At 43.3% G+C, this 50824-nt stretch overlaps 1 protein-coding gene across 1 annotated transcript; it reads left to right on the forward strand.

The window, feature by feature from the left end:
- Positions 1–16455: 16455 nt before the first annotated feature.
- On the forward strand, positions 16456–40486 carry LOC308663055 (uncharacterized protein; the record flags this gene model as incomplete). The annotated part of the gene is made up of 5 exons (XM_081319197.1): positions 16456–16764; positions 17644–17758; positions 17866–17933; positions 20815–20944; positions 36328–40486. The coding sequence occupies 5 exons, from the start codon at positions 16456–16458 to the stop codon at positions 38529–38531; spliced, it is 2826 nt and encodes a 941-aa protein (XP_081175323.1). The 3' UTR covers positions 38532–40486.
- Between the last annotated feature and the right edge of the window lie 10338 nt (positions 40487–50824).

The raw sequence follows: 50824 nt of genomic DNA on the forward strand, positions 1-50824 counted from the left end.
TTAATGACCGTCCAGAGACCTACAGATCCTGGAAAGCAACCTTCAAAGCTGCTATTGCTGATCTCAACTTCAACATCAGAGTGGAACTTGATCTACTCATAAAGTGACAAACACACTACAGCTATGCATCCTGCTCCACTTCTAGGCAATCCACAGCAACCACCTGTATCCAACCCTGCTTCAAATTATGGTGGGGAGCAACATGGCGGGGAGCAACAAAATCACGCTCCATTCACAAAGGTCTCATCTTCACCCCTATCTTCAAGTTAGAGACCTTGTTCTGTTTAAGGACCATCAAGCTCAATAATCGAAAGGCATCAAAACTTTCATCAGACCATCGCAGAACTTCTCTTGCCTTTGCCCTTGAAGATTGAACTCGTTGTCTTTCCTGGTTGAATCCTGACTCCAAGAAGTTATTTGAACTTTAATCTACACTATTTTAAGCCTGTAATGACAGTTTTTATTACTGTAATATGTATGCATGTTTATTTCTTATATCTCTCAGGTTTATCTCTTATATTTCTCAGCTGTTTCATGACAACAAGCAAACCACAAACATGTACTTGCATTGTATAACTACTGTTATATGTTTTTGTATGGTGGTATTATGAAATACCAGATGGGGAGTGTGCTGCCACCACGTGGCTGTTTTGGGAAATTATAATATGCTAATTGGGTCAGCCAGTACCTTCCCCTTTTGTGATGTATTTCCTGTCCTGCTCATGATGCTGTACTAGGATCCGCCCCTTCTGGGTTGGACTTCCTCCTTCTCCTTGTTCCTTTGTGTTCCATCTTCCATTGTAACATCTGAACACAAGCCATGTGGACAGTAAATCCCGTTATTGACTTTTGACCTTAAAGTACAGTCCAGACATCACCTGATACACCTTGATACTATGCCTCTTTTTATACAACCCAGAATTTTATCAGCTTTTTTGGTGGCTGCTGCACACTGCTGGCTCATAGTCAAGTGATTGTCCGCTAGGACTTCAAGGTCCCTCTCACACTTTCTGTTTTTCAGCCAGGTCTCGCCTAATCTGTACTTATATCTTTGATATTGCCTGCTTAAATGAAAAAATTTGCTTTTCTCCACATTAAAACTTATTTTGTTCAGCAGGGCCCATTGTTCAAGTTTGTCAAGGTCTTTTTGGATCCTGAGCTGGGGTGTTGGCTATTTCTGCAAGTTTGATGAGTTCCCCTTCTATTCCTCATATAAGTCATTAATGAAGATATTGAAAAGTACTCAACCTAGGATGGAGCCTTCTGGTACCTCACTGCTTACTTCTCTCCGTACTCTCGCTGAGTACGGTTTGTCAGCCAGCTACAGTTCCATCTGATGGTGTTGTTGTCTATCCCATGTTTTTATAGCTTACTAAGCAGCAGCTTGTGGTATACTTTGTCAAATGCCGTACTGAAGTCTAAGTATACTATGTCCACAGCATTTTGCTGGTCTACTAATTTAGTCACTTTAACAAAGAATGAAATAAATTTGGTTTGCAATGATTTATTTTTGACAATCCCATGCTGGCTACTGTTTATAGTTTTGTTTCCTTTTACTTTTTCTCAGACCTGTTTTTGGATTTCTTTTCCAGGATCTTCCCAGGTGTTGATGTTAGACTGACTGGTCTATAGTTTCCTGGGTCTGTTTCTTTCCCTTTCTTGAAGATGGGAACCTAATCATCCCTTTTCCAATCCTCAGGTACTTTCCCGGTGCTCCAGGATTTCTGAAAGATATAGTTCAATGGTTGTGAGATCACATCTGCCAGCTCCTTCAGAACTCTGGGATGTAATCTGTCAGGTCCCGGTGATTTATATTTGTCAAGATCAGATAGATGTTGTCTTACCATTTTTGTGCTTATTTTAATTTTTGTTTCTAGTTTGTCTTTTACAGTAGGTTTTTGGGTATGTTGCACTATAATTTCTTTTTGTGTGAAGACTGATGCAAAGAATGTTAAGCAGCTCTGCTTTCTCCCTACTGCCTGTTTCTTCCTTGCCATCTTTCATTCTTTTTTCTGCAGTCTCGCCAGCTTGACAAAAGCTGGTGTCTCCTTTTTTGCAGAAAAAGCGAAACCCCATTCTACCATGCTGCACCCCCACTGGGCAATCTTCCTAGGCTTACCAAATCCCAGTTCTGAAAATGAAAGATGAACAGGTAAAAGAAACAATGATAGTATGAACAAAGAATTTTGGATATAACGTAGATTTAGAGAAGTGGCAAAGTTTGTGGGAAATAAACTAAAAATGGACAATGTCAGCTTCTTATAAAGAAAACCTATATAAAAATTTTTATAGATGCACTTGCCAGCAACAAGATTAGCAGAAATGTTTAAAAATATGTCAGAGAAAAGTTGGAAATGTAAGCATAAACCAGGTACTTATTATCATATGTGGTGGACATGTGATAAAGCAAAGAGATATTGGACAGAAATTCATACTTGGCTAGAAAAAATGTTAAAGAAACATATAGATTATAAACTTGATGTTTTAAATAAGGTATAATGCCAGAAAAACCTGTTAAACAAAGTACTTACTTGATTTTACATGTGATAACAGTAGCGAGAATTATATTTGCACAATATTGGAAGAACGAAGAAATACCACCAGAAGAAGAAATAATTAAAAAGACTGTGCGGAAATGGACAGACTCAGTTTGAGGTTGAAAGAAAAAGAAGAAACAGAACATTTCCAAACTTGGGACCTATTTTATCAATGATTAAACAATTAGGGATTAGAAATTTAACTTGTATTAGTGACTAAGAAACTCAAACAACATGTTCTGTTGAATGATTACTATTAAATTGTATTTTAAAAATTAATTTATTTTATTTATTTTATTTTAATTCCATTTATATCCCGCCCTTCTCCAAAGACTCAGGGCGGCTTACAAACTTAGCAGTAGCCTTCATTCTATGTATATGCCTGCTTATTAGGGCTTTCACACACACACACCCAAGCAGCATTATTACAAAGTCAGCTTAATTGCCCCCAACAATCTGGGTTCTCATTTTACCTACCTCGGAAGGATGGAAGGCTGAGTCAACCTTGAGCCTGGTGGGATGCGAACCTGCACTAATTGCAGGCAGCTGGTGTTACTTAAGGAGACATTAGCCCACTGCTCCACCAATAAAATAAATAATAAAATAAAATAAATAAAATAATAAAATAAAATAATAAAACTTTATTAAAAAAAAGTTCCCTGAAGATGGGCACAAGTCAGTGATGAGACTCAAATATGTGAACAACCGGTTCTCTGTGTGGATGCCGCTTCCAGATGTCCATTCTGGGCCTGGGGAACAAAAAATTAGCTACCAGGTCCGCCAAACTGGTGTGAACTGACTGAATCCCACCACTGGCACAAGTCCTAAAGCTCAGAAGACAAAACCTCTGTTTCCGGTGACTAACTCAGTTTGGATCCTGCAACATCATCCTTGCTAATATTGATCTAGCACTGATGTTACCCAGTTTGGATAAAGAAACATCTGCAAGAAAACAATCCTGAGCTATAAATATTCTCCTTTATTGAACCTGATACTTTTCAATCACTTATTCTGTTTAGAAGATCTAAATTTGATTTTCAAGCAATATGAAGAGCAACACGGTAAGAAGAAAATAGGGAAAAGCACTAGTCCACTCAGATATGAACTAAATCATATCCCTGATGAATACACAGTACAGGTGACAAATAGATTTAAGGAATTAGATCTGATAATATTTTTTTTCTGACAGACATCAATCTTTTTCGAGGATTGATTTTATATTGATTACTAATGATTTTTTTTCTAGGATTAAGAAGATCAAGATATGTCCAAGAACCTTATTGGATCATAGTCCAGTTTGGATGGAATTGGATAAGGGTAACGGTGATAGAAGATCATGGAGATTAAATGAAAATTTATTTAGATATGTAGAAAATGTGGAAGAATGTAAAAAGCAGATGAAAGAATTTTTTATTATGAATATGCACAAAGGCACCTCTATTGAAATGGTATGGGATGCAAGTAAAGCTTACATGAGAGGTGTCTTGATATATTTGAATAATAAATATAGACAAAGAATGGAACTTAAGCGTAAAGAAATAGAGGAGGAAATAAAGAGGAAAGAGAAAGCCTTTACTATGGATCCATCTGATAAGAGGCTAAAAGAATCAATTAATTTGTTAAGAAGTCACTTTGATATGTTAATTTATTTAGTTATATTTATATACCGCCCTATTCCCTGAGGACTCAGGGCGGTTTACAGGGAATTAAAAATCCAAAATACAAAAATTAAGAACCAAATTAAAAATATTAAATTAACCCTGTAGTCAGTTAAAAAGAACCCCAAATTAAAAATTCCTCCTCAGTCTGGGCCCGAGAGCTCAAAGAGCCAGGTCTTCAGGCCCCGGCGGAATGATCGAAGGTCGGGGGCAGTTCTCAGCTCTACTGGCAGCTGGTTCCAGAGGGCAGGCGCTCCCACTGAGAAGGCCCTATCCCTGGGTGTCACCCGCCGGCAATCTCTCACCGGCGGAACCCTGAGCAGACCCTCCCTGTGGGAGCGCACTGGGCGAAGGGCGTTTGATGCCGGCAGCAGGTGTTCCCTCAAATAACCCGGACCCAGGCCATGTAGGGCTTTATAGGTGATAACCAGCACCTTGAATTTCACCCGGAGGGCAACCGGAAGCCAATGCAGCTCGCGGAGTAGAGGTGTTACATGGGAGTATCGGGAAACCCCCATTACAACTCGCGCGGCCGCATTCTGCACCAGTTGAAGCCTCCGAGTGGTCTTCAAGGGCAGCCCCATGTAGAGAGCGTTACAGTAGTCCAAACGGGAGGTCACAAGCGCATGAGTGACTGTGCGTAGGGCGTCTCGGTCCAGATAGGGACGCAACTGGCGCACCAGGCGAACCTGTGCAAAAGCCCCCCTGGTCACGGCTCCTATGTGATCTTCAAAATTGAGCCGTGAATCCAGGAGGACGCCCAAGTTGCGAGCCCTATCAACGGGGGGTAACACCTCACCCCCCATCATTAGAGGTGGAATAACTTGGTTAACCCGAGACGCCGATATGCACAGCCACTCAGTCTTGGCGGGATTGAGACGAAGCCTGTTTCTCCCCATCCAGACCTGGACCGCCTCCAGGCACCGGGACATCACGGAGAGGGCATCACTGGGTTGGTTCGGGGTGGAAAGAAAAAGTTGGGTATCATCAGCGTACTGGTGATACCCCACCCCAAAACCACGAATGATCTCGCCCAGCGGCTTCATGTAGATGTTGAACAGGAGGGGCGAGAGAACCGACCCCTGAGGGACTCCACAAATGAGAGACCTCGGGGCGGATCTCTGCCCTCCTGTCAACACCGACTGCGAGCGGCCCTGGAGGTAGGAGGAGAACCACCGTAGGACGGTGCCTCCCACTCCCAACCCCCTGAGACGCCGCAGCAGGATACCATGGTCGATGGTATCGAAAGCCGCTGAGAGATCTAATAGGACCAGGACAGAGGAGCAACCCCTGTCCCTAGCCCTCCAGAGATCATTCACCAGCGCGACCAATGCCGTCTCCGTGCTGTGTCCGGGCCTGAAGCCCGATTGGTACAGGTCCAGATAATCAGTTTCCTCCAGGAACAGAGGGAGCTGATGCGCCACCACACTCTCAACAACCTTCGCCAGGAAGCGAAGGTTGGAGACTGGACGATAGTTGTTTAAAACAGCCGGGTCCAAAGCAGGCTTCTTGAGGAGGGGTCTCACCACCGCCTCCTTCAAGGCGGCAGGGAAGACACCCTCCTTCAAAGAAGCAGTTATCACTGCATGGAACCAGCCTCGTGTTCCCTCCCGAGCCGCATAAGCAAGCCAGGAGGGGCACGGATCCAACAAACAGGTGGTGGAGCTCAGTCTCCCCATGATCCTGTCCACATCATCAGGGGAAACAGGGTCGAACTCAGTCCAGATAACGTGCTCAAGACCGCCTGATTCCTCCACATCAGACTCTGCCCAGTCAGAGTCCAAGCCGGTCCGGATCCGAGCGATTTTGTCCGTCAGATGATGACTAAACTCCTCGGCTCGTCCCTGCAAGGGATCCTCCCTCACCTCCTGGTTAAGGAGGGAGCGAGTCACCCTAAACAGGGCGGCCGGGCGATTATCTGCGGACGCGACAAGGGCGGCAAAGTAGTTAGACTTCGCCGTCCTTATCGCCGCAAGATAAGACCTTATGAAGGTTCTTAACTGCAATCGGTCGGATTCGGATCGGCTGGATCTCCAACCGCTCTCTAGACCTCGTCTCCGACGCTTCATCTCCCGGAGCTCCACAGAGAACCATGGAGCCCAACGGGATCTGCGCCGAGTCAGAGGTCGCATGGGTACAACACAGTCGAGTGCCCTGGTGGCAGCCGTTTCCCAGGCCTCCACCAGAGCATCGACTGGGCTGTGGGTAAGGGTGATAGGTATCGGCCCAAGCGCCCTCTGGAACCGATCCGGGTCCATTAGGCGCCTGGGGCGGAACCACCTGGTCGGTTCCGCCGCCCAGCGGCGGGGGATGGCATGACGGAAAACCAGCCTCAGGAGGTGATGATCTGACCATGACAGAGGGGTGATGGACGGAGAACCCCCTCCCAGATCATCCAACCACTGTCCAGACAGGAACACCAGGTCGAGAGTATGATCCCCCTCGTGAGTAGGGCCCTCAATAACCTGGGTCAGGCCCATGGCTGTCATGGAAGCCATGAACTCCCGAGCTAACTCCGACGACCCCCCCAGTGATGGCAGGTTGAAGTCACCCAGGACAATAAGCCTGGGGAACTCCACCGCCAACCCTGAGAGGGTGTCGAGCAGCTCAGGCAGGGCTGTTGCCACACAGCTGGGCGCCAGGTATGTGAGCAACAAGCCCAACTGAACCCGAGGACCACATCTCAAGAGGAGGGATTCACTCCCGGCCATCTGGACAATGGTGGCCTCCCGGGGACACAAAGTCTCCCGAATAACCACTGCCACCCCACCACCCCTGCCCTGAGCCCGTGGCTGGTGCAGCACCCGGAAACCTGGCGGGCATAACTCGGTGAGAGGCACCCCTCCCTCCGAACCCAACCAAGTTTCCGTGATGCACGCTAGATCCGCACATTCCTCCTCGATCAGATCACGGATGAGGGGAGCTTTGTTAACTACGGATCTAGCGTTAAAATAGACCAACCTGAGCTCAGGGGCCTGATCACCCTCATCCCCGGGTAGGAGGGTGCTAACCGGAGGGTCGGAGCGCGCCACCGCTCGGAGATAGCGGGGGCGCGATCCCAGATGTTGATATGGCCCTCCGCGCAAACACCTGCTGCCATACCCTATCGCCGTGGGGATTCGACGCCCCACCCCCACATTCCCAGCGCCAGCAGCCACCTCCCCCGACCCCATCCCGTCGGGACCTCTAACAGGTCCAGACTGAGTGCCGGTTACAGATTCCTTCCCCACCCTCCCCTTCCTCCCCCTCCCTAACCTCTTAAAATAACCGGCTAAGAATCTTATCAGGGGCCTCTTAGCGCGTCTTAACTCGAGGCCCCTGTCCAAGCCCAACCACCTCTCGGAGTCCCAAAGCTTGGACCCGTCATTAAGGGGAGTATGGAAACAGGCGACAGGTCGCGCCCATGAGGCAGGAACCGCCCTAAGGGCATACAAATCCGCTTCGGAATAACGATAGATCATATTGCGCTCGAATAGTCTCTCAGGGCCGATGTTACAAATATATCCAGAGGATCGCTCGTTGATGGTACATAGATGGAGAAAGAAAAAGTCCAGTGGGCGTATCTCTCAATCTGCAAAGCCATCTCAGCTCTCACCTGAGATGGAAATCCAAAAGACAACCTCAGCCGTCCTCTCACTCCGGCTGAGGCATCTGACTGGAGCAGAGAGAGAAAAAGGGGATCCTGAGCCAGGCCCACCCCAACTGGTCTCTCACACCAGTGAGGCGGACGCTGACCAGTCCAAAACCGTCCTCCCACCACGGTTCGGTCCCGTCCACATTGGACTATCAATAGGGAGATCTTAATTCCCATCAGGTACGGAGCCAGTCATAACGCCTGCCTGGCAGCAAAAAAAGTAAAGGACAGGGAGGCCAAGCCTCTGTTGATCCTCACACCGCCAATCAGCGCCGTCAGTCAATGCCCGTCCGCCAGTCCAAACCATCTCCAACGGAGGAAAGAGGTAGTCCCAGCAGCTATATTGAATAAAAAAGTTCGCTAGCATGTCCGCCGAGGCCGATGACCAGGCCCACAGTCTGCAACCACCATCCGGGAGGAGAGGAGGCTCCGCACCGCAGAAAACGGTGCCAGCCAGCCAATGGTAGTAGAAGAATCTCCGTCCGGTGGGATCATCGCCGCTGCCCCTCCAACAACAGAGGGTATCCACGACGAGCAAGCAGAGGAAGGAAGACAGGCAAGGCATCCCGGGCTTCCCGGTGCTGTAATAGTGCTCGGCGCCATAACGGAGCTCAGCAGGTCGGCAGGAAATTCTCAGCGCTGCTCGTTCAAATCAGCAGACCGCTGGTTGGGGGGGGCTCGGCGTCACGAAAAGCAGCGCCCAGCAGCTGTTCCAACAATCCCCAATCCCCAAAGCTGCCTCAGCCCGCGAGCAGATGGAAACAAAGCAGACGCCCGAGCTTCACGACGTGGCAGCGCTCAGCGCCATGATGAGGCTCAGCAAGTCGACAGACAGTTCTCGGCACCGCTCGCTAGAATCCACAAGACGCTGTTTCGGAGGGGGGGGGGCTCAGCGCTACAGAGAGCAGCGCTTAGCAGCTGTTTTAAAAACCCCCGAGTCCCGGAGTAGCCACAGCCAACAGCAGCACGAAGTCGCCTCGGCCAGCAGCAGATGAAAAAGCAGGGCTGACATCTCGGGTTTCACAGCGTAGCAGCGTTCGGCGCCATCATGGGCCGGCAGGTTGACAGGCGGCAGATGTCAAAAGCCGCTAGCTCGAAGGGGGGGGGATCAGCGCCGCAGAAAAACAGCGCCCAGCAGCTGTTTTTCGACCCCCCACCCCCAGAGTCGCCTCGACATACCGTGGGCTTCCCCGAGCTAAATCCTTTGAAGCCCTCAAAGAGCGCCCGAAGCCTAAGTTGCGGCCGTCGCCATCTTGGGCAGGAAAAAAAAAAAAAAAAAAAAAAAATGGAGGACCAGGTGGCAACTAATTTAAGATATGCTAAACATCATATTTTTAATAGTGCAAATAAACCTGGCAGGTGGTTAGCTTATTTATTAAGGAAAAAACAAAGATCTTGTCATATAGATAAGATAGAATATAGGGGTAAAGAAGTATTTCAGCAAAATCTTATTAAAAAGGCCTTTGTTGAATTTTATTCGAAGTTGTATGCAAGGGATAGTCAAGGTGTAGATATAGATAGTTATCTGCAAGGAGTGAAGATCCCGGCGCTCACACAAGAGCAACGGGAAGAGATGAATCAATTGATAACCACTGAAGAAATTATTTTAGCAATTAAACAATTAAAAGTAGGAAAGGCACCTGGGACAGATGGATTGACTGCTACTTATTATAAAAATTTACAATTAGAGATGGTGGAACCTTTAAAAGAACTGTTTAGAATGATTCAATCTGGAGGGGAGGTACCCCCATCATGGAAAACATCATTTATAACATTGATTCCAAAGGAAGATCAAGACCCTAGAGTCGGAAACGACTAGCACACATGTGCGGGGGAACCTTTACCTTTACTTTTATCGTTGTTAAATACTGATTATAAGATATTTGCAAAAACTTTAGCAAATAGATTGATGAAGGTTATGCAACAAATGATTTATACTGATCAAACAGGATTTATAAGTGGTAGGCAAATGAAAAATAATGTGAGACACATTGTAAATGTATTAGAATATTTAGAAAGAAATAACCAAGTCCCTGCAGCGCTGATTTTTTTGGATGCTGAAAAAGCTTTTGATCAATTGAATTGGCAATTTTTATTTAAGGTGTTGGAGAAGATGCAGTTTGGGGATAAGTTTCTACAACCTATTAGGGCTATATATCACAAACAAACAGCTAAAATAATAATTAACGGTAGCTTATCAGAAGCTTGTAAAATTGAAAAGGGTACAAGACAGGGATGTCCATTATCACCATTGTTGTTTGTTTTAAAATTGGAAATATTATTGATTAAAATACGTGATTCAAAGAAAATACAGGGAATTAAAATTAGAGATCAAGATTATAGACTGAGGGTGTTTGCAGATGACTTGGTTATTACGTTAAGTCAACCAATTCAATCAGTTTTGGATTTAATGGAAATAATTTTACAATATGGACAAGTTTCTGGATTTAAGGTAAATAGACAAAAAACTAAGATATTGTCTAAAAATATGACTATAGAACAAAAGGTTGCTTTAGAAAAATTAACAGGATTTGAAATAGTTAAAAAGGTTAAATATTTGGGGGGGGTATATCTTTCAGCTTCAAATACTAAATTATACAAGAATAATTATGAATTTTTATGGTCAAAAATACAAAAAGAGCTTGATAGTTGGAAAAATTACAACTGTCTTTATTGGGAAGAATTGCAGCTGTGAAAATGAATGTTTTACCAAAATTTTTATTTTTATTTCAAATGATACCTATACTTAAAAAAGATTCAAATTTGGAGGAATGGCAGAGAGGTATTAATAAATTTATCTGGGCAGGGAAGAGACCGAGAGTTAACTTGAAGATAATGCAAGATGTACGAGAAAGAGGTGGTCTCAAAGTGCCCAATCTTAAATTATATTATGAGGCGGCAGCATTATCGTCAATTAGTGATTGGTTTAATTTAACACAAAGGAGTCTATTGAATATTGAAGGGTGTGATTTGTTATATGGGTGGCATGCTTATTTATTGTATGATAAAAAAGTGGATAAAGTTTTTAAAACACATATATTAAGGTCTGCCTTGTTGAGAGTTTGGAAAAAATATCAATACAAGTTGAATTATAAAATTCCTATTTGGGCAATACGTAAACATGCAATAGAAAATATAAATGTGGGATTTAAACATGATGTGATAACATATAAAGAAATTCTTAGATTGGAAAAGAATGAATGGCAACTGAAGTCTTAATATTTTAAAAGAAGAAAAAATAGTACAAACTTCATTTCAGTATGGGCAGTTACAGGCTAGATGGAAAGAAGATCTGAAAATTGGTATTTCAATATCAGATGGGAATTTGGTAAAGCAAATTAGAGATCAAAGTCGAGCGCATATAAGAAGGATATATAATGCATTGATAGAAATTGATTCAGAAGTGGAATTGGTTAAGGATTGTATGATAAAATGGGCCCAGAACTTTCAAGAACCAATAATAATGGACACTTGGGAGAAAATATGGGTTAGGAATGTCAAATTCACACAGGCACAAAATTTAAGGGAGAATTTTTACAAAATTCTGGCATTTAGATCCCAAAAAATTAGCATGTATGTATCCAAATTGTCAGCCAAAATGTTGGAGATGTGGTTGTGATGATGCAACGTATTATCATGTATGGTGGACTTGTAAAAAAGTTAAAGCTTTTTGGATTAAAATTTGGTGGAATATGCAGAAGATTTTTAAGAAAAATATAAGATTTTTACCACAATTGTTTTTGTTGGGTATTATCACTGATTGTACTGCTATAAAAACCAAATTGATGTTGAATTTAAAAACAGCTGCAAGACTTTTGGTAGCACAATACTGGAAGAAGGAGGACCTACCTACTATTGAAGAATGGACTTTGTAAGTTTCGAACTTGGCAGAAATGGCTAAAATCTCAGCATATGTAAAAGATCATTCGCAACAGAGATATATAGTGGAATGGAAAAGATGGATTGATTTTATTCAGAACAAATGTGGGACTACAAAGTATCATTTAGCATTTGAATAGTTATTAGTTATCGTAATTAGAGGCTATATTATTTTTCTTTTCTATGGTTAAGGAGAGTTAAAGTGTGATAGGGTTCAAAGGGTAATTATAGGTATTTTAGAGTAAGATTGTATGATGTAATACCCTGTATTCGGCTCTGGGAAGTCGGGGGGTGTTGGGATGGGAGGAATGAGGAGAGGGGTGGGGTGGATGGGGTATATGTTTTAAAAATGTATTTTAAAACTTTTCAATAAAAAAAGGAATTAGATCTGATAGAGTGGCTGAAGAATTATGGAGAGAGGTTCACAACATTGCACAAGAGGTAGCAACAAAAACCATCCCAAAGAAAAAGTAATACAAGAAAGCACAATGGCTGTCTGAGGAAGCTTTGCAAATAGCTGAGAAAAGAAGGGAAGCGAAAGGCAAGGGAGAAAAAGAAAGATATGCCCAATTGAATGCAGAATTCCAGAGAATAGCTAGAAGAGATAAGAATGACTTCTTAAATGAACAGTGCAAAGAAATAGAAGAAAACAATAGAATAGGGAGGACCAGAGATCTCTTCAAGAAAATTGGAGAGATGAAGGGAACGTTTCATGCAAAGATGGGCATGATAAAGGACCAAAATGGCAGGGACCTAACAGAGGCAGAAGAGATTAAGAAGAGGTGGCAAAACTACACAGAAGAACTATACAAGAATGAGCTTAACATCCCAGTTAACCACGATGGGGTGGTCACTGAACCAGAGCCAGACATCCTAGAATGTGAAGTGAAATGGGCCTTAGGAAATCTCAGCAATAACAAATTAGTGGAGGTGACAATTTTCCAGCAGAGCTATTCAAAATCTTAAAAGACGATGCAGTAAAAGTGCTACACTCAATTTGCCAGCAAATTTGGAAAACTCACCTCTGGCCACAGAATTGGAAAAGGTCAGTTTACATTCCAATTCCAAAGAAAGGCAATGCCAAAGAATGTTCAAACTATCGCACCATTACACTCATTTCACATGCTAGTAAAGTTATGCTTAAAATACTATAAGGTAGACTCCAGCAGTATATGGATCAAGAGCTAGCAGAAGTACAGGCAGGATTTCGAAGACGCAAATTGCCAATATACACTGGGTCAGGGAGTTCCAGAAAAAAACTACTTCTGCTTCATTGACTATGCTAAAACCTTTGATTGTGTAGATCACAACAAATTGTGGCAAGTTCTTAAAGAGATGGGAGTACCAGACCATCTTATTTGTCTCTTGAGAAACCTATAAGCGGGTCAAGAAGCAACAGTGAGAACTGGACACGGAACCAGTGATTGGTTGAAAATTGGGAAAGGAGTCCAGCAAGGCTATATACTGTTGCCCTGCCTACTTAACGAATATGCAGAGCACATCATGAGAAAGGCAGGGCCAAATGAATCAAATGTTGGACCAGGAGAAATATCAACAACCTAAGATATGCAGATGATATCATTTTAATGGCAGAAAGTGAAGAGGAACTAAAGAGCCTCTTGATGTGGGTGAAGAAGGAAAGTACAAAAGTGGGCTTGAAACTCAACATTAAGAAAACCAAGATCATGGCATCTGGCCCAATCAATTCCTGGCAAATAAATGGGGAAGAAATGGGGGTAGTGACCGATTTTATTTTCCTGGGCTCCAAGATCACTGCAGATGGGGACTGTAGCCAAGAACTTAAAAGACGCTTGTGCCTGGGGAGGAAAGCTATGGCAAATCTAAACAGCACACTAAAAAGCAGAGACATCACCCTGCTAACAAAAGTGCTTATAGTCAAGGCCATGTTTTCCCAGTTGCAATGTATGGCTGTGAAAGTTGGACCATAAGAAAAGCTGAGCGCCAAAGAATTGAGGCCTTTGAACTATGGTGCTGGAGAAGAATCCTGCGAGTTCCTTGGACTGCAAGCCGTTCAAACCGGTCAGTCCTAGAGGAGATCAACCCTGACTGCTCTTTAAAAGGCTATATCCTGAAGCTGAACCTCAAATAATGAGAAGGAAGGACTCACTGGAAAAGAGGCTAATGCTGGGAAAGGTTGAGGGCAAGAGAAGAAGGGGACGACAGAATGAGGTGGCTGGATGGAGTCACTGAAGCAGTAGGCGCGAGCTTCAATGGAGTCCAGAAGATGGTAGAGGACAGGAAGGCCTGGAGAAACATTGTCCATGAGGTCATGATGGGTCGGACACGTCTTCGCAACTAACAAGAACAACAACACATTGACTGCCTTAAGGAGAAATATTCAGACAAGGGAGAACAAACAACCAATGGAACACCTTGCCTTCAGAAGTTGTGGGAGCTTCATCACTGGAAGCTTTCAAGAAAAGACTGGGCTGTCAGAAATGGTGTCAGGTCTCCAATTTGTGTGTGTTTGTGTGTGTGTTGGGGGGGGGGGGTTTTGGACCAGATGACCTAGAAGGTACCTTCCAACTCTGTTATTCTATGTCTTATTCCATGTTTCGTCCTTTTGTAACAGCCTCCATTTAAAAAAAAGAAAAGAAAGGAGGGCAAGAAGACGCTTTTGGAGAGGACACGACAGCCTCTCACGGAAAATGCAGCCTTTTTCCTCTCGTTACCTTGAGCACCTGCGTTGCACAAGGCATCCACCAGGGGGCTCCCTCTGCCAAACGATGGGAACACAGCTGGCTTTCCGGAGGAGGAGCAGAGAAGGAAATTACATCACAGCCTCTCTAGGACGCTGCACTCTGTCCCCATCATCCTTTGCTGCAGGTAAAAAAAGGGGGGAGGGCTGCGGGGATGTCTTGCAGGGGAGACAGCCAGATGTGGCCCTAAGGGAGGAGAAAGGGGGGTCTCTCTTCCCATGCAAAGGGAGGCGGAGGGTCCTCGCCCTGGAGGAGGGAGGGACACATGCCAAGTCCTCATCCAAGTTCAGTCTTCTGAGTCCCAAGAGTGGGAGAGCTCAAATCCCATGCTCCCCAGCAGCCCCTTTCCATGCACCCAACAGGCCATTGGGGGGGAGGAGGGGGAAGCAGAGGACCAGACCAGCCTTGTTGCTCCCTCCTGGACGAAACTCAGGATTCCCAGGAAAGAGATGGGGACTGGGGAAGTCCTTCCCGCCTGCTTTTTTGGGAACAGCTGGAGGTGGGGGGGGGAGGAAGGGGAGGAGAAGAAGGAAGATTTGCCTTGCAAATCTCAAGCAAGAGATAAGAAAAGCTTTGCAAGACAGAAGATGCCCCATATCGCACCAGATTTGTACCAGATGCTGGATGAGGCTCAAAAGAGCCAAATCCTTCACAATGAAACCTGTCTTGGGAGGGGAAGTGAAGCAGGACAGTATCTCCAGACCCTGTTTGGGGATGAAGTTGGTTCCTCCCTTTGGCTGACCCTTTGGGGCTTCAGGGCATGTTGTGTGAACCTGCCTGCATGTAAGAGTCTGGCTTGGCTCTCCAAAAGTCAGTCTTGAACAAGGGTAATGGAGCATCCTAAGCCAGAGTCATGTTCTTGCATTTCTTTTGAGGTGACCAGAGATGTTCTGGTTGACTAATTTGTTTGGAATTTTCACATGTTGTGTGAACCCACTTGGAGATGAATGTAGGTTTAAGTTTTTAAAAAGCAAGACCTTCCTTGTGAAAAAAACCAGAAACAGAAAATGCTCCAAATACATTAATTCAGCATTCATAGAATAGAATAGAATAGTATAGAATAGAATAGAATAGAATAGAATAGAATAATAATAAAGTTGGAAGGGATCTTGGAGGTCATCTAGTCCAACCCCCTGCTCAGGCAGGAAACCCTATACCATTTCAGACAAATGATTGTCCAGTTCTTCTTAAAAACTTCCATTGTTGGAGCATTCACAACTTCTGGAGGCAAGTCGTTTCACTGATTAATTGTTCTAACTGTGAGGAAATTTCTCCTTAGTTCTACATTGTTTCTCTCCTGGATTAGTTTCGGATTAGATTAGAACAGACATGTCAAACACAAGGCCCGGGGGCCGGATCCGGCCCGCAAAGTGGTTTCATGTGGCCTGCGAAGCCATCCTGGAAACAGTGAGGGAACAGCCCCCACTGCCTTGCCCAGAGACCCTCCTTCTGCCAGAGACCCTCAGATCTGTCCCACTCCTGCCCAGGCCCCCATAGGCACCCTTGATGCGAACGTTGTAGAGCTTGCCATGCCCACCCAGTAGACCATACACACTAGCCACGCCCACCCAGTAGGACACGCCCACCCTGGCCATACCCACCCGGCCCCTTGAGGGCAACCGCAATGCTGATGCAGCCCTCAATGAAATTGAGTTTGACACCCCTGGATTAGAAGAACTCCAGTGTCCCTTCCAACTCTATTATTCAGTTCTGTTCTGCATTTATTTTATTTTCCATCTTAGAGACACAAACTGGAAGCCATTTGTATGCATGTATAGATAAAATGATCTCTTGGCTAAAGAGGGCTGAACGTATAACTCTCACCACAGCTGCAGCAAGAGAAACAGTCCTTTGAATGAAAAGTTGCTTGGAGATTCACATAAGAGGCCCTGGACCCATTTGGAGTTGCGTTACAGGACAGAGAAAGAATGGAGACCCAACCTTTGGCAAGTGAGGGAACTGGAAAAGACCTTTCAGCTGTTCAGCCTGGGCGCTGTGGGGAGACCTGGACAAGAAGTAGGCAGAAGATGCTGGAAGAAGACACCATCATCCCTTCAGAAGTTCAGTCCTGGAACTTCAGGAGCGTCCGATATCAGGCTTCTGAGGATCCCCGAGGACTTTGCAGCCGACTCCATGACTTTTGTAATCGATGGTTCAAAGCAGAAAAGCACACCAAAGCCCAGATGCTGGACCTGGTTGTTCTGGAGCAGTTTCTGGCCCTTCTGCCCGTTAAGATGGAGAACTGGGTGCGAGAGTGTGGAGCAGAGAACAGCTCCCAGGCGGTGGCCCTAGTGGAAGGCCTCCTCTTGAGCCAGGCAGGGGAGCAAAAGGAGCAGGTGAGAGACCTTCACTCTGGGAGCCCAGAAGGGGTTGACTGGAATAAAATTCTTCACCCCTCCCTATCAGAGTCCCAAAGGTGCTTTTTTTACGAGGCAATTGGACTTCCTTGTTTTTCTTTCAAGATGTTTCTCTTCTTATCCAAGAAGCTTTTTCAGCTCTAATGGAATGGTGGGGAATGGAAGGATTTATACTCTTTGCAGACAGCTGGTCATTTGCATTCTTCTAGAGAGTCATTCAGCCCACTTGGAGGTTTATCTGTGTTCTCAGGGTCACCTGAGTGGGGCATATGGTTGTGGAGCCTTCTTGGATCTGCTGAAAGGACTGTGTTGTAGAGTGGAGATAGATGATGTTGAATAGCCCTCTCTCAATAGAGGGGGAGGGATACGACATCATTTATTTCCTGTCTACAACACAGTCCTTTCAGCAGTTCCAAGAAGGGTCTACACCCATTTGCACTACTCAGCTGTCCCTGAGACACAGATAAACTTCCAAGTGGCCTCAGCGTTTCTAAAACAATGAAAATGACCAGCTGCCTGCAAGGAATATAAATCCTTCCATTGTGCACCATCCACTCACAGCTGAAGACATTTCTTGGATAAGAAGCCTCTTGAAAAAGCATTTTTGGAACAACCATGACCTGAATGACTGAGAATCTCCATAGACATCTCCCTACCAGGTTTCTAGAATTCATAATATGTGAAGATGTTTCACTAATTCTTGTAGGATATTGTTTCATTACCTGTTATAAAAAAATGATGACAGACATTCCTTTCTTATTTTCCAGCCTCACTGGTGAACATTGGAGACTTTCAAGAATCCACTTTGTGTTGTGTGATGTCCACTAATTTTTCTTTTCTCCTGTCTCCTATTTCAAGTCCTTCACAAACGACATCAGAGATTCTGAGAGAAAAAGGAATCCATCAAATTCTCCTCAGGAGTTGTTTTTGAGGAGCATTTCTCTGGAAAATCCAAGTCTGGACTCCTTGGGAGGTAATCAGAGGTCCTCAGTTCTCCAGAAGGTCCCGAACTCCTCTTCTGAAAAATGTCTCTTCCTATGTTATTAATTATGCTTTTTAAAATTCTGTTTTTCCTCACAGGGAAGACTACAGTGGAGTTGTCTGCTCTCTATGGTGCAGCTGAGACAGTTGCTGAACCTGCAACTCAAGTAAGAGGAGAAAATTCACTAATAGAATAGAATAACAGAGTTGGAAGGGACCTAGTTCATCTATGTCAGCGGTAGGGAACCTTGGCACTTTTATGACTTCTGGACTTCAATTCCCAGAATTCCTGAGTCTGCTTGGCTGGCTCAGGAATTCTCAGTATTGAAGTCCACAAGTTATAAAAGAACCAAGGTTCCCTACCCTTGGCCTAGGCCAAGCCTCCGCCCAAGCAGGAGACCCTATACAATTTCTGACAGATGGCAGTCCAGTCTCTTCTTCAAAGCCTCCAGTGATGAAGCTCCCACAACTTCTGAAGGCAAACTGTTCCATTGATTGATTGTTCTCACTGTCAGAAAAATTTCCTTCTTTCTAGGTTGAATCTAGAAACTAGATATGTCTAGTCTAGCAAAGAAAAGGATTGGGGTGACATGACAGTCATATACTTGAGGGCAGTCACAGTGAAGAGGGGATCAAGCCATTCTCTAAAGCAACTGAGAGCAAGACCAAAAGTAGCAAATGGAAGATTATCAAGGAGAGAAGCAACCTAGAACTAAGGAGGAATTTCCTGACGGTGAGAACAATTAATCATTGGAACGGCTTGCCTCCAGAAGCTGTGGATGCTCCATCAGTGGAGGTTTTCAAGAAGAGATTAAACAAATATTTCTCCAGAATGGTATAGGGCCTCCTGCTTGAGCAGAGGGTTGGAATAGAGGACCTCCAAGGCTCCTTCCATCTCTGATACTCTATGATTATATAATTCTTTCTTCTTCTGGCTTGGATCTTTTTGTATTCCTGAGCAACATGGTATGGGGAATAGAAGATTCAAGTTGCTCTCAGTCGCCTTAGGCCCCTCTGAGGTCTATTGTTTGGATACATTATGGATTGTAAAATCTACCTTGAGATTTATATTAAGAAAACTTTTTAAGACCAGTACTTAACTCCCCCTTTTTCTGGATACTTTTCCTACTATTAGTTTACACACGCTAACTTCTTAAAGAGTCCTTCAAGAGATGGGAATATCACATGGGCAGCAAGTGTTAAACTGTACCTGTTCGTTTTATAATTTTTTGATTTGGAATTGTGCAAGATTGTTCAAAAATACATAAATACTCAAAAAGCACAATACCATTTATAGAAAGCCTTGTCTACAACCAGTGAAAAAATTAAAAGATAAGACAGAAGATTACAATCCAGTGAAGATAGCCAGTGAAGATAGGAGGCTGATATGATCATTTCGAACTTCTTATGTTCTCATCAGTTAGTCATACCCTTTTTTTAGTTTTAATCTGAGATTCGAACCTAGGCTGATTATATATTAGGCAGTTGCTTTAACTTCCTGAGCCACAGGTTCTTTCTCTATTAGCTAAGAAGCAAGGGAAATATATGTGTTAAATATTTGTCAAGTCATTTGAATACACCTTGCTAATTAAATTTTTCTTTCCTGTTTGGCCTAACTCAAGGCTATCCACAGGTTATAGTCACAACTTATGACAGCTCATTATTTGTGTAAATTATTCAAATTGCTAATAAAGAATTTTAGGGAGGCTAATATGATCATTTCGAACTTCTTATGTTCTCATCAGTTAGTCATAACCATTTTTTTAATCTGAGATTCGAACCTGGGCTGATTATATATTAGGCAGTTGCTTTAACTTCCTGAGCCACAGGTTCTTTCTCTATTAGCTAAGAAGCAAGGGAGATATATGTGTTAAATATTTGTCAAGTCATATTTAACACATATACTGTATCTCCCTTGCTTCTTAGCTAATAGAGAAAGAACCTGTGGCACATAACCTTGTGTGTGGTTATGTGTGGTTATTTAGTGAAGTTGCAAGATTTGCGTCTTGGGTGTTGTGGTCAGAAGTGGTGTTGTCTTTATGTGTAGAAGTGTCAGATGGTGTTTTGGTTATGCAAGTTATCATTGTTGTGTTAGAATTTTGTCTGCTGTTTAGTTCAATTGGAATGGATTGTGTTATAATAATCTCATCTGTTGTGTTGATATGGTGTTTGACAGGTGGGTGGAGTGGTGTGTTTGTGTCTTTGTTGATTGTATTTAAGGGTTTGGATGTTTTGTGTTGTTGTAAATGCCTTCTCAGAGTTTGGTATGGTGATAATAATTCAATATGTCTATTAATTGAATTATCAGACAAGCAAGCCTTTTTCAATAGACGGGCACTTTTAGTGGGGTCTTGAGAGATGACTATAGTTCCTTTGAAATCAAAGGTATGGCCATGTTCCGCTATATGGGCCCAGACTCGGGACCATTGTTCTTGTCTTTTAATTGCTAGAATATGTTCATGTATCCTGGTTTTTAGTCTTAAATACAATCACGAGCGAGCTTGTCACGAACAGGCCACACCCACATTCCACAATTTGAATGTTATAACTGCCATACAAGTGTATGTACTGACTCCCTTATCGTTCAGCCCTTGCTCTGATGATGTCAACAGCTTGTTGACGAAAGCTCAGCAATAAAGAAGAATTTACTCTTATATCCCGGAGTTCATCGTTTTTATTTTTACTAACTTCAAATAGATAGATATAGATATATAGATATAGATATATAAAGTGAGGGAGGGAGGGTGTGTGTGTGTGTGTGTGTGTGTGTGTGTGAGAGAGAGAGAGAGAGGGTGGATCCATAAGGAAACTATGATTACTTTCACTGAATGGCACTGAATGTCTTGCCACGTCAATCATTGATTAAGCTTGCCTGAACTATTTCTTCACTCAAAGGCTTTTGATCTATTTTTATCATCTAAAACTTGGAATCCTACCAAGCACAGCCATTCAACTTAGTGCATATCTTTGCTTTGGGAATTTGTACGTAATGGGATAGACCTTGCAAATCCTCCTTGACCTTTTTCTGTTCTTTGTTTTTCTCTTCAGGAGGGTCTTGTGTCCTTCGAGGAGGTGGCATTTTATTTCTCCAAGGAGGAGTGGTCTCAGCTGGATTCTGACCAAAAAGCACTCTATTGGGAAGTCATGCTGGAAAATTATAGGAATGTGGCGTCTCTGGGTAAGCAACTTTGCTACTCGTGTGTCAGAGAGTTTAGTAATTAAATGCCATCTGCTGTTTCTTATTAAAAGGTCTCCAAAGAGATGTCATCTCTTGGGAAGAAGCAGGAAGAGATCTAGCCTTTTTCTATTCCAAGGAAGTTATCTATCTATCTATCTCCATCTATCCATCCATCCATCTATTTATCTTTCATGTTTCTAGGCCATCCGTCTCCCTCAGCATTCTTTAAGCCACCCAGAGTCACCCTATTGGGAAGGTGGGGTGACGCATATAAATTTAATAAATTAATAAACTACTACCCCTTTATGGATTACTGGCTTGTTGCGGCAAAGGGGTTTTGTAACTCAAGCTATGAGCTATGCCATGCAGGACCACCCAAGACAGACAGGTCATAGCAGAGAGTTCTGACAAAATGTGATCCACTAGAGAAGGAAATGGCAACCCACTCCAGTATCTCTGCCATGAAAACCCCATGGACAGTACCAAAAGGGAAAAAAATATGACACTGGAAGATGAGCCCCTCAAGTCAGAAGGTGTCCAATATGCTACTGGGGAAGAACAGAGAGCTAGTGCTAGTAGCGCCAGAAAGAATGAAGCAACTGGGCCAAAGCTAAAAGGACACTCAGGTGTGAATGTATCTGGTGGTGAAAGGAAGGTCCGATGCTGTAAAGATCTGTTCTCCATAGGAACCTGGAATGTAAGATCCATGAATCAAGGCAAGCTGGACGTGGTCAAACAAGAGCTTTAAGTTTGGGCGGCTGAAGGATCGAGCCCCCCCCGAAGCCTGGGTTTGCTCCGGGCTGCGCAGCGTCTCTGCTCCGTGATTTTTGGAGCAGAGCCAAGCGTTAGCAATCACTCCTGCCAGAAGGAAGGACTCTTGAGTATCAAGACGCAGGCAGAGCGGTACAGGAGGTCAAGGTGAAGTGGACTTTTATCTTTACTCTCTAGCTCACCGGATTTTATGGATTAAAAGTGAAAGTGCGCAACAAGTGAAAGTGGGGGAAGATGGCGACGAAAGCCTCTAAAGTTCTTCGGAGTGCGGGGGCTTCCCCGGTGCAACAGACTTCGTTGCAAGCTTTGCTCCCTCCTGCACCTGCTCCGGCACTGACTCTTAAGGATTTACAGGATGCCTTTGAAAAGCAAACACAATTAATGTCAGATATGATGGAAAAGCTGGAGGAGAAAATGGAGGAGAAAATGGAAGAGAAGTTGGAAGAGAAGTTTAGAGCAATGAGGGCAGACATCTTGTCTACAATTGAAAGTGTGGCTGTATGTGTGCAAAGTTTGGATGAAAAAGTGGAGGATCTTAGTCAAAAGAACTCTGTATTAGAAGCAAAAGTATTAGAGAATGAAAATATAAGGGATAAAATGGATGGAGACCTGAGTCTGGTCCAGTACCATCAGATGGAGTTCGCTATCAGAATCAGGGGCTTAAAAGAGAATCCTAAAGAAGATTTAAAGCAGCTGATCTCCGAGGCTTTGGAAGTGGTACTGGGCCAATCAGCAGCTGAAATTGAGGGAAGTATAGATAAAATCTTTCGTGTGAACTCATGGATTGCAAGGCAGAGGAAGTTACCTAGAGATGTGGTGGTTTACTTTACAAAGAGAGCAATTAGGGATGAAGTTATTCAAGTTGCTTATGACACTAAGTTTGTGGTTGCTGAGCAAGAAGTTCTGGTCTTAAAAGAGATTCCTCCAAAGATTTTAAGGAGAAGGAAAGACTTTGCCTTCCTAGCACAGGAACTTAAGAAATGTGACATTAAGTTTAGATGGGAGATCCCAGTGGGCATGGTGGTGATGCATGAAGGTAAAAGACACCGTCTGGTTACAGTGACTCAGGCACGTGATTTTTACAGCAAAGTTTTAAAAGCAACCCCTCTATCACTTCTGGAAGCTGTAAAGGGATATGGCGAGGGAAAGCCTCAAGATGCTGATGGAACACAGACAGAGGAGAATGGTGCTGGAGGGGATCAAATTACAGTTTCATCGGCAGCTGCTGGAGAGCAGAGGATGACGCGTGCCGCTTCAAGACGAGTGAGACAAGAGCAAGAACAAGATCAGCAGAAAGTTATGGAACCTCCAAAGCGTACTTACAGTGAAGCTGTGGGAGGGGCGCGGCCTAAGGAAGTTAAAGGGGTCCTGGCAGACGTGCTCCAGAAGCTTCGGGACGCCAAGAATGGCGACTAAGTTCCTAACCTGGAATGTTAATGGATTAAATTCACCACAGAAGAGAAAGAAAGTTTTTCAATATTTAAAACAATTTAAGACTGATGTTATCTGTTTGCAAGAAACGCATATTAGGGTTATGGACCAAAAGTATTTGTTGAACTCAAGGCTGGGCACGCAATTTATTGCTTCTGCAATTATTTATTTATTTATTTATTTATTTATTTATTTATTTATTTATTTGTTTGTTTGTTTGTTTGTTTGTTTGTTTGTTTGTTTTTATAAACCGCCCTTCTCCCGAGGGACTCGGGGCGGTGTACAGAGTAAGGTAGGTATACAGATTGAACAGTAGTGAAAAACAGTAGTAAAAACAAACTGGGACCCCAATTAGAGCTATCAGGCCAGGCCGGACTGCTGGAACAGGTAAGTTTTTAAGTCGCGCCGGAAGGTGCGGAGGTCGGGGGCCATCCGGATTTCGGTTGGCAAGCAGTTCCAGAGGGCTGGCGCACCCACTGAGAATGCCCTCCCCCTGGGGGCCACCAGCCGACATTCCTTGAGCGGAATTAATAAGAAAAATGGAGTGGTTATCTATGTCAAGAGTACTCTGACATAGATAATTGAAGTAGATAAACAAGGAAGATATGTTATGATAGATTTGCTGTTAGAAGGCAAAAAAACGCTTTTAGTTGGACTGTATGCTCCTAATCAACAACAAACTGATTTTTTTAGTTTATTACATACAAAGATTACCCAGTTGGATTATAAATCTTTTATTTTTATGGGAGATTGGAATGGTGTCCTTGATGTACAGCTGGATAAATCTGGTTTCTTTAAGCGTGCCCTGAGTCATGCTAAACTGCCTAAATCTTTTTTTGAAATGAAGGATGACCTGGAATTGCGAGACATTTGGCGAGATACACACGTACATGAAAAGGATTATACTTTTTTTTCTGATAGACATCAATCTTTTTCTAGGGTTGATTTTATATTATTGACTAATGACTTCTTTTCTAGGACTAAGAAGGTAAAGATTTGTGCAAGAACTATATCTGACCATAGTCCAGTTTGGTTGGAGATCAACAAGGACAATAGAGATAGGCGCTCCTGGCGCGTAAATGAGAATTTGTTTAGAAACCAGAGAAATGTGGAAGAATGTAAAAAGCAGATGAAGGATTTTTTTGAAATTAATATGAACAAGGATACCTCTATGGACATGGTTTGGGATGCTAGCAAAGCTTATATGAGAGGGGTGTTAATATATATGAACAATAAATATAGACGTAATTTGGAAGTTAGAAGGAAAGAACTGGAGAATGAAATTAGGGAAAAAGAAAAGGCCCTAATTTTGAATCCATCGGATGCGAAGATTAAGGAGGTCATTAAACTGCTAAGAGGACAATTTGATAAGTTGATGGCTGATCAGGTGGCAACTAACTTACGGTTTGTTAGGCATAATACTTTTTGCAATGCCAATAAACCAGGTAGGTGGCTAGCCTACAGGTTAAGGAAAAAACAAAGGGCTTCTAATATAGATAAAATTGAATATAAAGGAAAGGTTGTGTTTCAACAGGATCTTATTAAGGAAGCCTTTGTGGATTTTTATTCTAAACTATCCCCTTCATGGATTACTGCCTTGTCGTGGCGAAGGGGCTTGCGTAATTCAATGAAGCTATGAGCTATGCTGTGCAGGGCCACCCAAGACAGAAAGGTCATAGCAGAGAGTTCTGACAAAACGTGATCCACTGGAGAAGGAAATGGCAAACCACTCCAGTATCTTTGCCATGAAAACCCTATGGACAGTACCAAAAGGCAAAACGATATGACGCTGGAAGATGAGCCCCTCAGGTCGGAAGGCGTCCAATATGCTACTGGGGAAGAGCAGAGGGCTAGTACTAGTAGCGCCAGAAAGAATGAAGCGACTGGGCCAAAGCCGAAAGGACGCTCAGCTGTGGATATGTCTGGTGGTGAAAGGAAAGTCCGATGCTGTAAAGATTCTTTCTCCATAGGAACCTGGAATGTAAGATCCATGAATCAAGGAAAGCTGGACGTGGTCAAACAAGAGATGACAAGACTAGACATCGACATCTTAGGTATCAGCGAACTAAAATGGACAGGAATGGGTGAATTTAATTCAGATAACCATCAGGTATACTACTGCGGGCAAGAATCCCTCAGAAGAAATGGAGTAGCCTTCATAGTCAATAGAAAAGTAGGAAAAGCAATACTGGGATACAATCCTCAAAATGACAGAATGATCTCAGTTCGAATCCAAGGCAAACCATTCAATATCACAGTAGTCCAAGTCTATGCCCCAACCACCAGTGCTGAAGAGGATGAAATTGACCGGTTCTATGAAGCCCTACAGCACCTTATAGAACTAACACCCAAAAATGATGTCCTTATCATCATGGGAGATTGGAATGCTAAAGTAGGAAGCCAAAAGATAACTGGAATAACAGGCAAGTTTGGCCTTGGAGTACAAAATGAAGCAGGGCACAGGCTGATAGAATTTTGTCAAGAGAATACGATGGTCATAGCAAACACTCTTTTCCAACAACCCAAGAGACGGCTTTACACATGGACATCACCAGACGGTCAACACAGAAATCAGATTGACTATATGCTCTGCAGCCAAAGATGGAGAAGCTCTATACAGTCAGTAAAAACAAGACCAGGAGCTGACTGTGGCTCAGACCATGAGCTTCTTGTTGCAAAGTTTAGGCTTAAATTAAAGATAGTAGGGAAAAGCGCTAGGCCAGTCAGGTATGAATTAAATCATATCCCTGTTGAATATACAGTAGAGGTGACAAATAGATTTAAAGAATTAGATCTGATAGACAGAGTGCCTGAAGAACTATGGACAGAGGTTCGCGACATTGTACAACAGGTAGCAACCAAAACCATCCCAAAGAAAAAGAAATGCAAGAAAGCAAAATGGCTGTCTGAGGAAGCTTTGCAAATAGCTGAGGAAAGGAGGGAAGCAAAAGGCAAGGGAGAAAAAGAAAGATATGCCCAATTAAATGCAGAATTCCAAAGAATAGCTAGAAGAGATAAGGATGCCTTCTTAAATGAACAATGCAAAGAAATAGAAGAAAACAATAGAATAGGGAGGACCAGAGATCTTTTCAAGAAAATTGGAGAGATGAAGGGAACGTTTCATGCAAAAATGGGCATGATAAAGGACCAAAATGGCAGGGACCTAACAGAGGCAGAAGAGATTAAGAAGAGGTGGCAAAATTACACAGAAGAACTATACAAGAATGAGCTTAACGTCCCTGATAATCACAATGAGGTGGTCACTGACCTCGAGCCAGACATCCTAGAATGTGAAGTGAAGTGGGCCTTAGAAAAGCTGAGCAACAACAAAGCTAGTGGAGGTGACAGTATTCCAGCTGAGCTATTCAAAATCTTAAAAGACGATGCAGTAAAAGTGCTACACTCAATTTGCCAGCAAATTTGGAAAACTCAACAGTGGCCACAGGACTGGAAAAGATCAGTTTACATTCCAATTCCAAAGAAAGGCAGTGCCAAAGAATGTTCAAACTATCGCACCATTGCACTCATTTCTCATGCTAGTAAAGTTATGCTTAAAATTCTACAAGCTAGACTCCAGCAGTATGTGGATCGAGAACTACCAGAAGTACAGGCAGGATTTCGAAGAGGCAGAGGAACTAGAGATCAAATTGCTAACATACGCTGGATCATGGAGAAAGCTAGAGAGTTCCAGAAAAACATCTACTTCTGCTTCATTGACTATGCTAAAGCCTTTGATTGTGTGGATCATAACAAACTGTGGCAAGTCCTTAAAGAGATGGGCATACCAGACCATCTTATTTGTCTCTTGAGAAACCTATATGTGGGCCAAGAAGCAACAGTGAGAACTGGACACGGAACCACTGATTGGTTCAAAATTGGGAAAGGAGTCCGGCAAGTCTGTATACTGTCGCCTTGCCTATTTAACTTATATGCAGAGCACATCATGAGAAAGGCAGGGCTAGATGAATCAAAAGTTGGAATTAAGATTGCCGGAAGAAACATCAACAACCTAAGATATGCAGATGATACCACTCTAATGGCAGAAAGTGAAGAGGAACTAAAGAGCCTCTTGTTGCGAGTGAAGAAGGAGAGTGCAAAACTTGGGCTGAAACTAAACATTAAGAAAACCAAGATCATGGCATCCGGCCCTCTCAATTCCTGGCAAATAGATGGGGAAGAAATGGAGGTAGTGACAGATTTTATTTTCCTGGGCTCCAAGATCACTGCAGATGGGGACTGTAGCCAAGAAATTAAAAGACGCTTGCTCCTGGGGAGGAAAGCCATGGCAAATCTAGACAGCACACTAAAAAGCAGAGACATCACCCTGTCAACAAAAGTGCGTATAGTCAAGGCTATGGTCTTCCCAGTTGCAATGTATGGCAGTGAAAGCTGGACCATACGAAAGGCTGAGCGCCAAAGAATTGATGCCTTTGAATTATGGTGCTGGAGAAGACTCCTGCGAGTCCCTTGGACTGCAAGGCGATCAAACCGGTCAGTCCTAGAGGAGATCAACCCTGACTGCTCTTTAGAAGGCCAGATCCTGAAGCTAAAACTCAAATACTTTGGCCACCTAATGAGAAGGAAGGACTCACTGGAGAAGAGCCTAATGCTGGGAAAGATTGAGGGCAAGAGAAGAAGGGGACGACAGAGAATGAGGTGGCTGGATGGAGTCACTGAAGCAGTAGGCGTGAGCTTAAATGGACTCCAGAAGATGGTAGAGGACAGGAAGGCCTGGAGGAACATTGTCCATAGGGTCGCGATGGGTCGGACACGACTTCGCAACTAACAACAACAAATTCTAAACTATATGTTAAGGAGAAGATTAATGAAACAGATATTGATGTATACTTGAAGAATGCTAGCATCCCGGTTCTTACACAAGAACAAAAGGAGGAGATTAATCAATTGATAACAGAAGAAGAAATTTTTATAGCAATTAAGGAATTGAAGTTGGATAAAGCGCCAGGTACGGATGGTCTGACTGCGATCTACTACAAACATTTACAATTGGAGCTGATAAAGCCATTAAGGGAATTGTTTCAGACAATTCAGAGGTGGGGAAAGGTGCCTCCGTCTTGGAGAACTGCTTTTATTTCTTTGATTCCGAAGGAAGATCAAGATGCTACTCAAGTAAAAAACTACAGACCAATATCACTTTTAAATACAGACTACAAGATATTTGCTAAGGTGTTAGCTAATAGACTGATGAGGGTTTTGCAACAGATGATTCATGGGGATCAAACCGGGTTTATTAGTGGTAGACAAATGAAAAATAATGTGAGGCATATAGTTGATGTGGTGGAGTTTTTGGAAAGGAACAACCTGATCCCTGCGGCGCTAATTTTTTTAGATGCTGAAAAAGCTTTTGATCAATTGAATTGGCAATTTTTGATGAAAGTTTTAGATAAAATGAATTTTGGGGATAAATTTTTACAACCAATTAGGGCATTATATCAAAAACAAACTGCCCGAATAATAGTTAACAATAGTCTGACTGAAGTATGCAATATTGAGAAGGGCACAAGACAAGGGTGTCCGTTATCACCTTTATTATTTGTTTTAACATTGGAGATATTATTGATAAAAATACGGAACTCGGAAAAAATTAAGGGTATTCAAATTAGAGATCAGGATTATAGACTGAGGGCGTTTGCAGACGATCTGGTTGTTACGGTGACTCAGCCAGAAAACTCTGTTGTGGACCTGATGGAGATAATAATGCAATATGGGAAGGTTTCTGGATTTAAGGTTAATGTACAAAAAACAAAAATTTTGGCCAAAAACATGACAACACCGCAAAAGGCCCTTTTAGAAGGATTAACTGGATTTGAGATTGTTAAAAGGGTCAAATATTTGGGGGTGTATTTGTCACCCTCAAATGCAAAGTTATATAAAAATAATTATGAAAAGTTATGGGGAAAAATTCAAAAAGAATTGGAGAGTTGGGAAAAATTGCAATTGTCTTTACTGGGAAGAATTGCAGCAGTGAAAATGAATGTCCTGCCTAAATTTTTATTTTTATTCCAAATGATACCGATTCTTAAAAAAGACTCTAATTTGGAAGAATGGCAACGGGGTATCAATAAATTTGTGTGGGCAGGGAAAAGGCCACGAGTTAAACTTAAGATTATGCAGGACACTCGCGAAAGAGGTGGTCTTAAAATGCCTAATCTTAAATTATATTATGAAGCTGCTGCGTTGTCAGGAATAAGTGATTGGATTAATTTGACACAAGGGAGATTATTAAATCTTGAGGGCCACGACTTGTTATTTGGCTGGCATGCATATTTGTTGTATGATAAGAAGGTAGATAATGTGTTTAAAGTGCATATTTGAAGACAGGCATTGTTGAGAGTTTGGAAGAAGTATAGACATAAGTTAGACTACAAGATGCCGTTGTGGGCAATCCCGAAACATGCAATAGAAAACATAAATGTTGGCTTCAAACATGATGTGACTACGTATAAGGAGATCTTAAGCTTGGAAAGGAACGTCTGGTGTTTGAAGCCGTACAATCTCTTGCGAGATGAGAAGATCGTTCAAACTTGGTTTCAATATACTCAGTTACGTGCCAGGTGGAAAGAAGATCAGAAAATTGGTTTCTCAATGACCGATGAAAATTTGATAAAGCAAATTAGAAATCAGGGTCCAGCACATATCAAACGGATTTATCTTGCATTGATAGATATTGACTCAGAAACAGAACTTGTTAAAGACTGTATGATAAAATGGGCCCAGAATATTCAAGAAGTTATTACAATGGATACGTGGGAAAAGATCTGGGTGAGGAACGTAAAATTTACGCAAGCCCAAAACCTAAGAGAGAACTTTTATAAAATGTTTTATAGATGGCATTTAGATCCTAAAAAGCTTGCAAGTATGTATCCGAATTATCAACCTAAATGTTGGAGGTGTGGTGGCGAAGATGCAACGTATTTTCATATATGGTGGACCTGCAAAAAGGTTAAGGCCTTTTGGATAAAAATTTGGTGGAATATGCAAAAGATCTTTAAGCAAAGGATAAAGTTTTGTCCGCAATTGTTTTTGCTGGGCATAATTACAGATGCTACTGTTGTGGACATTAAGTTGATGTTGAATTTAATTACAGCAGCAAGACTCTTAATAGGTCAATATTGGAAAAAGGAGGAACTGCCGACTATAGAAGAATGGACTCTAAAGGTTTCTGACCTGGCGGAAATGGCAAAGATCTCGGCTTACTTGAAAGATCATTCGCAAGAACGTTATATTATGGAGTGGAAAAAGTGGATTGATTATATTCAGAACAAATATGGGACTAAAAAGTTTCACTTAGCATTTGAATAAGTTCTTTTTTTTTTCTTTTTTTTTCTCTTTCTTTTTATATGTAACATTAGTATTGCTTGTAGTCATTTTATATGAGCTAGAGGGCGATAGAATCAATAGTTTATCGTTTTTAGCATATGGATGTTTATGATTGTTCTTTGTTTTTATACCTTGTACTTAGCTCTGGGAAGTCGGGGGGGAGGGGGGAATCGGGGGGAGGGATAGGGAGGGTTAGGTAGGGGTGGGGGGAGGGGGGATTGTTAAAGATAAAATGTATTGTAAAACTTTTCAATAAAAGAGATGACAAGACTGAACATCAACATCTTAGGAATCAGCAAACTAAAATGGACAGGAATGGGTAAATTTAATTCACTACTGCGGACAAGAATTCCTCAGAAGAAATGGAGTAGCCTTCATAGTCAATAAAAGGGTAGAAAAAGCAATACTGGGATACAATCCCCAAAATGACAGAATGATATCAGTGAGAATCCAAGGCAAATCATTCAATATCTGCAGCCAAAGATAGAGAAGCTCTATACAGTCAGTAAAAACAAGACCAGGAGCTGACTGTGGCTCAGATCATGAGCTTTTTGTTGCAAAATTTAGGCTTAGCTTGAAGAAAGTAGGGAAAAGCACTAGTCTAAACAGATGTGAACTAAATCATATCCCTGATGAATACACAGTAGAGGTGACAAATATATTTAAGGAATTAGAGCTGATAGACAGGGTGCCTGAAGAATTATGGATGGAGGTTCACAACATTGTACAAGAGGTAGCAACTAAAACCATCCCAAAGAAAAAGAAATACAAGAAAGTAAAATGGCTGTCTGAGGAAGCTTTGCAAATAGGTGAGGAAAGAAGGGAAGCGAAAGGCAAGGGAGAAAGAGAAAGATACACCGAATTGAATGCAAAATTCCAGAGAATAGCTAGAAGAGATAAGAATGCCTTCTTAAATGAACAGTACAAAGAAATAGAAGGGAACAATAGAATAGGGAGGATGAGAGATCTCTTCAAGAAAATTGGAGATATGAAGGGAACGTTTCATGCAAAGATGGGCATGACAAAGGACCAAAATGGCAGGGACCTAACAGAGGCAGAAGAGATTAAGAAGAAGTGGCAAAACTACACAGAAGAACTGATTATATTATAACTATATAAGAATGAGCTTAACGTCCCAGATAACCACAATGGGGTGGTCACTGACCCCGAGCCAGACATCTTAGAATGTGAAATGAAATGGGCCTTAGGAAATCTGAGCAACAACAAAGCTAGTGGAGGTGACAGTATTCCAGCTGAGCTATTCAAAATCTTAAAAGATAATGCAGTAAAAGTGCTACACTCAATTTGCCAGCAATTTGGAAACTTCAACAGTGGCCACAGGATTGGAAAAGGTCAGTTTACATTCCAATTCCAAAGAAAGGCAATGCCAAAGAATGTTCAAACTATCGCACCATTGCACTCATTTCACATGCTAGTCAACCTATGCTTAAAATACTATAAACTAGACTCCAGCAGTATGTGGATCGAGAACTTCCAGAAATACAGGCAGGATTTCAAAGAGGCAGAGGAACTAGAGATCAAATTGCCAACATACGCTGGATCATGGAGAAAGCTAGGGAGTTCCAGAAAAACATCTACTTCTGCTTCATTGACTTTTCTAAAGCCTTTGATTGTGTGGATCACAACAAATTGTGGCAAGTTCTTAAAGAGATAGTACCAGACCATTTTATTTGTCTCTTGAGAAACCTATAAGCGGACCAAGAAGCAACCGTGAGAACTGGACACGGAACCACTGATTGGTTCAAAATTGGGAAAGGAGTCCTTCAAGGCCGTATCCTGTCACCCTGCCTATTTAACTTATATGCAGAGCACATCATGAGAAAGGCAAGGCTAGATGAATTAAAAGTTTCACCGGGAGAAATAACCTGTGCAGATAATACCATTCTAATGGCAGAAAGTGAAGAGGAACTAAAGAGGCTCTTGATGCGGGTGAAGAAGAAGAGTGCAAAAGTGAAACAACATTAAAAAAACCAAGATCATGGCATCCATCCCTCACAGTTCCTGGCAAATAGATGGGGAAGAAATGGTGACAGTTTTCATTTTCCTGGGCTCCAAGATCACCGCAGATGGGGACTGCAGCCAAGAAATTAAAAGACGCTTGCTGCTGGGGAGGAAAGCTATGGCAAATCTAGACAGCACACTAAAAACCAGAGACATCACCCTGCCAACAAAAGTTCCTATAGTCAAAGCCATGGTTTTCCCAGTTGCAATGTATGGCTGTGAAAGTTGGCCCATAAGAAAGGCTGAGCGCCAAAGAATCGAGGCCTTTGAAATATGGTGCTGGAGAAGAATCCTGCGAGTCCCTTGGACTGCAAGGTGTTATCAACCCTGACTGCTCTTCAGAAGGCCACATCCTGAAGCTGAAACTCAAATACTTTGGCCACCTAATGAGAAGGAAGGACTCACTGGAGAAGACCCTAATGCTGGGAAAGGTTGAGGGCAAGAGAAGAAGGGGATGACAGAGAATGAGGTGGCTGAATGGAGTCACTGAAGCAGGAGGCGTGAGCTTAAATGGATTCCAGAAGATGGTAGAGGACAGGAAGGCCTGGAGGAACGTTGTCCATGGGGCTGCAATGCATCGGACACAACTTCGCAACTAACAACAACAAATAAACTACGAAGGAAACATTTCAGTGCATAAAAATATTGAATGGCGCTCTGCTTAGATGGGTCCTGTGCCAATTCACATCTTGTGATTTTTTTTCTCATTTCTATTTAAACATATTTTATTTTATTTATCAAATTTGTATAGCCACTTATTTCACCAAAAGGGACTCTGGGTGATGCACAGCAAAAATCCCCAGGCTTAAAAACAACTGATACCAAAAAAAAAAGCCAGGACAAAGCGTGCATAAGAATGGCCACCTCAACAGGGGGGCCTTCTAATGATAATGATAACTTTATTGTCACTTTGAATGTACACCAATTGGCATACATCAAAATGAAATTTCGTTGCATACAGCTCTCAAAGGGTCACCACCTCCGATATATACTCCTTGTTCGTGGCCCGCTCAAATTTCACATTGTCCATTTTAGTCTCTAGGGAGTGAACAATGGCAAACAGGACAGATGGAAATGGGGCTCCATGTGGATTAGCCCTCAAATTCGCTTGTATTCTGACAACCTCGCCTTCTTTCCTTTTTCTGATCCTGACTCTTCCACCTTTTCCTTAAAGAGGCCTTGCTTCTTTTCACCCCTGGAGCACGCTGCCGCCGCCACCAACTCCTCCAAAAGCCTCTCTCTCTTCCTCTGGGCCTGCCGACAGCCTCATCCAGTTCCTTCGCTCCATAAGCTCCAGGTCCTCTCCTCCTCAGCCTCCTCTGGAAACAGCCCTGATTTGCAATACAATCCATCACTAGGCCAGCAGTCAGATCTTGCTGCTGGTAGAACAAATTCAAACAGCGCCAACGACTTTTAACGGTCTCACCAACAGTTCCAAAACAACTAGAAACTCGCCATGCCAGCAAAGATTGTCGGTCATATGTCGTATGTTACCTTAGTTCCACCATGTTGCTCAAACACATTAAAATCTTCCTGATCATGTGGCCTATAGCCCTTATTATCCCTCCCAAAACTATTCGCCTTCAAGAGCCAATGCAGCCACAGCCATTCCAGGCGCCGCCATCTTAGATACAATTACGGCTTTCCTGGGAGCCCCAGACATAATGCCCTAACCTGGGCTTTCCTTGAGGGCTTTTCAGATTATCAAAAGGTGACTTATGATCCCAACATTTCTCTTACTAACCAAGAGGGTTGTTAAATGACCTTTGGCTCATTTTATGATTTTTCTTCCCACAGTTGTTAAGGGAATCATTTGTCAACATCCAGCTCAAGGATCCAAATAAAAATCCAGATTAATTCTGTTTCTGAAAATCTTACGGTTATATTGAATACACGGCATGGTAATGTTGAAGCAAAAGTAACTCAGATTCCCAGACACCAGTTCATAGAATTAAACAATAATCTCTCCAGCCAAACTCTCTCCCTCCCTCCCTCCCTCCCTCCCTCCCTCCCTCCCTCTCTCTCTCTCTCTCTCTCTCTCTCTCTCTCTCTCTCTCTCTCACCATGTGATTTTGGGATGAGTAAATGGGAAATATTCAGGACAGAAAGAAAATGGCCAAGTTTCAAATTGGATTTATTTCTTGTGGGTTTCTGCTGGTTATTGACCACTCCCCCCCCACTTTCCAATAAATGTTAGGTTTTCTCCTAAAACCTCCCTGAATGTTTCCTCTGATGTTTCCTTAACTGCTCTTTATTTGAATGGTTTTTCTACCTGTAATGATGCCGTTTGGAAGTCCTAATAGTGTTACAGGGATTTGGCTATTAGAGAATTGGGCCCTTTGATGGGACAGGTTCTCAAGTAATGGGACCTTCCACTCCAGGGGTTCTTCCCACCCAACCACCCACCCCCAACTTTCTCCAAGGCTTCCTTTTGTAAGTTCTGCCCGGAAAATGCAGGGGCATCTAAGGATGAATGAACATACCCCGTCTCAGTACTATTTTTTTCAGTGCAGGGCTCCCTCCTTGAGATGAGTTCCCAGGTTCAAATCCACCAGCATGTCCAGATTCAAATTAAACCAATGCGCACATGCAAATGGGGCCACGTGGACAGAAACCACTCACAGCAATGCTAAGGTCCATGTGATGCTCGCGATGATGTTACCACCCATGCTACACGGTGACGCTAAGGCCCACGTGACGCTCACGGTGATGCTAGCACCTGCATGATGCTCGTGGCAACACTAGCGCCCCAGCAATGTTCATGGCAACTCTAACATGAGTGGGAAGGTGGGTGCGCGTACACACACACATGCAGACTGGCAAGTCACTCAGGTGGCCTGATGGCCAACAGATATGGCCCAGTAGTGGTCCGTGGCCCAGTGGCTGGGGACCCCTGGTCTACATGATTGTAATAAGTGAGCATATTTGCAGCTCATGGTTGAAATGAGGGATCCTTGGTGCTTTCTGAGCTTGGTTGTTTTCTTACAGATGTTTCATTACCCAATCTGGGTAACATCATCAGTGCCAATAAAGGGTGAGAACAAACCCTACTCCTTACTAGCACTGATGATATCTAGTTTGGGTAATGAAACATCTTCAAGAAAACATGGAGGACAAGAGAGACCCCAACATCAGGTCTTATATCAACCCAATTGTAAGGAGCTGCCTCAGCTAAGCCACCCAATAAAGCAGAACTCTTGAAACAGGCATTGTCTCAAAAGGAACTTTTATTAGGGGCTAGTGATAGCAGGGAAAACAAGACGAAGTCTGAGGAAAAACTCATGTAAGCGATATAATAAAAGCATTATTCAATACTCCTCCCCACAGAGTCCAGTATTCATTTGAATTCCAGCCAGTCCACAGGTGGAATAGTGTTTTAACTGGCTTCTTTGGCACATTCTTTCAAGGTCTCTTTCATTTCCTTCTGGCTCTAAGCGCAACCATCTCTCAGATAAGGGTGATACATTCCATCCCCTGGGGGAAGGGCACCATAGCAGGACAGTGCAAAGTATCTCCAAGTCATCCCCCCTCCCAACAGAATGGCAGGCCACAAAGAAAAGTTACAGATTCAGGAATAGGCATAAGGAAACAATAATATATTTTGGGGACCTGACACTGATAACAGGCATCACCCCATGTTTTGAACATACCCTGATAGACACAGGCAGAAGAATCACACAAAGAGCTAAAAGGAAGAAGTTTTGAGAGGGTGGGGGCATAATTAATGTTCAAATAAGAGATGCAACAATGAGGGGGCTTGATCCTGTTTGCATCTCACTTCATGTCAACTTTTCTTCTTTTTTTCCTGCTCCAATCAGGTGATGAATGGGAGAGGATGGATTCTGGCCAGGAATCGGCAGCAGCATTTCAAAAAGGCAGAATGAAACACGCAGAGACATTTTTTGGAAAGCAAAGTTCTGAGGAAAAACAATTAAAGGGGAAGCTAGAGAAATGTTCTACTTTACCACATGTAGCTGTCATTGACTTCTTGGGCAAAGAGGATCAGCCAGAAAAAGAGGCTTGGCCGGACTGTGGAAAAATGCCGGCAGACGAATCAGGATTATGTGAGTGTTGCAGAAGCCACATGGTAGAGAAACCAAATGAACACGAAAAACATTTCCGAAGGACCTTCTCGGTTACTTTGCCACAGAGAATACATGGAGAGAAAGCTTTTAAATGCCTGGATTGTGGAAAAACCTTCAGAGACTCAAATTATTTTACTTCCCATAAAAGGATCCACACGGGAGAAAACCCATACAAAAGCAGGGTATGCGAAAAGAGCTTCAGTTTTCCACAAAGCCTCACTTCCCATTTTAGGAGTCACACAGGCGAGAAACCATATGAATGTCCCAAGTGTGGAAAGACCTTCAGTCAAAAATATCAGTATACTGTACATAACCGAAACCACACTGGACAGAAACTGTATAAATGTAGGGAGTGTGGAAAACACTTCACTAATTCAAGTTCCCTCACTGCCCATAAAAGAATCCACACCGGAGAAAAACCGTATAAATGCCCAGAGTGTGGAAAGAGCTTCACTGTTTCAAGTTCCCTCATTTACCATAAAAGAATCCACACTGGGGAAAAACCATATGAATGCCAGGAGTGTGGAAAATGCTTCACTATTTCAAGTTCCCTTGCTGTCCATAAAAGAATCCACACTGGGGAAAAACCATATAAATGCCAGGAGTGTGAAAAATGCTTCACTAGCTTAAGTTCCTTCGGTAATCATAAAAGAATCCACACTGGGGAAAAACCACATAAATGCCAGGAGTGTGGAAAATGCTTCATTAGTTCAAGTTCCCTCACTTTCCATAAAAGAATCCACACTGGAGAAGAACCATATAAATGCCAGGAGTGTGGAAAATGCTTCACTAGTTTAAGTTCCCTCGGTAATCATAAAAGAATCCACAGTGGGGAAAAACCATATAAATGCCAGGAGTGTGGAAAATGCTTCACTCATTCATGTTCCCTCACTATCCATAAAAGAATCCACACAGGGGAAAAACGATATAAATGCATGGAGTGCGGAAAGAGCTTCCATACTGCAAATAACCTTACTTCTCATGCAAGGATTCATTTAGGGGAGAAACCATATAAATGCCAGGAGTGTGGAAAATGCTTCACTCAATCAAGTTCCCTCGCTGTCCATAAAAGAATCCACACTGGGGAAAAACCATATAAATGCCAGGAATGTGGAAAATGCTTCATTACTTCAAGTTCCCTCACTATCCATAAAAGAATCCACACTGGGGAAAAACCGTATGAATGCAAGGCATGCGGAAAGAGCTTCCGTATTGGAAATGAGCTTACCTCTCATGCAAGGATTCATGTAAAGGAAAAACCGTATGAATGCCAGGAGTGTGGAAAATGCTTCACTACTTCAAGTTACCTTGCTCTCCATAAAAGAATCCACACTGGGGAAAAACCATATGAATGCCAGGAGTGTGGAAAATGCTTCACTAGTTCAAGTTCCCTTGCTTTCCATAAAAGAATCCACACTGGGGAAAAACCATATAAATGCCAGCAGTGTGGAAAATGCTTCAATCGTTCAAGTTCCCTCACTATCCATAAAAGAATCCACACTGGGGAAAAACCATATGAATGCAAGGAATGCGGAAAGAGCTTCCGCTCTGGAAATGAGCTTACCTCTCATGCAAGGATTCATGTAATGGAAAAACCATATGAATGCCAGGAATGTGGAAAATGCTTCACTACTTCAAGTTCCCTTGCTCTCCATAAAAGAATCCACACTGGGGGGAAACAATATGAATGCCAAGAGTGTGGAAAATGCTTCACTAGTTCAAGTAACCTTGCTCTCCATAAAAGAATCCACACTGGGGAAAAACCATATAAATGCCAGGAGTGTGGAAAATGCTTCAATCGTTCAAGTTCCCTCACTATCCATAAAAGAATCCACACTGGGGAAAAACCATATAAATGCCAGGAGTGTGGAAAATGCTTCACTCGTTCAAGTTCCCTCACTATCCATAAAAGAATCCACATGAGAAAAACCATATAAATATGTGGAGTGTGGAAAATGCTTCACTGAATCAGGTTTCCTGACTTACCACAAAAGGAACCATACTGGGGAAAAACCATATAAATGCCCAGAGTGTGGAAACGGCTTCAGAATTTCAAGTTATCTTACTGTTCACAAAATGATCCATACCAGGGAGCAACCCTACAAATGCAATAATTGTGCAAAAATCTTCCGACTAAAACATGGTTATATTGTACATAACAGAATCCACACTGGGGAGAAACCGTATAAATGTTCGGAGTGTGGAAAGGGCTTCACAGTTTCAAGTTGTCTTACTGCTCACAAAATGACCCATACCAGTGAGAAACCCTACAAATGCTAGAACTCTGCAAAAAGCTTCCGACAAAAATATCAATATATTGTACATAACAGAATCCACACTAGGGAGAAACCATATAAATGCTTGGAGTGTGGAAGATGTTTCCCATTTGGATGCTTGAGCTATATATTACTGTGGAGAAATGAAATGTTAGGGAATGAAGGGAAGATAAGGAACGAATCTGAAGACGGTGGAGAAAAATAACTACAATTGGTTTTGTTGAATAATGTTGAGCATTTGTTCATGTACAGCCCTGAATATAATCTTTTTTGGAAGACCCACTTTGCACCCTTCACTTTTTGTATCTCTAAATTTATTGGCCACTATAAGCACCTAACATAATTACATAACGATGACTCTGACCTTTGACTCTGCTCTTTTTGCTCCTTAATTTACATCTCCATCATTGAACATTTATTACAAGGACTGTCAACACTTTCATTTCTGCAATAGTGGCGAATATCTGTAGCTTGGGTGTAGGATCAGGGTGAAGGTTTGTTCTCCGAGTTTGTGGGTTGGTTTCTGAACATTTTGTTACCAGGCTAGGTAACATCTTCAGCAAAGTTTAGGGGATGTCAGGGTTAAGTGCTTCAGGTGTGGGTGTCAAGAGAGGGTCAAAGGAGAGCAACTAAGTTGATCAAAGGCCTGGAGACAAACATAGGAAGAACAGCTGCAGGACTTGGCTTTGGTTAGTCTAAAAAGAAGAAACAGGAGTGACGTGATAGCAGTATTCCAGTATTTCAGAGGCTGTCACAAAGAAGAAGGGATCAAATTATTCTGCAAAGCACCAGAGGGCAGGGCAAGAAACAACAGTTGGAAACTGATCAAAGAGAGAAGCAATCTTGAATTAAGGAGAAAGATCCTAACAATGAGGACAACCAGTGGAACAGTTTCCCTTCAGAAATTGTGGGTGCTCCATCACTGGAGGCTTTTAAGAAGAGACTGGATAGTCACTTGTCTGAGATGGTATAGGTTCCCCGGCTTGAGTGGGGGGCCTGGACTAGAAGACCTCCAAGATCCCCTCCAGATTCTATTCTGTTTCATTACGTTCTGTTCTGTTCTATTCTTGTGATGGGTCAGGTGTAAGTCATCATTGAAAGGCTTCTGATGGGTCTTGTGATGGGGAGCAATTCGATTAATACGCACATTGACCTACAACTAGCCTATGAACTCCTCAGAATCCAAATCAACCACAAAGCCGACCAGAGAGAGCGCTGACCCTCAACCAACCCATGTAAGCCCCCCAGAAGTTAACCTCCCAATGACCCTGACCTGATGTAACCTCCCCATTTCAAAGCCCATCACAAGACCCTCTCTTAATACACCCACACATGAAGCCCTTATAAACAAGGACACTTAACACTGACATCCTCTGAACTCTGCTGAAGATGTTACTTAGCCTGGTAATGATATGTTCAGAAACCAACCCACAAGTTCAGAGAACGATCTACACCTTCATCCTCACTTTCAGTTCTCTTTTATTTAGTCTTCTGGCTTCCTCAACTCTTGGGATGATAAAAAAACACCATGCCAAGTTTAAGCCAAGGATGGGCAATCTCAGCTTTGCTGTCATCATGCAATTTCTTGAATAAAGGTCTCTTCGTTTTCATTTTAAGGACTAATCTCCAGAATTGTTTTTATATAAAGTTTCAGTCTCGTAGCTTCGTTCTTCCTTTTTTAAATGCACTTTTTACTCATGCAGCACAGGACAGGAATCCGGACAATATTCCAGAGTTACAATGTCCAAGATCAAAGGTTTTCTTCTTTAGATCCCCAGTAATTTTCCCCTTCTTCGGATGACCAAACTATGGTTGAATTGGTGGTTTGGGTTGAAATCCAGCCCCATTGATCTTTAGGAATTCCATCCGAAGCAGAGATTCTCTGATTTAGAAGGGAGTTTGAATCCCTTCTGGCTTTTGGCTAATTACTTGACTCAGCTGGCCATGGGTGCCAAGGGAAACCCTGTCTTTAAAAAGACATAAGAACTCGAGCTGAATACCCCCTCCTATTTTTCCTACAACAAACGGCCTGTGAGTGGTTTACCAAAAGAGAATGACAGGCCAAAAGTCACCCAGCTGGCTTCCATGCTTAAGGGCAGAGTTTCCCAACCTTTTGGCATTGGCGGCCTGGAGTGGGTATGAGGGGAGAAAGAAGGGATGGTTTTGTGGGAGGCGTTAGCCCGTGTGCTCGTGCATGAATACCTGCAATGTTTGCAGAGATGCTTGTGTGTGGAGCCATGTACGCTCATGACGCTTGCACTATTGGGGCTGTGAATACTCACGTGAGTGGGGCCACAAATGCCTGCGGCACTCACACAAATGCAGCCACAAACACCCAGGATGACGCTCAGATGAGTGGGGCTGCAAATGCCCATGGTAAGGCTCATACAAGTGGGGCCACGAATACCCATGACACAGCAATCGTCATGCAACCAGGGCTGTGCGAGAGCAGGAAGATGCACACACCAACTAGCCCATGGGTCGGCAACCTGCGGTTGCGGAGCCGCATGCGGCTCTTTCAACTGTCTCCTGCGGCTCCCAGTCCTCCGCCATGTGCAGTCCAAAAAAAAAAAGTGGGACTAAAAAAGTTCAATCAATTCAAACTTCTCATGGAAAAGAAAAACTTGTGAAGTTTGAATTGATTGAAGTTCTTTGGCTTGTGGGACTGCCCACGAACCACTTCTTCGGACTGCACATGGCAGCAGCGAAGGAAGAGACGGGAGGAGTGCTAGAAAGGTGAGTGGGGTTCTTTCCTCTCTCTCTCTCTCTCTCTCCCTTTCTCTCTCTCTCTCTCTCTCTCTCTCTCTCGTGTGTCGGACCTGCAGAGAACGGCTGGTAGGGAGGCAGCAGTCCAGCGTTCCCCCCCTGTGTGTGTGTGTGTGTGTGTTGGAGGGTTCATTTGCAGAGGGGGGGCAGGCTTAAAGAGCTGCTGCCTTTGGAGCCCTTCATTTGCGGAGGGGGGGGCAGGCTTGCCGATCTGCTGCCTTTGCAGCTTTTATTTCAGCCCATCCAGCCGCTGCAGCCCCATTTTCTCAGCAGCTGCTTGCAGGACTGGCGCCCCCTCCCCCTTTCCACCCACCCCACCCACCCCCGCTGCCCAAGGATCTGCCTCCCAGCGCTAGCAGAGGCAGGATGTAAATGTGAGCAGGTCGGAAGGAGGGGCATTTACTCATTCTCAAGTGGCCGAGGGGAAATGGAGCTGCTCACAGCCACCTGTGTGCGCGGCTGGCTTTTTAAAAAGCATTTTTCCTTAAGAACCTGGGTAAGGAGGCATGGGTGGGGCTGCCAGCCCAAGGACTCGGGTAGGCAACTTTGGCTGTTTTATGACTCCTGGCTTAAACTTCCAGAATTCCTGAGCCAGCCATGCAGAGGAGAAATGGAGAGGTTTCCATGCTGTGCTGTGCTGCTCGCTCATGTTCATCTGCCTTATTGAGAGCTGTCCTGCTGCTGCACAGCCATGCCTGGGCTATGTCCTGCTGCTGCCTCCAAGACTCCACCTTTGCCACTGGGTAAAGCAGCGGTGAGGGACGCGGTGGCTCATGAGGGACGCGGTGGCTCAGTGGGTTAGGACGCTGAGCTTGTTGATCAGATGGTCGGCAGTTTGGCGGGTCAAATCCCGAGTGCCGCGTAGCAGAGTGAGCGCCTGTTACTGGTCCCAGCTTCTGCCAACCTAGCAGTTCGAAAGCACGTAAAAATGCAAGTAGAAAAATAGGGACCACTACGGTGGGAAGGTAACAGTGTTCCGTGCGCCTTTGGCGTCCAGTCATGCCGGCCACATGACCACGGAAACATCCTCGGACAAGCGCTGGCTCTTCGGCTTTGAAACGGAGATGAGCACCGGCCCCTAGAGTCGGAAACGACTAGCACACATGTGCGGGGGAACCTTTACCTTTACCTTAAAGCAGCGGTGGAGCGCTCTGTCATGGGTGGGAAGCAGCAGTGGCAGTGGAGTGCTCCATCGGGTGGGGGGGAAGTAGTGGAGGCTCTGTGTGTGTGTGTGTGTGTGTGTGTGTGTACAGACATATGGACTGGTCTGGCGGATGGGCAGATGGATGGGTGGGCAGGTGGACGGGCAGACGGATGGACGGATGGGCAGACGGACAGATGAGTGGACAGATGGCAGATGGACTGGCAGGCAGATGCACGGATGGACAGACGAGAGGACGGATGGGCAGATGGACTGGCGGACGGGCAGATGGGCGGGTGGGCAGTTGGGTGGACGGTCAGAATGACAAGCAGACAGCATTTTGGGTTTGCTGCATGGGGAAAAGTTAAGTTTGACTTTTTATTTAATAAATATGAGGAGGACTCAAATGGACATTGAGTATTTTATTTGAAAGTAACCTTCGACCCAGCGTCTTTTTTTTTGGAAGTTCAAAATGTTTTTGATGCATACAGAAATAAAAAAAATCTTTGTAGCAGTTCATTGATTTCATAAATGCAACACACCATAGTTGTTTTACACATAGCACAAGCTCCACTTTAATCAAACCCTGTTCAGTGCGTTCGTGTGCACGTGTGCATGCGCACATGCATTTTACAGCTCCCAGGGGTTTTTTTGGTGAGGGAACTGGTTCCAAGTGGCTCTTTCACTGATTCAGGTTGTCTACTCCTGTTCTAGAGCCTCAACATTTTTTTTACATTGTGGTGACCAAAACTGCATGCAGTATTCCAGGTGTGGCCTTACCAAGACATTATAAAGTGGTATTAATACTTCACGTGATCTTGATTCCATCCCACTGTTAATGCAGCCTAGCCCTGTGTTGGCTTTTTTGGCAGCTGCAGCACACGGCTGGCTCATATTTATGTGATTTTCCACTAGGACACTAGTCCACTAGTACCCAAAGAGGGATTACAATTTATGATCTCCCCAGTTTCTAGCCTGGTGCATCAACCACAATACCAAACTGGCTCTCTATTCCTACTTAGGAACATGAAAACGTGAGCCCATGTTCTGTGTTGGGTATGACTGGACTCAATCAAAATCAGAATAGAGCTGGAAGGGAGCTTGGAGTTCTTGTAGTCCAGTCCCCTGCTCAAACAGGAGACCCTATACCATTTCAGACCAATGGCTGTCCAGTCTCTTCTTAAAAAACTCCAGTGATGAAGCATCCACAATGTCTGGTGGCAAGCTGTTCTGCTGGTTAATTGTCCTCATTGTTAGGAAGCTTCTCCTTAATTTCAGCTTCTCTCCCTGATTAGTTTCCATCCATTGTTTCTTTTCTTGCCTTCTGGTGCTTTGGAAAATAAATTGACCACCTCTATTTTACGGCCAACTCTCAAATACTGGAATACTGCTATGATGTCCCCTCCTCCCCCAGTCCCTTCTTTTCTCTAGACTAGCCAAACCCAAATCCTGCAACTGTTCTTCATGTGTTTTAGTCTCCAGGCCTTTAATCATCTTAGTTGCTCTTCTTTGCACTTTTTCCCAAAGTCTCAACATCTTGTTTTGTAATATGGTGACCAAAACTGGCCAATTAACCAGTGGAACAACTTGCCTCCAGAAGAGGCAAGAAGAGACTGGACAGCCACTTGTCTGAAATGGTATAGGGCAGTGGTGGCGAACTTAGGGCACGCGTGCCAGAGGCGGCACTCCGATCCCTCTGTGTTGGCACGCACACCATTGCCACCACCAGCAACGGGTCCATGAGGCCATCTCTGCCGCCCGAAGCAGGAGCCCCACCCAGCACAAAGGAGGCAAAGTGGCAGACTAGCCAGCTCAAGTATTGGTGGCAGAGAAGAGCTCACCAGCCATTGTCGATTGGTGGACTGGAAGAAAAGGGAGGAGGAAGCATTTTACAAGCATCCATGCACGCACTTGGCTGCAAGCACGCACACACTGCAAATGGGGTGGGACTAGTGCCTGCATGATACTCAGTAGTCCTGCTCCGTTCTTGCACGGTGCAGCGCCTTGTATCTGCACCCCGCAGCATGGTGGCAGCCATTGCGCCTTGCAGCACGGTGGCCCATTTTTGTGCCCCTGGGTTTTGCGTACCAGAGGTGGCACTCAGAGGCACCTCCCTGCCCCCCTGAGGACACCAGAATGCTGATGCAGCCTTGGCACTTTGTAATAAATTAGTGGGTTTTGGGTTGCGGTTTGGGCACTCAACTCTAAAAGGTTCGCCACTACTGGTATAGGGCATTGATGGTGAACCTTTTAGAGACCGAGTGCCCAAACTTCAACTGAAATTGAGTTTGACACCCCTGGTTTAGAAGATCTAAATTTGATTTTCAAGCAATATGAAGAGCAACACGGTAAGAAGAAAATAGGGGAAAGCACTAGTCCACTCAGATATGAACTAAATCATATCCCTGATGACTACACAGTAGAGGTGACAAATAGATTTAAGGAATTAGATCTGATAGACAGAGTGGCTGAAGAATTATGGAGAGAGGTTTGCAACATTGCACAAGAGGTAGCAACTAAAACCATCCCAAAGCAAAAGTAATACAAGAAAGCAAAATGGCTGTCTGAGGAAGCTTTGAAAATAGCTGAGGAAAGGAGGGAAGCGAAAGGCAAGGGAGAAAGAGAAAGATATGCCCAATTGAATGGAGAATTCCAGAGAATAGCTAGAGGAGATAAGAATGCCTTCTTAAATGAACAGTGCAAAGAAATAGAAGAAAACAATAGAATAGGGACGATCAGCGATCTTTTCAAGAAAATTGGAGAGATGAAGGGAACGTTTCATGGAAAGATGGGCATGATAAAGGACCAAAATGGCAGGGACCTAACAGAGGCAGAAGAGATTAAGAAGTGGCAAAACTACACAGAAGAACTATACAAGAATGAGCTTAACATCCCAGATAACAACGATGGGGTGATCACTGAACCCGAGCCAGACTTCCTAGAATGTGAAGTGAAGTGGGCCTTAGAAAAGCTGAGAAACAACAAAGCTAGTGGAGGTGACAGTATTCCAGCTGAGCTATTCAAAATCTAAAAAGACAATGCAGTAAAAGCACTACACTCAATTTGCCTGCAAATTTGGAAAACTCACCTGTGGCCACAGGATTGGAAAAGGTCAGTTTACATTCCAATTCCAAAGAAAGGCAATGCCAAAGAATGTTCAAACTATCGCACCATTGCACTCATTTCACATGCTAGTAAACTTATGCTTAAAATACTATAAGGTAGACTCCAGCAGTATATGGATCGAGAGTTAGCAGAAGTACAGGCAGGATTTCGAAGACGCAAATTGCCAATATACACTGGATCATGGAGAAAGCTAGGGAGTTCCAGAAAAAAATCTACTTCTGCTTCATTAACTATGCTAAAGCCTTTGATTGTGTGGATCACAACAAATTGTGGCAAGTTCTTAAAGAGATGGGAGTACCAGACCATCTTATCTGTCTCTTGAGAAACCTATAAGCGGGTCAAGAAGCAACAGTGAGAACTGGACACGGAACCAGTGATTGGTTCAAAATTGGGAAAGGAGTCCTTCAAGGCTGTATACTGTTGCCCTGCCTATTTAACTGATATGCAGAGCACATCATGAGAAAGGCAGAGCTAGATGAATTAAAAGTTTCACCAGGAGAAATATCAACAACCTGTGCAGATAATACCACTCTAATAGCAGAAAGTGTAGAGGAACTAAAAAGCCTCTTGATGCGGGTGAAGAAGGAGAGTGCAAAAGTGGGCTTGAAACTCAACATTAAGAAAACCAAGATCATGGCATCCAGCCCTCTCAGTTCCTGGCAAATAGATGGGGAAGAAATGGAGGTAGTGACTGATTTTATTTTCCTGGGCTCCAAGATCACCGCAGATGGGGACTGTAGCCAAGAAATTAAAAGACACGCCTGCGGAGGAAAGCTATGGCAAATCTAGACAGCACACTAAAAAGCAGAGACATCACCCTGCTAACAAAAATGCTTATAGTCAAGGCCATGCTGTCCCTTTAAATCCAGCTTCCCGCCGAACGCTGTTCCCGCACAGAGCTGTCCAGGTCCGCGCCTCCTTATTCAGCTATCACATGTGCATGCTAGATTCGCACACACTACATAGAGTGCACACTAAAAAGCAGAGACATCACCCTGCTAAGAAAAGTGCTTATAGTCAAGGCCATGATTTTCCCAGTTGCAATGTATGGCTGTGAAAGTTGGACCATAAGAAAAGCTGAGCGCCAAAGAATTGAGGCCTTCGAATTATGGTGCTGGAGAAGAATCCTGCGAGTTCCTTGGACTGCAAGCCGTTCAAACCGGTCAGTCCTAGAGGAGATCAACCCCGACTGCTCTTTAGAAGGCTATATCCTGAAGCTGAACCTCAAATACTTTGGCCACCTAATGAGAAGGAAGGACTCACTGGAGAAGAGGCTAATGATGGGAAAGGTTGCGGGCAAGAGAAGAAGGGGACGACAGAGAATGAGGTGGCTGGATGGAGTCACTGAAGCAGTAGGCATGAGCTTCAGTGGAGTCCAGAAGATGGTAGAGGACAGGAAGGCCTGGAGAAACATTGTCCATGGGGTCATGATGGGTCGGACACATCTTCACAACTAACAACAACAACAACATTTACTGCCTTAAGGAGAAATATTCTGACAAGGGAGAACAAACAACCAATGGAACAGCCTGCCTTCAGAAGTTGTGGGAGCGTCATCACTGGAAGCTTTCAAGAAAAGACTGGGCTGTCAGAAATGGTGTCAGGTCTCCAGTTTGTGTATGTGTGTTGGGGGGGGGGTTTGGACCAGATGACCTAGAAGGTACCTTCCAACTCTGTTATTCTATGTCTTATTCCATGTTTCGTCCTTTTGTAACAGCCTCTATTTAAAAAAAGAAAAGAAAGGAGGGCAACAAGACGCTTTTGGAGAGGACACGACAGCCTCTCACGGAAAATGCAGCCTTTCTCCTCTTGTTACCTTGAGCACCTGCGTTGCACAAGGCATCCACCAGGGGGCTCCCTCTGCCAAACGATGGGAACACAGCTGGCTTTCCGGAGGAGGAGCAGAGAAGGAAATGACATCACCCCCTCTCTAGGACGCTGCACTCTGTCCCCATCATCCTTTGCTGCAGGTAAAAAAAGGGGGGAGGGCTGCGGGGATGTCTTGCAGGGGAGACAGCCAGATGTGGCCCTAAGGGAGGAGAAGGGGGGTCTCTCTTCCCATGCAAAGGGAGGCGGAGGGTCCTCGCCCTGGAGGAGGGAGGGACACATGCCAAGTCCTCATCCAAGTTCAGTCTTCTGAGTCCCAAGAGTGGGAGAGCCCAAATCCCATGCTACCCAGCAGCCCCTTTCCATGCACCCAACAGGCCATTGGGGGGGAGGGGGAAGCAGAGGACCAGACCAGCCTTGTTGCTCCCTCCTGGACGAAACTCAGGATTCCCAGGAAAGAGATGGGGACTGGGGAAGTCCTTCCAGCCTGCTTTTTTGGGAACAGCTGGAGGTGGGGGGGGGGGTGAAGGGGAGGAGAAGAAGGAAGATTTGCCTTGCAAATCTCAAGCAAGAGATAAGAAAAGCTTTGCAAGACAGCTTTGCCCCATATCGCACCAGATTCGCACCAGATGCTGGATGAGGCTTAAAAGAGCCAAATCCTTCACAATGAAACTATGTCTTGGGAGGGGGAGTGAAGCAGGACAGTATCTCCAGACCCTGTTTGGGGGTGAAGTTGGCTCCTCCCTTTGGCTGACCCTTTTGGGCTTCAGGGCATGTTGTGTGAACCTGCCTGCATGTAAGAGTCTGGCTTGGCTCTCCAAAAGTCAGTCTTGAACAAGCATCCTAAGCCAGTCATGTTCTTGCATTTCTTTTGAGGTGACCAGAGATGTTCTGGTTGACTAATTTGTTTGCAGTTTTCACATGTTGTTATAAAGTTTTTTATTATTATTTTTAACCTCCCTATGGATTCTGCCATCTCCCGAGGAAGGAGGAGCATATGTGGATTCAGCCTGCCTTAGGTTATTTCAAAGACCAAGGGAACCTTTTGAAGGGGGGGGGGAACAAAAGGGAGGGTTAGAGAAGAAGGTATCTGGCTTGTGTCTTCTTTTAATTCTGGAGAGGAAGAAGGCAATAACCATAAAGATTCGAAGTTCCTTTTTTTTCCCCACGAAAGGGTGTGATACTAAGTAGAAGGATGGGGGCTGACCAAATGGGGTTGAGGGAAGGGGAGTTGAACCGGGTACCCTTTATAAAATTTCAATTTGTAAAACAATACTAAGTCCTGTCTTGTATTCCCACAACCAAGCATGTCCTAGTAAAGATTCCTTTTGGACTAGAACTGACTCCAAGAGTTTTTGTTTTCCTAAGACGTGGATTGGGGTGGGTCCTGACACCTAAATTATGTTTACATTTCTAACATTTACCTGATACATTTTTAAACATTTTTGCTAGTCTAGCTGGAGGTAAGTGCCATCTATAAAACATTTTATACAGATTTTCTTTACACGCAGTTGACATTGTCAATTTATGATTTCTCTCCCACAATTTTTGCCATTTTTCTAATTCTATATTATAACTAAAGTTTTCCGCCCACCTTATCATTGTCCCTTTAATTTGTTCACTTTCCATCTCTAAAGTTAACAAAAAATTATACATATTCTTAATTAATTTCTCATCAGAAGTTAATAATATCTTATCAAATACATTTTGTTCTTTATAAAATCCATACAATTTCATATCTTTTTCATATCTATTTTGTATTTGTAAGCGTACCCACCATGACATGTTGATGCCCTGATGTTCCAGCTCTTGTTTCGATTTTAATGTCCCATCAATATTTAAAATATCTCCATATGTCTAAGTTTTTTCAAAATCTTAACAAATTTGTGTGTGAAAAAGCTTCAATTGTTGATAACCAACCTGGAATTTTAATATATGTTTTCATTTTGATTTTTTCCCATACTGTCATCAAAGCATTTTTAATACAGTGGTTTTGAAAATATCCATGGATTTTGTTTTTCCCATACCACAAAAAAGCGTGCCACCCCAGCTGTAAGTCATGTCCCTCCAAATATAACAACCTTTTATTCCTAAGCATTATCCATTCTTTCACCCATGTTAATACAGATGCTTGATAATACAAAGCCCACTCAGGTAGGCCAAAGCCTCCATTTTCCTTAGTATCTTGCAAGGTTTTCATCTTTATTCTAGCTTTCTTTCCTTGCCATACAAACTTCAAAACTAATGAATTCAACTCTTGAAAAAAAAATTCCCCAAGTTTTATCGGAATTGTCTGAAACAGAAATAAAATCTTAGGCAATGTATTCATTTTAACTCTAGCTATTCTTCCTAATAATGACAGATTTAAGTTCTTCCACTTTTCCAGATCTAGCTTTATTTGTTTCAATAACCTTGTGTAATTATCTTCTTTTAATGTTGAGCACTTAGCTGATAAATATATACCCAAATATTTTACCTTTTTCATTATTTGTACCTCTGTCACTTCTGACATTCGGCTTTTTTGCTTATCCGTAAGATTCTTAACTATTATCTTAGTTTTTTCTTTATTAATTTTTAGTCCCGCTATTTCACCATATTGTTCTAATTTCCCCCACAATTTTGGAATCATCTCCAAGGGATCTTCCAAAATAAATACTAAATCATCAGCAAATAATATCTCTTGTAAGTTCTTATATAACTCTGCTGGAAGTCCATCTGGACCAGGAGTTTTCCCATTTTTTTGTCTTTTTATGGCCTCTGTTATTTCCATCATTGTAACTCCTTCGTCTTAACATATTTTTAAATGTCTCTGAAATCTTCGGAAGATTACTATCTTTCAAATATTTTACAGTTTTCTCTTTTGAAGTCTCCTCTTTATCATACAGTTCCTTATAAAATTCTTTAATTATCTTTTTTATTTCTTCATTTTTATATTGTAAATAACCTTTCCTATCAAGTAAATTATATATCTTTTTTTTCTTTCTGTTTTTTGAGTTTATAAGCTAGCCATCTTCTCGGCTTATTGGCATTTTCAAAAAAAAATTGCTTCGCTCTTTTTATCTGTTCTGCCACTTTTTCTGAATCTAACAGATTT

Source organism: Vipera berus (assembly GCF_964194415.1).
Source record: "Vipera berus genome assembly, chromosome: 2".
NCBI lineage: Eukaryota > Metazoa > Chordata > Lepidosauria > Squamata > Viperidae > Vipera > Vipera berus.